General features: G+C 47.3%; 5 protein-coding genes across 18 annotated transcripts; 1 reads left to right on the top strand and 4 right to left on the bottom strand.

Moving 5' to 3' along the window:
- Positions 1-9,197: 9,197 nt before the first annotated feature.
- AHSP (alpha hemoglobin stabilizing protein) lies at positions 9,198-10,120 on the bottom strand. Its single transcript, XM_015076847.3, has 3 exons — positions 10,037-10,120; positions 9,789-9,867; positions 9,198-9,566 (listed from the first exon to the last, which is right to left on the bottom strand). The coding sequence occupies exons 2-3, from the start codon at positions 9,861-9,863 to the stop codon at positions 9,363-9,365; spliced, it is 279 nt and encodes a 92-aa protein (XP_014932333.1). The 5' UTR covers positions 9,864-9,867; positions 10,037-10,120; the 3' UTR covers positions 9,198-9,362.
- A 7,680-nt stretch (positions 10,121-17,800) lies between these two features.
- RUSF1 (RUS family member 1) lies at positions 17,801-32,517 on the top strand. Of its 5 annotated transcripts, none has more exons than XM_015076905.3 (13): positions 17,805-18,159; positions 18,378-18,492; positions 22,318-22,363; positions 23,994-24,026; positions 24,117-24,222; positions 26,639-26,740; positions 28,694-28,764; positions 28,844-29,028; positions 29,116-29,173; positions 29,540-29,610; positions 30,249-30,392; positions 30,500-30,577; positions 31,073-32,517. In XM_015076905.3, the coding sequence occupies exons 1-13, from the start codon at positions 17,860-17,862 to the stop codon at positions 31,168-31,170; spliced, it is 1,407 nt and encodes a 468-aa protein (XP_014932391.2). In that variant the 5' UTR covers positions 17,805-17,859; the 3' UTR covers positions 31,171-32,517. The 5 variants fall into 5 exon arrangements, with proteins under 5 accessions (XP_014932394.2, XP_014932392.2, XP_026907420.1 ...); XM_015076907.3 differs by having other exon boundaries at positions 17,824-18,159; positions 23,941-24,026; XM_015076906.3 differs by lacking the exon at positions 30,249-30,392 and having other exon boundaries at positions 17,802-18,159.
- SLC5A2 (solute carrier family 5 member 2) lies at positions 31,235-37,651 on the bottom strand. 6 transcript variants are annotated; one of them, XM_027051617.2, is made up of 14 exons: positions 37,289-37,629; positions 36,673-36,744; positions 36,492-36,596; positions 35,480-35,644; positions 35,073-35,178; positions 34,750-34,830; positions 34,368-34,597; positions 33,914-34,049; positions 33,560-33,667; positions 33,294-33,444; positions 33,000-33,168; positions 32,706-32,921; positions 31,791-31,920; positions 31,235-31,705 (listed from the first exon to the last, which is right to left on the bottom strand). In XM_027051617.2, the coding sequence occupies exons 1-14, from the start codon at positions 37,412-37,414 to the stop codon at positions 31,479-31,481; spliced, it is 2,022 nt and encodes a 673-aa protein (XP_026907418.1). In that variant the 5' UTR covers positions 37,415-37,629; the 3' UTR covers positions 31,235-31,478. The 6 variants fall into 6 exon arrangements, 5 of the variants coding, with proteins under 5 accessions (XP_026907418.1, XP_053069800.1, XP_053069801.1 ...); XR_008294760.1 differs by having other exon boundaries at positions 31,567-31,705; positions 32,706-32,841; positions 37,289-37,646; XM_053213825.1 differs by lacking the exon at positions 36,492-36,596 and having other exon boundaries at positions 37,289-37,644.
- Positions 37,652-38,297: 646 nt separating this feature from the next.
- Positions 38,298-46,305, bottom strand: TGFB1I1 (transforming growth factor beta 1 induced transcript 1). Of its 4 annotated transcripts, none has more exons than XM_053213829.1 (11): positions 46,150-46,305; positions 44,729-44,844; positions 44,551-44,603; positions 44,306-44,448; positions 44,054-44,141; positions 43,823-43,937; positions 43,526-43,720; positions 42,424-42,597; positions 42,069-42,150; positions 41,641-41,789; positions 38,298-38,347 (listed from the first exon to the last, which is right to left on the bottom strand). In XM_053213829.1, the coding sequence occupies exons 1-11, from the start codon at positions 46,160-46,162 to the stop codon at positions 38,342-38,344; spliced, it is 1,134 nt and encodes a 377-aa protein (XP_053069804.1). In that variant the 5' UTR covers positions 46,163-46,305; the 3' UTR covers positions 38,298-38,341. The 4 variants fall into 4 exon arrangements, with proteins under 4 accessions (XP_053069804.1, XP_014932395.2, XP_014932396.2 ...); XM_015076909.3 differs by lacking the exon at positions 38,298-38,347 and adding an exon at positions 40,712-41,413; XM_015076910.3 differs by lacking the exon at positions 38,298-38,347 and adding an exon at positions 40,712-41,413 and having other exon boundaries at positions 43,832-43,937.
- A 1,666-nt stretch (positions 46,306-47,971) lies between these two features.
- ARMC5 (armadillo repeat containing 5) lies at positions 47,972-54,608 on the bottom strand. Of its 2 annotated transcripts, none has more exons than XM_015076899.3 (6): positions 53,960-54,608; positions 52,002-52,109; positions 51,116-51,902; positions 49,878-50,383; positions 49,140-49,272; positions 47,972-49,037 (listed from the first exon to the last, which is right to left on the bottom strand). In XM_015076899.3, exons 1-6 carry the CDS (start codon positions 54,435-54,437, stop codon positions 48,218-48,220), a joined length of 2,832 nt encoding a protein of 943 aa, XP_014932385.2. In that variant the 5' UTR covers positions 54,438-54,608; the 3' UTR covers positions 47,972-48,217. The 2 variants fall into 2 exon arrangements, with proteins under 2 accessions (XP_014932385.2, XP_026907417.1); XM_027051616.2 differs by lacking the exon at positions 53,960-54,608 and adding an exon at positions 53,678-53,834.
- Positions 54,609-68,198: the final 13,590 nt, after the last annotated feature.

Here is a 68,198-nt window from a genome sequence, read left to right as displayed (position 1 = left end):
AGCTGTCACAGAGATCATGACCTGACCAGTTGGACACTTAACCAACTGAGCCACCCAGGTGTCCCTGAATATTTCTATATGTATCCATTTGTATGCAATGCTGAGAATTTCTGTTGTTCCACTTCCTCACCAGCATTTGGTCTAGTCACTGTTTTGTATTTTAGCCATTCTAATAGGTGTATAGTGGTATTACATTGTTGTTTTAATTTGCACTTGCCTAATGATAGATAATGGGGAGCATCTTTTTATATCCTTGCTTTCCATATGTATATCTTCCTCATGAATGGTCTGTTCATGTCTCTGCCCATTTTTAAAAATTGAGTTGTCTTCTGGGGTGCCTGGGTGGCTCAGTTGGTCAAGAGACCAACTTCAGCTCAGGTCATGATCTTACAGTTCGTGAATTTGAGCCCCACATGTGGCTGTCTGCTGTCGGTGCAAAGCCCACTTCGGATCCTCTGTCCTCCTTTCTCTCTACCCCTCCCTGGCTCTCACACTCTCTCTGTCTTTCAAAAATAAATAAATATTCTTCTAAAAATAAAATAAAAATAAAATTGAGTTGTTTTCTTGTTGAATTCTAAGAATTATTTGTATATTTTGGGTACACTTCATTTATCAGATATGTGTTTTACAAATATTTTATCCCATTAATTATAATAAAATCCAACTTCTCATATTTTTCTTTTGTGGATTATCCTTTTGGTGTTATATCTAGAAATTCACCACCAAACCTGAGGTCACCCAGATTTTCTCCTATATTTGCTCATAAAGTTTTATACTTTTGTGCTTTACATTTAGGTATATGATACATTTTGAATTAGCTTTTGTTAGAAGTATAAGATCTTCAAGAGAATGCAAACACAAGTGACAGACTCAGAGAAAGTATTTGTATGAACCTTTCATGAACTATTCATAAAGAGATATGGATCAAGTCTAAGATATGTATAAGTTTAATATTCAGTGAATGGTTTGGGTAAAAGTGTCAAGGAGAGGATCAGGATCATGGTCAAGTTAAGGGTCATAGTCAGTAGCATAGTGAATATGAGAGTCAGGGTCAGAGTTGTATGAGCAAGAGAAGTAAGGGTCAGGGTGAGAATGAGTTTCAGTGTCTGTTTCAGGGTCACAATGACGATCAGGGTCAAGAAGAGTGGGTACATGAAGTTTCAGCAAGGTTCAGGGAAAGGCTGGGGCAAGTATCAGGGTCTTGATGAGGATCAGGATCTGAGTAATGCTAGGTTAATGGTGAGTGTAAGGTTGACAGTTGAGTTTAGGGTGATTTTGAGTGTCAGGGTCAGAGTAAGCATTAAGTAAAGGTCAAGATAAAGATGCATCTTCAGAGTAAGGGTTTGGGTCAGAGTCAGGGTGATCATCACAGTCAGGATCAGGTTGATTAGCTTCATAGAGAGGACGAGGAATAGTGTGATGGTCACAGACAGAGTCAGGGATCAGCTCAGGGTCATGTTGAGGGTGAGAATCAGAGTCAGTGTTTGTACAAAATCGGGGTCAGAGTCAGGTTAAATATCAGGAACATAGTCATAGTCAGTGTTGGGTGTGGTTCAGGGTCATATCGTGTGTAAAGGTCAGGGTCAGTTTTTAGGCCAGAGTCAGGATAGAAGTTAAAGTGAGAGTCATTTGACAGAATTAGGTCTGTATCATGTTTGGTGGCAGAGTGAAGGTCAGTCAAAAGTAATCCTAATGAGACAGGAAATCTAAAGGGACCCCATGAAAAACTGAATTTTTTTGCTCCTATTTTTGCTTCTATTCTTGCTAGGACCTACACTCCCACCTTACGCATGCTTTATAGAACAGATAATGTGTGTCCTCTTTGTAAAGATCAAGGATTTAATGATTTCTTTGGAGTCTTCCAGTACAATAGATGACATGTAAGGAGTGACCTGTGGGATCATCATGAATGTTTTCCAAGACCACTGCCTCATCAAGACCCTTAGCTCTAGGGCATAAGTGACTTATGGAGAACACCTAAACACTCATCTTTGTTCCTAGGTTACTAAAAAGACACAGGCACCAAATAACCATCCTCAATAAAAGCCTCAGAAACCAAGCAAAGAGACTCACTCTTTCTAAGTCTCCCAGATGCTCTGTCCATATCTACACCCCCTTTATAATAAACTCTACTCTCACTTCCTCTCAGCTCACATTAAATTTCTATCATGTATGAAGCCAAGGACCCTTTTGACTAGTCCTATGGGCTCCTCCCTGGGTCCTTGGACCCAGCCAGCCTGCATCACTAGGGTCAGTTTCAACATGATGGTAACCAAGTCAAATTTAATGTCAGAGTGAGTGCCAAGATGAGGGCTAGGATTAGGGTCAATGTAAAGTTCAAGGTCAGGATAATTGTCAAGTTCAAAGTCCACCTCAGAGTGAGGGTCGTATCAAGGATTAGGTAAGACTGAGGACACGGTGAGGACCACAGTCAGGTAAGTGTGAGAGTATCAAGCTCATGGTAAAAGTAATGGCTAGCTTTGGATTCAGGTCAGGGTGAGGGTCAGTAAAGATTCAGTTAATACTGATTCTAGGTCAGTGTTAGCTTCAGAATCAGAGTCAAGGTCAGGGTTTTTTTTTTAATGTTTATTTTTGGGAGAAAGAGAGAGACAGAGCATGAGCAGGGGAGAGGTGGAGAGAAAAGGAGACACAGAATCCAAAGCAGGCTCCAGGCTCCGAGCTGTCAGCACAGAGCCTGATGCAAGGCTTGAACTCATGAACCATGAGATCATGACCTAAGCCAAAGTTGGAAGCTCAACTGACTGAGCCATCCAGGCTCCCCAAGGTCAGATTGTTTTTAATGTAGGGTAATTATCAGAGTCAGGTTCAGGGTAAAGTTCAGGGTCAGGGTCAAGTTGGTCAGGTTCAGTATGAGGTTCAGAATAGTGATCAGCTTGAGGATCAGTATTAGGGTGAATGTGAAAGTCTCAGAGTAAATTTGAGTATTGGTATTATTTTAGATTTAGGTTGAAGGTCAAATAAAAATAGGGTGTATGGTGAAATTGAGTAATATGGGTCAGATGTATAGTGAAGTTGAAGATGAGGGTCTGGGATAGGTAGGCTTTAGGCTTGAAGTCAGGGTTTGGGTGAAGGTCAGTATAAACATCAGATTCTTGTCAGGATCAGGCTGAGAATGAAAGTTATGGTCAGGATTAGTCATAATGAGGAATATATTGGGGTTCAGAGTCTGTTTCATGTTCATAGTGTTGCATCCACACGACTCCTGAAACAGAATGCTATGGGCACCAGTGACAGTCATGACAAAGTTTATTGCAATGAGAGGCAAGGCCGACCGATCGGGACCAACACTCTTGATCAGAGTGCAGCCCTGAACAGCCGGGGTATAGAGTTTTTAAAGCCGATCACATAGTTTTATCATTACCTGGGAACAGAACAGAGAAACAGTTCCCAGATGAGTTAGAAACAGTTGCTGAATGAGGTGATTATTTTAGACTTTCTGCCGCTAAGTTGCAACCAGTGGATCTCCTTGACCTTGCCTCTGATGCTCTTTTCTTTGAGCTTTTGTTTCCTTCATTGGTAAAGCCTGACTACAATTTTACTCTTAAAATAGTCAGGGTCTTGGTGAGAGGAAGGTTCAGGTAAGAATAAGGATCAAGTTGGGGGACAGGGTCAGTGTCAGGATGAAATTCATCATCAGGAAAGCTTGCTAGCTTAGGTCAGTATCAGGGTCTTGGTAGTAGTAGTGTCAGGATCAGCTTCAGGATCAAAGTCAGGGTGTTAGTGTCAGGTTGGTGATCAAGGTCAGTGTGAGGGGTCAGGTGAAGTGTTAGGTTCAGAATCAGAGTCAGCCTGAATGCCAGGGCTTTAGTAAGTTTCTTGGCCAGGGTTCATATGAAGGTGAAGGTAAAGGTCATGATCACAGGGTGAGCCACATGCTGAGAGTTAGAGTCCATGTCACAGTTATAGTAAGGTCATAGTGAGGGTCAATTTCAGGGTAAAGATCAAAACAAGATTCGGGTTGAGAGTCAGGGTCAGAATCAGGGTGAAAGTTAGAGTCAGGTAAGGTTCAGGGTCCAGTTCAGCATCAGGATCAGTATGTGGGTGAAAATGAGAGATATTAGCATGAGGGTCACGGACATTTGGGAGAGCAAGAGTGTCTGTAGGGGCGCCTGTGTGGCTCAGTCGGTTAAGCATCCAACTGCGGCTCAGGTCATGATCTCACAGTTTGTGAGTTCCAGCCCTGCATCAGGCTCTGTGCTGACAGCTCAGAGCCTGGAGCCTGCTTCGAGTTCTGTGTCTCCCTCTCTCTCCCCCTCCCCATCCCTGCTCACACTCTGCTTTCTCTCTCTCTCTCTCTCAAAAATAAACATTAAAAAAAAAAGAGTGTCTGTAATTGTCAGGATCAAGGTCAAGTGGGACTTGGTAAGTGTCAGTGATGAAGTTTTGGGGTAATGGGGGATTTGTGGGGTCCAGAGCTGATGGCCAAGAAATAATTCTTAAAGACATCTTTGGTGCAAAAAGGTGATTTTATTAAGGCATAGGGAGAGGACCCAGGGGCAGGAAAAGCTGCACTGTATGTGTGGGGGGGTGACCATTTTATGCAGATGGGGTAGAGAGAGTCTCCAAAGAGACTGTCACATGCTAAAGACTTACTGGAGGTCTAGATATTGTCAAGCTAAGGTTGGTTTCCCCTTTAGCAAAGCATTAACATTAAGATAGTAGGGAGTTCCTGGACTTTAGACTATAATGGGATTGCCTTTTCCTGGTAGACTGGTGGAGACTCTTATCAGTTTAACCATTTGTTTTTTGTTTTTTTTCTGTTCTTTCCTGGTTTTGCCAGGAGTGTCCAAGGAATATCATACATGTCCCACAGTGGTGGGGGTGGGAGGAGGGGGTGCTGTTAGCCTGCACTTTGCCCTCAGCTTGCCCCATGCTCCCTCTTCATCAGGGTCAGGGTAAGGTTAAATGCGAAGTTAAAATTCAAAGTCAGCCCATGGGTCCAGGTGAGATTAAAAGTGAGGCTAAAGTTCAGAGTCAGCCCAAGTGTTGCAGGATTTTTTTTACCTCAATACAGGGGTTCATTGTCTTTCTGCTTTGAAGAATGAAGAGGTGGACACAATAAAATAAGCAGCAGGCAAAAGCTTATTAGAGTATGAGAAAGTAAGAATAGTTTGAAAGCTCTCTTTACAGAGAGGGGGCATTTGAAGGTGAATAACTATGACTATAAGCAAGGGTCCTCGTTTTATAAGGTTTTGGTACCCGCCTCCTAACTGCCTACTTCCTTGTTTCTTCTCAGGTCCTACCGTTATTGGCTAGGTAACTCGAAATGCCTAGTCATTCTGGGGCACCTGGGTGGCTCAGTCGGTTGAGCGTCTGACTTTGACTCAGGTCATGATCTCACGATTTGTGAGTTCGAGTCCCGCGTCAGTCTCTGTGCTGACAGCTCAAGCCTGGAGCCTGCTTTGGATTCTGTGTCTCCTCTCTCTGCCCCTCCCCAACTTGTGCTCTGTCTCTCTTGTCTCTCAAAAAAATAAATAGATGTAAAAAAAATTAAATGCCTAGTCATTCCGATAAGGGACAAAAAGGCAAGCTAAGGGCCAAGCACAAGCTAGCACAACCCTCCACCCCAGGGTGGGATATGTGTGATATTCCCTAGGCACTCCTGGCTGCCCAAGAACAAAGGGAAGGACAGAAAACAAATGGTTAAACTGATAGTCTCCATCAGTTTACAAGTATCTCATCAATGCCTAATCAGGAGCTCCCTACTATCTTAATGATAATGCTTTGCTAGAGGGGAAAACAACTTTACCCTGACAAGAGCTAGGTCTCCAGTAATCTGTAAATCCTCTTTAGCATATGGAAATCCCTTTAAGAAACTTCCTCTTGAATTTACATCCCCCAAAATTCCACAGTGTATAAGCAGTCACTCTGTACAACCCCAGTGCAGCTCTTCCCGCCCCTGGGTCCTATCCCCATGCTTTGATAAAATCACCTTTTTGCACCAAAGATGTCTTCAAGAATTCTTTCTTGGCCATCAGCTCTGAACCCCACCATCACCCCAAGACTCCATCAATTCCTTTTTGATTGGCTCGTTTCTATTGCATGAGAGATGGTCTGTGACCATACTGTTCCTTGTGGGTCATACATTTTATGGTCTACTACTTATTTTTAGTTAGCTCTTTTGTGAAATTCCTAAGGGAAACCTGAGGGACAGTAGGTGGTGTCCATTACTTTCTTAAGAGGAACCTGAAGCCCTAGGGGCTTTGCTGTGGTCAGCCACTCCCAGCATTGTTCCAAAATATGTGTTTTTTCCCCACCCAGGGACCTCAAGTCCTGATCTTTCCCTCTGTGCCTGTTTTATCCTATCTTTCCTATCATACTGGGATCAAGGTCAATGTTAGGGTCAGGATCAGAGCAGGGTTATTGCTGTAATATTTCATTCTTTTGTTTATAATCTTGCTTCTAGCATTAATTCAGGTACTGCTATCAAAACAAAAGAAACATTATTCTTTCTGCTAATTTTGGTTTTATTTTTCTGCAGGAATGGTAATGGATTTGGAGTACTCATTGTGTTACAGAACCAGGCTGGAACGGTGGCGGAAAAAACAAGCAGCACTCAGAGATCTTGGAGGATTGGAGACTTATTTATTTAACACCAGCGGGCTCAGAGGAGACCGTTTCTCCAAAGATCTGAGCCCCGAATGCAAGTGGAAAGGGTAATTTATAGTTGTCAGATTCCATATCTGTGGGGATTTTCACGCGGCAACAAACAGGGCAAGAAGAAACTTCCCCCCACCCCCCCCCCAAGAGGGGTCTCTAAGCTAGAGACCAGAGCTGGTTTTAGTCTCATCAGCCATCTTTGGCGCAGTACTTTATTCATTTCTCCAACAATTGGCCCAGTAATTTCAATTGTATTATTAGGGACCATCAGATCCTGATAATTCATACCTCTGAAAAATCAAAATATTCTAAGTTTTACTCCTTTGTAGATTTATAACCAGATGCCTGGGTGATAGAAGTGCAAGAACATGCAGTATAGTTTTAATAGATTTCTGTCCTTTAAAAAAATGTTTTGCAACTTCTAAATTTCATAGTTTACAGAATAATTGAAATAAAATTTAGATGTTGAATTTCCCACTACAATTTACCTGATAATTGGTCATCTTCCTTTCAGCATTTGAGAAATGGTTAGGCGCTCCCAAGGCTAGATAGTTCCAAATTTATGGAAAGTTTGTCTTCATTAATTGAGCCAAAATAGCTTTTGACCATTCTTTTCAGCTTCATACAGCAACAGAGTAAATCTAGTCTTTCTTTCATATGGCTTTTCAGTCTCTCTCCTCCTCCTATGCACAGTAGTGCAAGTCTTTTTGCAAAGGTGAGGCAATTAACAACTATCCTGTAAGGGTTAAATTGTAGTGTAGGGCTAACCTGTAGCCTTAAGAAATAACAGCTTTGTTTTCACCCTATAGGTTAAGAGATAACAGTCTTATCCTATCAATCAAGGGATGGATTGTGTTTGATTGGATTGGGGCAAGGGTATGTCTAAACTGTTTCAACCCCCATCTGGGAACTATTCCTTTGTTCTGTTCCTAGGTGATGATAAGACGATGTGGTCCGCTATAAAAACTCTGTACCCTGGCTGTTCAAGACCGCACTCTGCTCAAGAGTGTTGGTCCTGATCGGTTGGCCTTGCCTCTCATTGCAATCAACTTTGTTGTGACTGTCACTGGTGCCCATAGCATTCTGTTTCAGGGGTCGTGTGGATGCAACAATCCCATCTGAGCAGTCCCTAGGTTCCTATTAATGGGCTGAAATTTCCTGAGGGGCACAGTAGGAAGACAGTGGCCTCCACCTGGGCCACGATCCACACTTGAAAGTATTCACTGCCTGATTCCCTGGGAGGCTGTCACTCTCTTGATGAGTCCTGACATCCTCACACCCTAAGTTTGGAAGGATGGCTGGGGGTTCTGAGTGCCTTCCCTTTGGACCCTGAACTAGACTACCAAGGCTCCAAAACCAAAAGCCAGAGGTTTGAGTGCATAGAACCAAAGCTAAGACTTGCTGAAGGCTGGAATGAGATAACAATCTCACTCCCAAACCTTCCTGGCTGAAGAGAAAACAGCCCCCCCACCCCCCGTGTCCACCTCTGATTGGTGTGTCCTGCCCCTTAGGCCTGTGCTTCCTGCCCCTCCCCCACCTGCATCCTCCATCCTGGGATCACTCCTGTTGAGCCCATCAGAGACTTTCCTGGTTATTGGATACTGAAAGTTTTGCAGAACACTCCTTGCTAACATTTTCATTTCGATTTTTTAAACCCAGTGAGCCTGGCCCTGCCATGATTCCACCCTAGAACCCTAAAATGATGATGCTTATAGGGTTTAAAGGCTGAAGAGAAAGGAGACTAGTCCGGGGAATGACAGGAGAATGTTGGCACAGCAGAGGCAGGCAAGATCTCTGCTTCCCAATCCTGGGATTTGAGTCTGAGGAATTATGGAGCCAACGGTTTTCCTATCTGAAAAATAAGGGATGTGTTGAATGTTTCCCATGATCCCCTTGAACTCTAAACACTACAGGGAGGTATTCTGTGGTATTAGAGTCATGAGATCCTAGAACTTTTTCAAGCTAAGGCGCTATGGGCAAGGAATTGGAAAATTGAGATGGGTGGCCTCTTGATTCCACTGAGCCTGAGATGAATAAGTCATGGAGCACCTGGGTGGCTCAGTTAGTTAAGCTTCCCACTTCAGGTCATGATCTTGCTGTTTGTGAGTTTGAGCCCTGTTTCAGGCTCTGTGCTGATAGCTCAGAGCCTGGAGCCTGCTTTGGATTCTGTCTCCCTCTCTCTCTGTCCCTCCCCCTGCTCATGCTCTCTCTCTCACAAAAATAAATATTTAAAACAATTTTTTAAATGAATAAATTGTCTTCCAACAATGTGTCTTTCAACAAGAATGACCACAGGACCACATTTCTGGAGAGCTTTTTCTTTACTTTTTCTTTTTTTTTTTTTTTTTTTTTTTTTGACGACCCTTTCCCCCTGCAACTTTTTCTTTAGTCTCTGCCTGCCTGGCCTTTCTTCAGGCTATTTTAGTACTACCCAGTGGTTACTTAAGGCTACTATCCTCTGCTCTAAGGAATTAAGTATCCAGGATCATATCTAGAAAGCAGAGCTAAAGGAAAAGGAACCAACTGCTTACACAAATCAGGGACGGACAACTGAAAAAGAACAGAATAGCCAGGAAGACCAGCAAACCAATTTAGTCTTTATTAAAGTGTCAGGGTAGGGTAACACCATGAAATGTCAGAGCCTGAGCACTTGAAGAACACAGAGGAAGGATTTAAGGGCTTCTTATGGATGTAGGCCTGGGTTTCCAGGCTAGAGAGAAGGCAGTGGGTGATTCAGATGTTCACAAGGACTTCAGGAAGGCCCTATATTTGGCCAGGAAAGGGGCAGACAGAGTATTTAGCTCTTGCCGAAGTTCCTGTAGAGCCCTTTCCTGCTCTTGCTGCTCCCCCACCACCTGTGTCCTGTAATAGTTGATGTAGAAGTTCACCCAGTCATCCACTATAGTCACCATGGCTTCTTCAGGGATAGAAGGATTAGGAAAGACCTGCAGGATGAGGGGGTGGCAAGGGAGAATGTGTTCAGCAGTGCAATTCAGGAATAACTCACAAACTCTGACATCTTCCTGTCTCTGAATTGCATCCCCTGTTTCTAATTGTTCCCATTAACTGCACCATTACTCTCCCAGCTCCAAATTATCCTCCTTTGTCTGCCCACACCCACCCACAAACAGTCAGGCCTGTTCTTTTGAAACAGTACGTGGGCTTACCTGCTGATCCAGCAGAATATTAAATTCCTTCATTCCTTTGGAAATGAGATCCTTATTGGCTTGAAGAAGGGCCATCTGCCTGGGTTAGAGAAAGAGACTGAACTTAAGTATGCTTTTTCCTCATTCCTGGGTATTTCCCCGAATTCTCTCATCCCCCTTAAAGATATCTGGTGCCTTGCAGGACCACTTCTCCAACACTTTTCAAGTCTGCCCTGCTCTGAGATCACGTTTGTCCCGGGTTGGCTCACCTTCAGGTCCAACAGTGCTATGTACGTCTCACCCACACTTTCCAGGGTATGTATGTCCCTCTCTGAGCTAAATGTAGACAAGGAGTCAAGTGTCAGCCTAAGAGGGAAACGCCCTGCATCTAGGTTCTGAAGGAGGGTGATAGGTCAATCAGGAGATGGGAAGGTGGGGAGAGGTTTCCCTGAAGTTAAAAGATAGCAAGGCCAAGAAAAGCAGATAAGTGAGGAGACCTAGAAAACCAACGAGGACAGGTCCTTGTCATCTGCCCCACATCTTGGTATCCATGCTCCAAAATTAAAATTTAGGCCAACAAAACTAATATTAATTGACTCCCTGTTAACATGACAGACACCTTTTTTTCATTTTATTTTAATTCCAGTATAGTTAACATACAGTGTTATATTGGTTTCAGACCTATGATACAGTGATTCAACAATTCCATACATCACCCTGTGCTCATCATGACAAATGCATTCCTTAATCCCTATCACCCATTTTACCCATGTCCCCATCCACTTCCCCTCTGGTAACTTTTCTCTCTGCCCCCCTCTCTCTCTCTGTCTCTCTCTCTCTTCCTTGATTGTTTGTTTTGTTTCTTAAATTCCTCTTATAAGCAAAATCATGCAGTGTTTGTCTTTCTCTGCCTGACTTACTTTGCTTAGTTCCACTTATATTCTCAAGCTCCATCCATGTTGTCACAAATGGGAAGATTGTATTCTTTTCTATAGCTGAATAAGATTCTAATATTTATATACTATATATACATAGGTATATACATATATATACATAGGTATATACATATGTGTGTGTGTGTGTGTGTGTGTGTGTGTGTGTATGCCACATCCATCTATTGATGGACACTTGGGCTGCTTCCATAATTTGGCAATTATAAATAATGCTGCTATAAAAATAGGGGTGCATGTATCCCTTTGAATTAGTGTTTTTCTATTTTGGGGATAATGAGATACTTTTAAATCATCACAACAATGTGATGGTAATTATTCTCCAATTCATTGATGATATATTAATAGCAGCTACATTAATCATTTGTGTCAGAAATGGTTTCAAGCATGTATTGAGGTATTTCTCCTTATAAAACATCCTATTAGACAGGGACTAATAGTAGTCACATTTTGCAGATGAACCACCTATAAGATGTGGGGAATTGTACTCTACAGGGCCGTGCTCCATAAGAATGGAGACACATCTGTCTTGTTCTCAACCATATCATCAAGTATTCAACAAAGCAGAAATGCTTTTCTTCTTTTTAAATATTTTCCTAATGCTTTCCATTTGCAGTAGATGTTTTTCAAATTTCAAAATCAGCACATGCTAATTGAAGTATTTTGAAACAATACAAAAATGTACACTGAAAAAGTTGGTAGTTTTGTTTCCTCCCCCCAACAAAGTAACCAGCATTAAAGATGTATTTATTTCCTGTCACATCTTTCTTCATTCAAAAACCAACATTTATAGGTACATATATATTCATAAAGGCTTTGCTGATTTACTTTTTTGTTTATAGTATGTTCTTAATTAACAGACGGCAAAATTGATTTCCCTTTGGTGTACAATTTATGACTTTTATTACATAGATTCATACTCTCACAATCAGGACACAGAACATTTCCATCACCACATAAAGCTCCTTTATGCTACCCCTTTGTAGTCACCCTCACTCCCCTCCCTAAACCTTGCCAACCACCGATCTGTTCTCCATCCCAACAATTTGGTGTTTGTGAGGATGACTTATAATGGAATTCCACAGTATGTAACCTTTGAGTGTGGCTTCTTTCACCCAGAATAATGCCTTTAGCATTCAGGCAAATTGTTGCAAGTAGCAATAAGTTGTTCCTTCTCATTGCTGGGTATGCATCACATGGATGCACTATAGTTTGTTTATTCATTTACCCACTGAAGGACATATGGATTATTTGCATTTGGGGCAAGTATGAATAGAGCTGCTATAAATATTTTTATACGGATTTTTGTGTGAACATGTTTTCATTTATCTAGGGTAAAAAAATATTTGTTACCACTGAGGGAAATGATTGCAATACAACCTGGCAAGGAACATGTTTACAGAATTTATGACAAACTCTTATAGTTTGATAATGAAACAGTCTGGTTTTTTAAGTTGCCAAAAGACTAGAACAGATATTTCACAAAGAAGATACACAAATAGCCAATAAGCATATGAAAGGACATTCAACATTATTACTCAGCAGGGAAATACAAATTAGTGCTACAAAGTGATACCACTGCATGCCCACTACAATGACTAAAAATTTAAAAGCCAGATTAAGTGTTGGTGAGGATATGGGATGACTAGAATTGTCATACATTGCTAGTGGGAGTATAAATGTTACAACCACTTTGGAAAACAATTTGGCAATTTCTTATAAAGTTCAACATACACTTACCACATGACCCAGCAATTTCACTCCTAGGTGGAGTTCATGAGAAATGAACATACATGTCTATAAAAACACTTACATGCAAATGCAAATGTTCACAGCAGCTTTATTCATGAAAAAAAAAAAAAAGGAAACAACCCAAAAGTCCAATAACCACTGAATAGATATACAAATTGTGGTATATTCACACAATTAAATACTACTCAGCAATGAAAAGTAACAGATTAATGGTACTCATGACAAATGGATGAATCTGAGAATAATTCTGCTGAGCTAAAGAAGCCAGACATAAAAGATTATATACAGTATAATTCCATATCTATGAAATTCTCGAATAGGCAAAAATGATCTATAGTGAAAAAAGCAGATCAGAACACAAGAGTAGAGGGGCACCTGGGTGGCTCAATTGCTTAAGTGTCCAACTTCATTCAGCTCAGGTCATGGTCTTGCGGTTTGTGAGTTTGAACCCCACATTGGACTCTCTGCTGTGAGCACAGAGCCTGCTTCAGAGCCTCTGTTCCCCTCTCTTTTCCCCTTTCCTGCTCACTCTCTCTCTCTCTCTCTCTCTTTGTCTCTCTCTCTCTCAAAATAAATAAATAAACTTAAATATATTTTTTTAATTAAAAAAAGAACACAAGAGTGGAGATTAAAATGCCAAGCTGCCCAAGGGAAATTTTTTGGACAATAGAAATATATATAAATTGATTATGACAAGCATTTTCATGCACTGTTAGTAGGAATATAAATTGGTAAAGCTTTTTAAAGGGATAACTTGACAAAACTTGTTTCAGTTAAAATACACATACGATTCAACCCAATGATTCTGCCTTGAACTCTATTTTAAACAAAAGAATGAAATTATTTGTAATAATGAAAAGGTAGACAAACCCAAATGCCCATTACTATGAGGAATTATTAAAGAAATTATGGCACATTCATAGTATGGAATGACATGCAGCTATTAAAATAAATGAAGTCGATATATATGTGCTGATATGAAAAGATCTCTATTATAATGTTAAATGAATCATAATTAGAGCAGGCTACCCCAGGCTGCAAGTATGGGAGTATGGGAGTAAGGATTAAATGCAAAACTATATATTTCTGTGTGTGTGTGTGTGTGTGTGTGTGTGTGTGTGTGGTAAACATTGTGTACTATTCTACACAAATGCGCGCATTCGCGCGTTTGTGTAGAATAGTACACAATGTTTACTTCTGGGGATTGACTAATATTTGTTGGGAAATGGGAAAAGAGATAAATGTCGAGGGAGAACTTGATCTTATCTATTTATATTATTGTTTGAATTATTTCACAGAAAGAATGCATCCTTCTATTATTTTTTTAATTCTCACAAAAAATACAAAATTAAAAAGATGGTGTATTTCTAAAATCATTAGCCTCAAATATGAGTCCTGCCTCAGTGCCTAGAAGAGTAGCAGCTGCTCACTAAATATTTGTTAAATGAATAAATGAATGATTTTGTCACTTTTCAGCTCTGTAACCTCAGTGAAGTCACTCCACATGTATCTTAGTTTCCTTGTTTATGAAGAAGGAATAAAATAATAACTACTTTACAAGGGCTACTGAGAGAATAAATTTATTCATTCTACTATTTGGTATTTGGCACCCACCCACCTTGTGCCAGACACTGGATATATATTCAGTGCCAAAGACAAAGTTCCTGTCCTCCTGGAGTTTATGTTCTAGTGGCATGAATAGAGGATGAATTAATTATAAGGAAAACATTTGAGAAATAGGGCAGGACCCAATCTACGGAGCTTTGTGGGTCAAGACAAGAAGTTTGTGTTTTTATTTCCAAGTGTGAAGAAAAACCACTGAAAGATTTGAAGGAGAGTGTTTCTTCCATAAAAGTAATTGGAAGTCACTAAGAGGTTTTAAGCAGAGGAACTTTAAACTTCGTGGACAGTGGACTGTAAGGAGGCAGCAGTGGAAGTGTGGGGATCAATGAGGGTAAAGTCAAGGAGATAAGCAGTTTGTAATATTCTGCTCAGTGTTTGGTATACTGTTGAATGCAGGCTGCCAAGAGGTTTCATGGGGTAGGAAAAGGGGAACAATCACTCATCTCTTTGTTAAGTCACTGATCTGGACACTTCTCAAAGAAGTGTATGATGAGTCCTTGTCTTCAGACACTTACAGTCCATTTGGAAAGACAAGACATAGATACCTAACAAATGCAAACACAAACTGGCTCCAAAAAGCACATGCTGAGAGTTAAATAAGTGCTACAGTTAAATAAGGGCTGCCATGGTATCTGAGCAGGGGGAGGTTAATGTGGACAATAGCGGTCAGTAAAGCTGAGAGGCCCATAATTACTGTGATACTATATAGCAATTTGCCCAGAACAACTCCAGTCTGTTTTCCCAATTAATAAATGCAATTATTAATAGTGCCTCCTTTAATGACACTCTCAAAAATTCTGATTTGGATAATGAATTATATGGTGATGCTAATCATGAGGGCCATTTGAACTGCCTCATATGGAGGAAAAAGCCCTACATTTGAATACTTGACATTAACTCCAAATAATGGTCAACATGTAAATAGCATATTCTGTGTGCCAAACGTAGTTTGAAAAGCTGTACATATATAACGCATTTGATATTCATCCCAACCCTATTGTCTTATTAGTAGTATTCCCATTTTACAGATGAAGAAACTGAAAAACAGTGAGTTAAGAAACTTGCCCAAGATCTCATAGATACTAAGTTACAGAACCTAGACTCAAACTAAGGCCCTCTGAGGGAATTCACTCATAGCAGTTGGCTTCAGAGTTCAGTGCACTCACAGAGGCTAACACTTAAAATATTACACATTTGTCAGTGTGGAGGTTCCTCAAAAAGTTAAAAATAGAACTACCCTATGATCCAGCAACTGCACTACTAGGTATTTACCCAAAGAATACAAAAATACTAATTCAAAGGGATGCGTGCACCCCAATGTTTATAGCAGCAATATATATAGTAGTTTATAACAGCCACACTGTGGAAACAGCCCAAGTGTCCATTGACTGATGAATGGATAAAGAAGATATTACACACACACACACACACACACACACACACACACACACACAATGGAATATTACTCAACCATTAAAAAGAATGAAATTTTGCCATCTGCAATGACACGAATGGAGCTAGAGAGGATTAGGCTAAGCAAAATAAATCAGTCAGAGAAAGACAAATACCATACGATGTCACTCGTGGAATTTCAGAAACAAAACAAATGAGCATAGAGGAAAAAAGAGAGAGAAAGGCAAACCAACAAAATGGACCCAACTATAGAGAACAAACTGATGGTTACCAGAGTGGAGGTGGGTGGAGAGATGGGTTAAATAGGTGATGGGCATTAAGCAGAACACTTGTGATGAGCACCGGGTATTGTATGGAAGTGTTGAATCACCGAATTGTACACCTGAAACCAATATGACACTTTGTTAACTAACTGGAATTAAAATAAAAACATAAATACATACATACATACATATGTAAAATATTATATGTTTGTAACCCTTCAATTTTTCACTCTACCAAGAAACTAAAATTAAAAAAAAAAATAATGATAATAATGAAGTGCCCCAGGTCTATCTTAGCAGCAAAGAGACTCTGTGTAGGTCTCAGATAAGGTGAAGCGGGGTAGAAGGGCTTCCAGGTTGAGGTCCAAGAGGATAGTCTGATGTGGTTTTGGAGTGGTGGTGGGTCCAAACTAATGGCCAAGAAAGAATTCTTGAGACATCTTTGGTGCAAAAAGGTGATTTTATTAAAGCACAGGGACAGGACCTGTGAGCAGAAAGAGCTGCACTAGGGCTGTGATGAGTGACCAATTATATACTATGGATTTGGGGGAGGTAAAGGCAAAAGGGAGACCTCCAAAAGACTTTCATATGCTAAAGAGGACTCCTACCATACTGGAGGCATTGCTATTGTCGAGTTAAAGTTGTTTTCCCTCTAGTAAGATATTAACATTATGACAAGACAGTTGGGAGTTTATTGGAGGAATGTTTTACTCTGCCTATCTCAAATATTTGTCAATGGGCTGCAGGTTATAAATTTAATTTTATTTGTATTTTCATCTTGCCTTTATTCTCCACATCACCATGGAGGGGAGGGTAGTGTTAGGGCTCCAGGAAATTGAGTCTATGGGTTTCTGGAGGTTAGGCTATTGATAAGATGGCCTTTTTCTTATAATTTACTAAGACATTTATAAACTTACGGAGACTCATGTCCTGAATGACTGTGCTCTGTATCAATTATCCATTGGTTTTCCCCTTTCCTTTGTTCTTGGGCAACTGTGAGTGCCTGAGGAAGGTCACATATATCCCACCTGGGGTGGGTGTAGGGGGTTGCTGGCTTGTGCTTTGCCCTCACTTGCCTTATGCTTCCTTATCAGTTCGGAAAAATCAGAAGTTTCAACCAGGGAGTCAGACTATGGGAGTCCAAGAATGCCAGACTAAGAAACCCAGATGTTTTATTTTCTGCTTTCAAAAAAAAAAAAAAGAGAGAGGGGGCACTTTTAGCAAATTTCAACTTTGGAATCAGTACATTGCACTAGATGGAAGGAGAAAGGGAGAGAGGGAAAGAGAAAAAGGGGTGAGGTGGGAGACAGAAACACTGTCTTTAGACTCTCCCCTCAATTTCATGGATAAGCACAATAAACACACAATAAACACCCCAGTAAACACACAAGAACTTCTTGCCTATTTCTCATTTTCTGAGACTATTAATCAGAACCCCTTGATTTTCTCATTCCTCGGATGTCCTAAAGATCCTTTCAGAAATAATACTCTTCCAGTCATGAGTAAGGCCCAGGATCTCAGGGATCATTTGCTCCAACTTCTCATGCATTAGTTCATTCTTTCATCCATGCATGCATTCATAGTATCTTTTAAGCACCTACTGTGTGTTAGGTTCTGGGGATAAAATAAGGAGTAATATATAGTCCCTGCCTTCACAACAACAACAACAACAACAAAAGTACCTGAGGCCCAGAGAGGGACACTGACTTTCCCAAAATCACACAACTAAAAATTCTGTGGCCGCACTGGTTCTCAAACACAACGGTTCCCCAGGGATGCCCTCTTTCCTTCTCCCCAAAACTGAGAGTTGCGGGTTACAGGAAAGCAGGTATCTCCAGGACTTGGCAGGCTAAACCGTTCCCACTGTTCGGGCGGCCCAGCTACAAAAGGGCGGGGACCAGCCCTGGGGTGTCCTCAGAGAAGCCAGGAGGTAAGAGAGGAAATGTGGGTTCCCAGGCTGCACAAAGCAGGACGCGAATGCCCGCGACCTTTTGGCGAGGAAAGATTGCACCTCTACAGCCGCCGTAGCCAAGCCGGAAATGTAGTCCCGCCATGTTTCCTGTCTAGCGGGCCTGAAGGAAGAGCTGCGAGATGGCTGACGCCACGAATCTTAATCGCCCACTGTGCTGTGAACAGTTCGGTTCCGGGGCGGCGCGGGGCTGTTTCGCCGCCGCCGACGGGAGTCTGCAGTGGGAAGCTTGGGGGTGGCGCTGGTGGGATTTCTCCGGGGCCTTTACAGTGAAACCCCAAAGACTGGCTGGCGGCGCAGGGGGTGCTCTCGGCACTGCTTCACCACCTCTCTCCAGCCTCATAGCCGTTTTCCTGCCGCAGGGCTTCCCCGATAGCGTCAGCCCGGACTATCTGCCCTACCAGTTATGGGATTCCGTGCAGGTCAGCCCGGCCGACTGGGGTCGGGGGGAGCCTATATCCACGGGTGAAGGAGGCAATGCGGGCCACCTCTGTTTCCCCATTTAGAGATTGGAGACTGAGGCCGAGAGCGGGACTGTGACAAGTTCCAGTTCACACATCTGGAAGAGCTGATGATAAATAGAATTTAGGCCATCGTGCTCCTGCGCACACTCCTCACCGCACCTTTTTTTCTTCTCCAGGCCTTTGCTTCCAGCCTCTCAGGCTCCCTCGCCACCCACGCAGTCTTGCTGGGCATAGGGGTGGGGAACGCAAAAGCTTCTGTTTCAGCTGCCACTGCCACCTGGTTGGTGAAAGGTGAGCTGGGCCCCTGGGGCCTCGCCTGTCACTGCTGTCAGCCTTGCCACCTCTCTGGCCTCTTTTTGCCCTGACTGGGAAGCCCAGCCCCTCCCTTCCCCCATCCCAGTGGTCTGGCCTCCAGTACTGGGCTGTGATGTGTATATTTCCGGACTCGTGCCTGATTGGATCTGGGAGCCAACTCTCCCCAGTTCCTAGAACAGTGCCTTGTGCCCTGTTAAAAAACAAAATTCAGCTGGGTTAATTATAAATATTTTTATTGCTTTATTCAACGATAATTAGTCGCCCACCACCAGAATGCTCTCATCCTGAGCACCAGCTTTGCAGCCACACTCAGTTCCCTATACATATTGTTCAGAGTCCGTAAATCACCTGGAGCTTGAATCGCTAAATTAATCTTTCCCCTCCTTTACCCCTAGTCTTTGTGTAGAGCTGCATAAGACTATGGTTATTGAATAAAACCAACAGCTTCCAGAAGTGTGGGAAATTTGTTCTAGAAAAAAAACAATTTTGTAATAGTCCTGAGTAGGAAAGAGGAGGTTATGGGAAGAATGAAAGGCATTTTGGAAACTCTTGGAATACTAGATGATGGTATAATTATTATAACTATCTGTTGGATGTGTACAGCATTTTTAAAAACCATTAATGAAAAGTAAAGCATATGGTTTGGTACCATGCCACCTAGAGAGTGAAGTAGAGAAGAAAAGGATTTGTGGCTGTCTCCACTGTCCCTTGTCTTTTATTACTATTCCCAGTGGGAACTTAAATCAGACCCAAGGGAGGGCCCTTTTTCAGCATGAGCCTGGCCACATCTCTGGTGAGCCTCCATGGATCTTTTAGAGGATCAGGAAGCCCATGCTTGCATCCTTACCATTAAGACTGAGCAAACTGGCCAAATGTGAGTCACCTCTTGAAAGAAGCCCTTTCTCTGATAGTGGAGAAGTGGTGATCTGTGGCTTGTTGTAGCTACCTCTTCTTTTAATAATAATAGTTGACACAGTGTTTATTATTTGCCAGTCATTAAGTGTACTGACTTTGCAGTAGCTCTGAGATAGGTATTGTCATTATCCCCATTTTACAGATAAACTAAGGCACGAAAAAAGTAACTTGGCTAGGGTCACAGCCAGTAACTTATAGGACGTGGATTTGAACCAGAGTGTGTCCTTAATTTGGACCTTTTCTGTTGCTCTGCTATAGGCTGGGTGTTTGGAATTCAGTAGTTGATGTTTTCATGTCATTTCTAAGTACCCTACTCTTTTCACCAACATGTTGCCTATGTATGTCTTAAAGTTACTAAAAAAAAAAAAAAAAAAGAGATCACTTTAAGATATGCAGAAATATCCACTTTTTAAAGCCTGCTGTTGGTATCAAAACAAGCTTTCATTAAACTGAAGCACAGAGAGGTTTGGCCACTTGGCCTAAGTTAATGTAGGGCCAGGATTTGGACCCACACCAATGGACTCCTGTGTCCCACTCTTAACTACCACTGACTTTTGCCAGTGGGATTGAGAGTGGAGCCTTGTACAATTTGTAGACAGCTGATCCCTTACTGCTGCTTAAAAATTTCTAGATCATACAGCTCAACTAATTGTAACTGAGGCAAGTAGGAATTAAGTTTCCTAGTCTAGTGGACAGTGTTGACTTTGAGATAATAGGAAGGTATGTGTCATTATTACATCCTAGTGCCAACTTCCAGATTCTGACAAGGGCCCTGCAGACTGCTGATGAAAGGTAGAATACGCCCCCTTTCTACCTAGTGGCCCTTGTATGCAGGACATACACCTTATTGGGATGTGAGTGTGCAGTCAGAAGGAAGAAAAAGAGAGTCTGGCCCAGTGAGCTCCCTCAACAAGTAAAAATAATCTGAGCATGTTCAAAGTCACTAAGTTGATCCAATACAAGAATCTTAAGTAGAACAATAAAAATTTTGTGGAGAATAAAATATACTTGAAAGGAAGAGGGTAAGATAAGTGATAGAGGGAGGAAGCCTGTAAAGCCACCTGGTGGGTATTATTTCCAGGGACACACAGGGGACAGAAATGTAGGAGCAGAGCAGGCCTGATGAGAAATGTGTTGTACACATGCCTCCTCTGAGGTAGCCACTGCTTAGCCCCAGCCAGTTGCAGTAGTAAGAGAAGGCAGGCTCAGTATTGCCATGTCTTCAGGTTCTTCCAAAAAAAGCAGGAAATGCAGATTTTCTTGTAAAATGTCCCGTTTTTATTGACTATCTTCCTGGAGCTTCAGTTGCTTCATCTGTGAAAGGGAGTGCTCTCTTGGAAGTTCATAGGATTGTTGTGAAGGTTGAAAGCAGTAGGGATTTCAGGTGCCCACCAGAGTGTTTAGTGGTGTTCCTCAAGCCCAGGGTTGGATAAAGATGTCTAGATAGAAGGCCTCACTGCCAAAGGATAGAGGTTGTGGCAAGAGGTGAGTATGTCTTTTCCAGTGGAGAATGGGGAAGGCCATCTTATGGTCCCCACCTTTATATGTTGTAGGAGACTTCCAACCCTCCTCACAGCTTAGTTTCTCTTCTCCTTGCATTTGCCACTTAAGGGTCCATGCCTTCAATTTCAAACAAGGTAAGAGTCCTCTGTCCACTGTATGAGGCCTTCCCAATTGTTTGGTTCTAAAACAGTCCTTTGTGATCCCCCTCCTGAACTTACTGAGTGCTACTCTCAGTATAAAGGGTGTAAATCAGGGGTTGGCAAACGCTGTAAAGGATGTGATGATAAATATTTTACACATTGTAAGTTCTATAGTTTCAGTCACAGCAAATAATTCTGCTACATGTCACAAAAACAGCCATAGACGGTCTGTAAATGAGTGGTCACAGCTATGTTCCAATAAAATTTTATTTATAAAACAGGGAGTAGAAGACTACAGACCACAGTAAACTGATCCTTGGTCTAAATCAATGTTTTTCATACTGATTGTTTTCCTTTTACACTGGATTTTGAGTCCAGAACCATGACACCTTCTGAGTCACTGGTATTCCCCTTACCTCACATAGTGTCTGGCAGCAAGTAAGTAGCCAGTAAGCATTTATTGTTCAAATGAAGGTCTGGCTGATTCTAGAGACTTCTCTGACTCTCTTTAGCCTGAGGAAGCCTCTCCCTCTACCCCATGCCCCCAGCTCTTTGTCATCAACCTGCAGTTCAAGTCCCTTTTTTAAAATTTATACTCTAATGAGTATCAATTAAAATTTAAATTAAAACTCACCTGTGAACCTATTGTCCAACCTAAGAACTAGAATATCAACAATAACCTCTCAACTTTCCACACAGGATTTCTTGCTTTTCCTTTTTTTTTTTTTAATAGGTGTTCCATATAGATATGTATACCAAAATACTGTATTGCTCAGTTTTAAAGCCTTATGAAAAGTGTATTTTGTTCTATGTAGTTTTCATGGCTTACTTTTTCATTCAAGATTATATTACTAGGATTCCTCCATTTTGATATGAGTAGTTGTGCATTAGATTTTCCCTGCTGTCTACTGTGCCACTGAGGGAATGTACTAGAATCTGTGTATTCTGCTGTCAGTGAGCATTTGTGTTATTCCCAGTTTTTTGCCGTTTATGTGAAGAATGTTTCTGGTCCGTGTCTTGGCATGCATGGGTGCATAGTTCTCTTGGGTACGTACTCAGGAACTACTAAGTCTAGACACTTCTGACCCCATCATACAGTTCTGTCTATCCAATATTTATTGTACCAAACTGAGCTCCTAGAGCAGTGACCCAAGGTGAATCATCTGTTTCAGTGCCAGGGTCTGCCAGGCTCAACAGCCCCCAAGGCTCTCCCTTGTTCCTTACCAGTGCTTCTCTCCCCCAGATTCAACTGGCATGTTGGGCCGCATCATCTTTGCCTGGTGGAAAGGGTGAGTTTGTCTTCCTGGTCTGGCCACTCTCCCCGGGCAGGGGTCATGTCTGTCTCATCCCTGGCTGTATTTTCAGCTCCGCCTTTCTCCTGCCAGTCTCAAGGGGAGGGGAGATTTAGGAATTACTTTATCAGAGCAAAGGAGTGCTTCATGAGTATCCAGTCCAGGGGAATCACCCTAGCAGTGAAGCCACAGAGCCATTGCTATGATCAGATCTGCCTTCAAGAGCACTGATATGCCACTCTGCTGCCCATCATGGAAAAATACAGCCACAAGGCTCTAAATGTCCTCTGCTTGTTGAAAGAGAAGCCTGAACAGGATAGTGCTTAATTCAAAAGGAATGATTTTACTCCAGAAACTACTTTGGTGGCTCAGATACCTGATTGGACTTTGTTGAGCCTGGTAGGGAGTGGACTTGGGCAAGTAATCAAGATCCTTGTCCCACATCGAGTCAGACTTCCCATTTATCTAGAAGAGTTTAAGGATCTTCTGCTGCCTGCTTCCTCCTCAAGCCAGTATTGGGCAACCTTAGTTAGGAGTGATTTATTATCTGCCAATAATCATAGGCAGACAATACCTACAATTTGTTCAGTGAGATAACTTATGCAAAGTGCATACCATATTGTGGCACATAGTAAGTGCTCAGAAAACACTAGCTGCTGTTAACAGCTCCATGCCTCACAAGCTCTGTATATATCATCTCTAATCCTTAGAACAGCTTTGTAGAGAGGATTGAATATGTACATTTTACAGATGCAAAGCAGACCTAAAAAGGGAAGTCACTTGCCCAAGTCGCACAGCTTATAACTAATAGCATCAAGCTGCTTTATTGGGCAGAGCCATAGACCAGGCCCACGGTTTTAGTCCTGCCTTTGCCATTTATTCCCTCAGGAGTTCCTCTTGTGTGTCCCATACCCCACCTAGGAGTGTTCCCTTTCCTTCCAGATTTCAAAGTAAGAACAGGGCTAAATTCTGAGCTGGTCTGAGGGCTGCAACATCCCCTGCCACTGGACTCTTGGAGAAGAGTGTTTGTGCACGGGCCAGGAGTCCCTCTGCCTGGCAGAAGAGGTATCCATCCTCTCATGTGATAGAAATGTCCTAGGCCTGGATGTCAGAGCCTGCCTCTTTCTCTTGGCCTTTTTCTTTTTCTTTTTTCTCTTGGATCCCGCTTTCCATGTGATCTGAGGGAAGTCATGTCCCTTCTCTGAGCAGGAGTTACACTAAATGTAGTTGTTTACCAGTCCAAACTATGTGGACTTCTTGCTGGGTATCCTTGACCATGTGGGAAGAAGATGGGGCGGGGTGGGGGGGGGCGGGGAGATGGCAGAGGGACCCAGGGATGACCTCTTACAGGAGGGGCAGAGGGTGAGGAGCAACCACAAGACAAATCAGTTTTTTTCCTAGATGTATCATGTGTTAGTAAAGGGGCAACACTAAGTGGCCACTGAAGGTCCTCCCAGCTAATGGTATTTCAGGCAGCAGTGATAGGGTGTTGGGATAGATGTCTGCCTGGGGTGTGGATTTTGCTGAGCCTTCAGACCTTACCTCAGACTAAGGATGGCCTGCATTGCCCACAGGATGTGTTTTCTCCTTATATCCAAATTGCAAACCAACCTCTCCTCCCCAACAGGAGTAAACTGGACTGCAATGCCAAGCAATGGAGGTAAGGAGGGGCTGAGACCGAAGGGAGGGAAGTCTTCTATTGTGAAGGTCTCTTACCTCTGATCTCTAACCTCTGATCCCTTCCCCCCAGGCTTTTTGCTGATATCCTCAACGATGTAGCTATGTTCCTCGAGATTATGGCTCCCATTTATCCAATCTTTTTCACCATTACCATCTGTACCAGCAACCTGGCCAAGGTACCCACCTCTGGGGCACCCGTATACCTCCCTTGGTGGTGATGTGTGGGCTTACTGTGGGCCCACAGGTGAGCCCAGCCTGGGCCCTGTGTTCAAAACACTTGTGGAAAAGTGGAAAAGTTCAGAGTTTTCTACTCGGACTCAACCACATTTTCTGATACTCCAGCCAGGTAGCTTCTAGTGCCTCACATATTCTAAGACAGTGTCTGAAGTCACAGGATTGGTGAGGGAGCTCTGAGCTGAAAGATAGAAAGTGTGGTCCAGTGTCAACATCTTTGAGTATGTACTGCATGTTTGGCATGGAATATAGGACCTCCCCCCCCCTTTTTTTTTTTAATTTTTATTTATTTTTGAGAGAGACAGCCCGAACAGGGGAGGGGAAGCAGACTCCAGGCTCCACGCTGTCAGCACAGAGCCCAGCCTGGGGCTTGAACTCACAAACTGCAAGATCATGACCTGAGCCGAAGTCAGACGCTTAACTGACTGAGCCACCCTGGCGCCCCAGGGCCCTCCCATATCTTCTTTGAAGAAAGCTGCACAGAATTAAACAACTATTTATAGAATTATAGCTACAGGTATTCCAGATGAGAAATGTAGGGGGCTGCAAGAGGGTTGAGCAGAAGTTCTGGCCTAGTCAAGAGATGCAGGAAGACCTTTCCTGGGCCTGGGTCCTGAAGAATGGGTTTAAGGTAAACAGTGGATGTTTTTGAGCAGAAGGAATAGTGTGGGTCATGGTTCAGTGGCAAGACAAAACACAAAGTGAGTGGTAAGGCTGGAGGGTGACATGGGGTGAATGTGAGCTCTTCCTCTGCCAAGCTGCTCACCCTTACAATTCCTTCAGGTTGGCTGCATCCAAATGAGAAAACTGGAGCATAGCAAAATTCAGTAAGAGCTTAGCCTGTCTTCACCAAAGGTTAAGTACCTGGCACAGAGCAGTGACTCAAGAAGACATGTTAAGATCCATCTCAAAAGCGTACCTATCTGTTCACAATCACTTTAGAGCAGTGCTTCTCCATGGTGACATTTCAGATACAACAGTTCTTTGTGTGGAGTACATTTAGCCCAGGTACCAGTAACTGGCCCAGGCATGTTGCCCTGAGCACCCCCTCCAACCCCAGAACAGGAAACACCAGAGAAAACCATTGCTTGCAGCTGTGAACCAACGATTGCAAGCTCTGCCATCTGTTTCAAGTTAGGTATTATATTCTGCCCTTAGGGCCTCAGTCTCTTCATCTGTCAAATAAAGGAGTAGAATAGGGCCATGAACTTTCCCTGACCACCCCCACCCTTTCTAGAGTTCTGGTCTCCGTGACTAATACCTCTGTCCCTCAGGTACACCATCCAGAAGGCTGGTTATCATCCATGCCTGTCTTCCTGGCCCACTATCCCCCTCAGCTAAACCTCTATTTAGTTCTGTTATTTTTCCTTCCTAAATCTCTCTAACCCATTCACTCCACCTGTGCGTCACCTGGTGGTTCCTTATTGCTGGAAAAGCATGGTTGCTTCCTAGGTAGTCTCCCTGCTTCCGTTCTGCCTCTCTTCAGTTACTTCTCAGAGCAGCCCATAATCCTTTTAAGAATGGAAATCCAATAAGTTCACTTCCCTGACTGGTGGGTCCTAGGATAAAGACTAACAAGGTTTGCAAGATTCCACGTGATCAGGTCACTCCAGCCTCAATTTGTACCACATCCTCTTACCTTTGAACATTTCTTCTGCCTGCACGACAACTTGTTTATTTATTGTCTATTGATTTGTAGATTTCATGAGAACAAGGGTTATATCTAAGTTATGTCACAGCACTAAATCTGTGTCTGGCATGTAAAAGAGATTTGATAAATAATGAGATGGATGACAGTGATCAGTGACCCTTATTGATGAGTTCTACCATCTTAGATCTCAGGGATTGAGGTCCAGGTACACTGGGAGGTCAGGACCATCACTGTGGGTTTTGAACTGGCCTGGAAGACTTGACTAGTCCTCCTCTGGGACAGGAGGAGAGGAATTTGGTATAGGCAGAATGTAAGCACAAAGTTGGAAACCAGACTGGGCCTGGGAGCTTAGCAGAGGGGTGGGTGCAGCCAAAGTAGGAGTTGCAGGCTGGGGAAGTTCTGAGCTAAGAACAGTCTGTGGGCCTCCACCTTGGGGAATGAAATGGAGTTCCTTGGGACTGGGTCATAGGGAGATATGGCAGGCAGAGCTTTAGTTTTCTCCAGGAATAAGAGGGGAGGGGGACCTAGTGGAAGTATGGGGATGAGAACAAGACACTAAGGACAGCATTCAGAATTTTGGTGTTTGGTCACCTGGTGCCTGGTTTTCTCAAACTGGTTTGGGTCATTTACTCAGCTCAGCCATAGAGGTGCCTATGTTGCCATAACACATGGCCATTCTGACCTTCACTCTCCCTTTTCCCACCTAGTGCATTGTGAGTGTGGCTGGTGGGGCCACTCGGGCTGCCCTGACCATGCACCAGGCCCGGAGAAACAACATGGCTGATGTGTCAGCCAAGGATAGCAGTCAGGTGAGCAGCTGGAATTGGGGTTGGGGGGAGTTGGAGCGGGGAGGCAGGTTAGGCCATTATTTGGGAATATGGAGAGATGTACCTAAGTGCTCCTGAGGGTAGATAGGGGAGACACAGGAAGAAGTCCCTGCTCTTGACTCAAATTGATGGCATGAGTTCTAGTGGCAAAAAGCCCAAGCTGATCATCTCAGCCCCTCCTTTCTCCCTGTGTGGCCAAGAGTGGGCCCTTGCCCTGACCTTCACCCTCTCTAGGCCATAGTCCCAAACTGAGAGGAGGATATCTGGTCATGTGTCCCATATGTTAAAGCACTTGGCAAGTCAAAAAGTGCTCAGCATATGAGATGGCTGGGGTCATTGGCCAGGGGTCTCCACTTGACACTATTGTAGGCCTTTCTGATCCAGCCCCTCATCAGACCAGAGCACCCTCAAGTAGAGGTGGGGACACCCCTAAGGCTGAATTCAACAGGTATTGGATCCCCCCAAACCCCTGTGCTAAGTGCTTATGTGCATTGCACTGTTTAATTCTCACACAACCCCATGAGGCAGATACTATTATTATCTCTGTTTTACAGAAGAGGAAAGTGAGGCCCAGGTTAGAAGTGTGACACAGTTTTCTTTGACAGTGAAGCAATTTAGAAATCTCTGTTCTGTCCAGTACTACTTTCTGTCCTTCTCTTAAATTGTTTTGCTCAGTTTCTAAATAGAAAATTTTTAAATTTAAAACTAACTCCTTTCAATAATATTAACACAACTAAAAATATTAACACGAGCTAATATTTATTGAGCACTAACCATGTGCCAAGTATGTCATTTATATGAACTCATTAAATACTTACGGTGGCCTCATACAGGAGGTACTCATTGGCTTCTAAAGAAATAAGTCAGGTTCAGTGACCCTGGGTACCTTTGGGCACATCCCTTCTCTCAGGAAATGGTTGAACCAATTCTTCCCTGCTGTCTTTTCCATAGGTTGTTAGGAAGAGAGAAATAAGTATAACCCGTGTCCTGCACTTTAGGATCTCCCAGCTTCATGTCTGCTCTCACCTGCTCTCTTTCTAACCCCCAGCTCTCCCCATGTCCCCAAGCTGTATTTTCCAAGTCCCAGGGCTTCCTCAGTCTGCAGAGGCAGGAACACATCTCAGGGCCAACTCAGGACATGTGCTCAGCCCTGTAGCAGGCCCCTGCTTTCTGCTGATGTTGCTTTATTGCCACCTGATGTGGCCACTGGAAATGACTGTTCCCACCTAATGGAGAAGAGGTCTTCCTGCTCCTGTGCAACCAAGGTCTCATCTCTTATTTACCATGACAACCACTGCCTTATTTCCACAGCCTGCCCCCTTGCCAGGAGACCTGGGTAAGAAGAGCTCTCCCAGCTTCAAGACCAACTCTCCCTTGGACCCCACTAGTCAGGGCCACCAAACCAGACTCTTCCTCCCTCATGTTGACTTAAGGGTAGATGTTTGTCACCCTTGGGTGAGCTCAGTCAGACTATCTCAGGCCAGCAGAGGGTTCTAGTAACATTGATTCTCAAGAGAAGAGGTTTGGATCTTGAGCCTTCCTGGATGGTTCCTTGACCCTTTTGCAGATGTGCCTCCCAGTTTTTGCATACCAAGGGTCTGAGGGGGGATCAATCTTTTTAAGCCACCAAATAAAAGTACTTCCCTATTCTGTGGACATTCAGTTGCCTAAGCGTAGGACTACTCTGGTGACTCTTGCAAAACAAAGAAGACATGTTCCAAGGATATTGTATGTACCTGGACAGAGAAGCATCTCGTATCTTAAATGACAACCCACTCAGCAAAAACATTACAAACTTACTAAGGCACCCTCATCAGTGTAGGGAAGCCCTGGGATGTTCTGGAGCAGGGAGGAATGTGATGAAAGGCACTCAAGGATATGCAGCCTGGCCTGGAAGGAAGACCTCTAATTTCCAACCCCTCTGCCTTTTTCTAGGAGACACTGGTAAACCTGGCAGGGCTCCTGGTCAGTCTCTTGATGCTTCCCCTCGTGTCAGATTGCCCTGGGTAAGCCGGGATCAAGGGCAGGGAAGAGGTGCCCAGCTGGGTCTCTGCCCCTGTTGACCACCTCACTCTCTCACCCCAGCTTCAGCCTTGGTTGTTTCTTCTTCCTCACTGCCCTTCACATCTACGCCAATTACCGGGCAGTCCGAGCCCTTGTCATAGAGACCTTGAATGAAGGCCGACTCCGGCTGGTCCTGAAGCACTTCCTTCAGAGGGGAGAGGTACTTGGCCCCACTTCAGCTAATCAGATGGAGCCACTGTGGACAGGTGATCCACCCCCTTAGTCTCAAGTACTGTCTCCCAGTCTCTCCCCCTGTCTGGGCATCCTGACTCCTGACATCCAGCTTCCCACAGGTTTTTGGCCATCTCAGTCTCTATCCCTGGGGGTCCCCCTACACCGCTTGACCTCCAGGTAAGTGGCTCAGTGTCTCCCACCCATCAGTACTGCCCTCCCACCCTCCCCGCACATGCTCTTTATTACAGTTACACTCTGGCCTCCCCTGATTGGGCCTCACCTCTCTATTCTAGTTTCTTTATTTCTACTGAGCAGACTTGGGGTCAGCATGGATGCTTGAGGGGAGCAGGGTTGTAACAGCAAATACAAGGGATATATTTGTTAGATGCAGGAAGAAAAAGATAGATATGGGGTACGTGGGTAACGGCTGAGAGATGGGAAGTAGGTGAAGGACAGATGAGGTAAGGACAGTTCAGTTGACTGGATGGTTACTCCTGCTTTTCTTTCTCCTCCTCCCACCCTTCACTCTCTTCTTTCCCTCAGTGTTTTTGACCTGCAACAGCTGGTTGAGGGACACCAAGAGCCCTACCTCCTTCGCTGGGACCTGTCACAAAGTAAGTGTGCCGTGCTCTTCCAGAATTAGATTCACCCTTCTGAGGTCAACTTCTCATTCCACCAGCTCCAGAGCCTCAAGCCCTGAACAGTTTAGAGGCTGCCTGGTATCCTGGAGGGAGCTCTAGACTAAAACTTAGTGAATTCAAACTATAGCTGCAAGCCTCAATGAAATGCACTTTGTCCCTGTGTACTTGCCTTACTTGCCTGTGTGTTTTTATGAGAAAGGCAATTAAGTAAAGCACTTTGTAGATTGCAACATACTCAAATAAGATCATGACCTTTGGTTACCCCTGGAGAACTATTCTCTCCCATCCTCTCTTCCTCACCTGTTGAGGAAACAAGTATTGGAGTTTACTGGTCAGCTGGTTGTGTGCTAAAAGATGCTTCTTCTTGTTGGACATGCAAAATAAACCCACCTCGTGAGCTGCTATAAAGTTGTATTTGGAAATTGGGCATTTCAGTTTGGCCAGACATTGGGAACAACAGGAGAAAAGTTGGAAGAGAAAAGGGTGAAAGATAGCCTCCATCCATGCAGGCCAAGGCCTCAGGGCAGATAAGGATGAAGCAAGGTGGTTAGTTTGAGAATGTTTTGGGAGGTGGCCCTTCCCTAGCACCAGTCTGTCTTGGGTTTCTCCAGACCAGGTGCAAGTCGTTTTGAGCCAGATGGCAGGCCCTGAAACCATCCTAAGGGCTGCTACACACGGGCTGGTGCTTGAAGCCCTGCAGGAAGATGGGCCCCTCCCAAGAGGGCTGGAGGAACTGAGGAACCAATTACGGGCAGGTAAGCACCTCACAGTGTAGACTGTTGATGGCTGAAAGAGGCATAGAGAGAGGAAGGACTCTTCCACTTGGGGACCTGAGAACTTCTGGGTCTGCACCCCCCTCCAGGTCCTGAGAAAGACAACTGGGTCATCGTCAGGGACACACACCAAGTGTTGGACAAGCTATTCCCAAAGTTCTTGAAAGGTAACATTTTTAAGCCCCATGGCTCCTTGGCTTCTGAGGCCTCCTCCCCAGAGGCTCTGCCTAACGCTATCCCCACACCTCTAGCTTTGAGGTGGAGGACCTGGATTCTCTCTGTGATCTTAAGTCTGGACCTCATTTCCCCGTCAATAGGATAGGGAGGTAGAATTGGTCCCAGAGGCTGTGTCATGTTAGCAATTTGTGTAATCCCAATTGGCATTGAAGAACTGGGGGGAGGCTCACAAATGATGATGATCTTTCATTTAGCACCTACTCCATTCCAGCATTTTTCCATATACTAACTCAGTGACTTCATGCTGCAGCCAGATGAGGTTTTAGCCCCGTTTTGTGCCAGAAACTACCCCGCAGAGGCTGGTAGAGCCTGGGCAGTGCACAGAGCATGTACCTGGCTTGTGCCACTCCTTACCACTCTCCCCCGGGTCAGCCTGGAGTCTTCTCTTCAGCAGTCCCAGCAGCACCCTTATGACCTCTCCCCAGGACTGCAGGATGCAGGCTGGAAGACTGAGAAGCACCAGCTAGAGGTGGATGAGTGGAGAGCCACATGGCTTCTGTCTCCAGAAAAGAAGGTCTTGTGAGGTGGAGGCCCACCCAGGTCTCAGGACAGGAGCCTGAAGCAAGCACACTTTGGCCACAGCACAATGTGGGAACAGCAGCTTTATTTTTGCTTAGGGGAACTGCTGTGGCAGTTTGGCCAAGGCCTCATGGGGTATGACTGCCAGTCAGGTAGACTGGGCCCCTGGCAGTGGAGAGAAAGGGAACCAGGGCCTTCCCCCTCCCTCTCCCTGCCCTACTCCCTTCTCACCACTGCAGGCTCCCCACTCCCATTCATTGTGAAGCTGAGCCCTGCCCTGGCAGTGGCTCCTGGTGTCCAACACGGTTGGCCTCAGGCATAAAAGCCCCAGAGGAACGTGGCCACGGCCATCATTAGCAGGGCATTGAAGTTGACCACACGGGCCCAACTCGAGTCCTCACTGATGTCCTCCAGCCGCCTGGCTGCTGCAGCCACTTCCTCCTGGGTAGGCGCTGGGGGACTACCTGCCCCAGTCCTGCTCATTCCACAGAACCAGAGCAGGCACCGGCGGAACATGCCCGGTGTTGGGGACTGGGGCTCTAGGGAAAATTGACACCCTACAGTTAGTTTGAGGAAACCTGGCTCCCCTAGTCCTTAGCCCCGCCTCCTGAAGCAGTGCCTTACCCTCCATCTCCACTGCATGTTCAGGACACCCATTCTGTACAGGGGGTGAAGTTGAACCTTCTAGCTCATCGGCATCCAGGTCTTCCCGCTGCTCCTTGCTGTGCCGTAGACTGAAAACCAGGCGGTGGAGCTGGGGAAGGGAGTGGGGACCAAGTGAAAGTGCTGTTCCCCCACCCCAGACCCTGAAGTCTCTTGTCCACCTGGTACCCCCTTAGCACCCTCGGTCCAGCCTGTATACTTAATCCAGACTCCGTTCACTCAAACCCAACTTTCCATGGCTGCCCTTTGCCCTCATACTAAACCTAGGCCTTTCAACTGTGTGTTTAAAGTTCTTGGCCCTGCTCACCCCCTGCTTCATCAACCCAGGTCCCTCTACATTCAAATTGTAGTACTTTAGACCCTGGTCTTCTAGTCCTGCTAATAGTGTACCTTCCTGTGGATATTTGTCCACATAGTTTCCTCCTGCTGCCTTTCCCCCCTTCTCTACCGGCCTATCTTTCTGCCCAGCTCTTTTGTCCTGGCCCCCAATCAACCCTACCCTGGGGCATCTGCCCTGCAACAGCATAAGACCAAACTCTTTGTGGGCCTTCAAAATGGTACTCTGCCCCTCTCAGCCACCAGTCAGATCCTGTGTTTTGAGTTCCACAGGCCATGCCAGGGACTTTGTCGGACAGTCTTCAAGCCACCTCCCCCCAGACCACCTCAAATAAATGTCATTTAAATAAAACATTGTTCTTGCTTTACAAATGCAACTTCCAACTGGACTCCCAGCCTACCCTTAATGAACGCTCAGCATAGAAATTCAGGTCTTCCCCACTGGGCATTCCTGGAAGTGGACTGGCAGACTAGGGGTAGAGAGGGCTACACTCACACACATGGTGCATGTTTGGTACCCATCCAGAAGCTGGCACTTACATGCTTGCGTGGGATAGGTGCTGTGCACAGTGATACTACAAGGATGAGGAGGCCAGAGCAGACGAAGAGCACAATGGCAAAGTAGAGGTAGTGCACACGGCAGAAGAGTGCTGGGCATGTGGAGGGTCGTACACAGCTGCCCGAGCCAAAGGAGAACTCGGGAATAAGGCGTGCCAGACCCATAAACAGGCCCCCAATCAGTCCCCAGAAGGCACCCTGCCAGGGGAGAGAATGTCAGCCTCTTCCAGGTGTCCCCAGTTCTGACCCAAGCTAACAACCTACACATAGGCTTACCTTCTCATTGACACGGGGCACAAAGAGCGCCAGCACAAAGACAGCAGACACAGGTGGCGCCAGGTAGCTGGACACTGCCTGGATGTAATCAAAGAGCTGCCCTCCCTGCGCTGCCTGCACCACGGGTAGCCAGGCCACTGACACAGCCACAATAAACACCACCCAGAGCCTGCAGTGGGTGGCCATCAGCAGATTACACCCAGGACCCCCATCTCCCCCAATCCTCCGAGTGTTCTCTGCCCCCACCCCAAGGCTGATTTGTGGGGCAGGACCTGGGGGAAACCCAGGCCGCACCGTCCTACTAGCAGCAGCTCACGGTCCCCTGCGTGGGGCCGCAGGCGCATGTAGATATCCATGGTGAAAAGCGTGCTGCTGCTGTTAAAGATGGAGGCCAGTGAGGACATGAGCGCAGCCAGCATGACCGCCAGCATGAGTCCACGCAAACCTGCAGGCCGATTGTAACTGTGAGTCCAGGGCCACCAACGTGTCCCCAGGAGGGTGCGGGCTTGGCAAGGGGTCACTCCTCCCAGTGGCAATCGCCGCAGTGCACCTGCCCTCACCATTGGGCATGAGTTTCACGACCAGCCGCGGGTAGGCAATGTTGGAGCAGCCCACCTCAGTACCGCACACACGCTTACACACCTCGGGCACCACGCACGCCACCTCATCTGCAGGCAAGAGAGCGTGACATGGCTAGAACGGGACCTTGTCTGGGAACTCGGATCCCTGAAGTGGGGATGGGAGATCCTAGTGGAAAAGAGATGGGACCCCTCGTGGGAGGTGGGACTGGGTGACTGGATTCCCAAATCAAAGGACAGTAACAGAAATGGAAAACAGGCACTTGAATGCATGCAACAAGAAAGGGGCTGGATGGGGCACAGGACACTTGATGGGGGTGGGGTTGCAGACGTTACCCGGATAAAGAATGCGGCTGATCATGCCTGGCATGACCATGAGGAACATGGGCATCAGCTTCAAGTAGCCGCACAGTATGCAGCCCGCCTTGATGTGAGTCAGGTTCTTCCCGGCCAGACAGCGCTGCACAATGACCTGGGGCAAGGTCAGTTCAACAATCTGTGACCAGTCCTGGATTCCCTGCCCCTCAGGCTTTGCCTTAACTGGTTGCCCTAATTCAGGCCTGCCTCTGGCTCAGCAATTCACTTGCTGGCAATTCGCTTTCACTTACAGACCCAAATTCTTTGGATCCCAGTGGCACTGGTTTAACTCCATCCTGGCCAAGTTCCCGACCCCTCAGACCATGCAGTGGGGCTCCCACAGATGTGTTCTGGCTCCACCCATCTCAGCCCTGCTCATAGCGGTTCTGGTTCTGCCCCGGCCTAGCTCCCGGCTAAAGCCCTGACCCCGCACCTGGTCGCTGCACCAGTACCAGCCTGAGACGATGGTAAGACCCAGGAGCAGTGCAGGCCACGGCAAGTCCCCTGTCACAGCGTCCCGGAGCAGGTGGTAGGAGTCGGGCCGGGGTCGATAGCAGGAACTCGAGATGTTGCCCACAGCCGGATCCTCAGAAACTGTCAGCGACGTCATTGCCCCCAAGTATTTGTCGAAAAGCCCCGAATACCCGCCCACCTCGTGGAAGGCTGTGAGGACAAGGCTGTCAGGGGACCTGGGGCCCACGCCAAGGCCCTCCCTAGGACCCACATGCTGGAGACATGCGCTGCCTCTGCTCCCAGGTGGAGAACTCTGCAACTTGCAACCTCCGTGCCCCTCCCCCACTGGTTGAGCTCCGTACCGTAACCCATGAGGACGAAGGCCCCGCCAAGAATGACGAAAGTCTGCAGAGTATCCGTGTACATCAGTGCTGCCAGCCCTCCTGCAAAGGGTCTGGGTTAGTGGAGACAGCCCAAATAGGCTGCCCCGCGTACATATGGTGTCTTTGTGCAAATTTGAAAACTGTGCCCCTTCCTGGAGAGCAAATTTCAAAGAAATAGCCCATTCTTCAGACTCATGTACCCGGGCATCAGGAGGCAGGGCTTAGTGAGCCGAATGTGCTTCAGTGACGCTCCCAGCACATCTCCCCAGCCCATTCCTTCCCTAAGCCCCTGCCACAGCAACCTGTCACAGTGTAGATCATGGTGATGCCCAGAAGGGCAATGACGGAGGCATAGATGTTCCAGCCCAGAGCCTGTTGAATGAATACTGCCCCGGAGAACATGTCCACCTTGGGGGAAGGAGTGATTGCACAGGTCAGGACCCGGGAACCAGGGCAAGGGACCCAGGTCTATCTCCTTTCCAGACCATGACCCTATGTGGCCACGCTTCAGAGGTTCTCTCATTTTTCGAAGGTCTGGCCTCCCAGGTCCCACCTATTGTGGCCCCAGCCCCAAAGCCTACTCCTTCCAGACCCTACCTCCATCATGGTTCTTACAGTGATTTTTCCTTGGTCCCGCCCCTTCCAGGGCTTTCTAGAGACCTCCACTCCGTGAATCCCGCCCTTCCAGGGCCCCTCCATGAGTGCGCACCGAAATCTTGGTGAAGATGTACAGAAAAAGCGAGAGCACTGAAAGGTAGAGGCGAATACGATGGCCTCCGAAGCGCTTGCGCAGGTACTGTGGCATGGTAATAACACCCGCAGTCAGGTACACGGGCGCGAAGAGCCAGCCGAGCAATAGCACCACGAACAGCGCCTGCGGGCACAGCATGACAGCTGAGAATGACTGAGATCCTTCCTTGAGTTAGCCCTCCCCTTAGAGTCTAAGAGACCTCTTCCTGAATGTGCTACACCAAGGAAAGGTCCAAATCGGGGCTCAGAGGATACAACTGCAGAGGATGTCCCTGGGCCCTGGGCCCTGGACATTAAGGGACAGGGTCTTGACACCTTCTTGGGCCTTTAACTAGAGCCCTGCCAATCCTCCCAAGCCAGTTCTTCCTAAGATGGGTCCTATCCCCCCACCCCCCAGCACATGAATACAACCATAGACTCCTCAGCCTGATCTCAGCCTCTGCCAGGAAGGGCGACTTCTCCTCTTCTCTTCACCCACCCAAACTTTCTGTCCCTCAAGACTCTGCTTAGAGGCCTCCTCCTCCAGGAAGCCCTGGTCTCCCCAACCCTCAAAGACAAGCCTCAGTCCCAGAGCTTTGTCTCCTTCCCACTTCTGCAGGGGGCTTTAATTTGGTCCAGAGATCCTCACAGGCCACAGATTCAAGAGAGCATCAGAGTAAGGACTTCACTATCTTTAAGGCTCTTCACCCCACTTCAGAGAGGAGTAACTCAAGGCCACAGAGGGTAGTAGCTGGTCGAGGCTTAGACAGCAAGTCAGGAGCAAGACCTACCCCTGCCCTGAAAGTGGTCATCTCCAATGTTCCCCTGACTCCAAGCAAGATGTGCGACTCTCACTCAAAGCCCAACCACACCCCACTACTGGGAAGTCCCACATCCAGTCTTATATGCCCCCTGCTTGGAGCAGATGTGACAGTTCCAGGGGCTCCCACTGGGGTGGGGGTTATTGGCAAAAAAAAAGGGGGGGGTCTCACATTCCACTCAAATCCAGCCACAGCCAAGCCGCTTGCAGCACCGGTCCCTGCGAGGCCCACAAAGTGGCCACTGCCGATGTTGCTGGCAAAGAGAGAGGCCCCGACCTAGATGGCCAGAGGTGGGGGTGAACTAGGCTGCTTCTCTAGGCCTCCTCCCACTCCATGGCACAGCCTCTCTCACCGGCCACCACACCATGCTTCGTCCCGCGAGGAAGTAGCCGCCAACGGTGCCTCTGTTGGTTCTGCACATGGACTGAGGGACAGGAGTGGGAGGAGACTTGGGTTCAGGGCACATCTTTGGACCTCATTAGCCTTCTCAACACATTCCTCAGCCTTGTTTCAGGCTGAAGATTAACCAGTCCTGGGCTCTTTTGATGGTTCCCACCCAACCCCCTGCCCCAACCTCCTCCAAGGCACCCAGAGTAACCCAGGCCCCAACCTAGTGCCCAAACACCCACATTTAAGTGTGGCTGGATTTGACCTGACTTTTCCTGAGACCTTGAGTCATGAATAGGCTTCTGGTCAGATATGTAGACAGGGGAACAGAGACCTCATTTAGAATGCTGTCCCTGATGGAAATCCACTGACCCCTTCAAATAGCCCAATCCAAAGGTGGGAAGACAAGGAATGAGTGTTGGATGCGCCTTCCTGAGGCTATCAAAAGACTTGCTTGCCCCTCAGCCGCAGGTGTCTCCCTCAAAGAACCAGGCATCTTGCCCCTGCTGAACATAGGGTCTGCCTGAGACTTTTCCCCCAGGCCCAGAATCCTGACCCCCAGAAGCACCCTAATTTCTCACCCACAAGCCGACACCAATGACCAGCAGGAAATAAGCAGCAATGACCAGGATGTCAGCAAGGTTGTTAATTAGGACCCTCTGGTTTCCCAGTCCTGGTGCGGAGCCTGCCTCCATGTGTTCCTCCATTCTGCCTAGGATCTGTCCCTCTAGGGACCAGCCCCTGGATTTCCCCAGGAGAGGGATTAATGGTTACCTCAGGAGCAGTGAGCCGACAACTCCCCCAGGTCTTTTCTCCCCTCCCCAGCTTCATTTAGCTGAGTCAGGTCACATCAAGGCCGAAAGCTCATCTAGTGGAGTTGGTCACTTTCAAGTTCAGGAGCACTCTTTCCTGGGCCTTAGCTCCCATCCCTGCCCCAGTGCCCCAGACTCAAAATCTCTCCTTTCATCCCCTAAAATTGCTCACCCTTCAGCCTTGATCTAGGGAGTAGGGCTGAGCCAATCTCCTGATTCTGACTAATCCAGAGGGATCACTTTCAAACCCAAATCTGACAGTGTCACTCCCCTGCTTAGAAACCCTTCCCAGTTCCCCATCATACTAGGAAGGAAGTAGGAACTCTTTAGCCTGATGTTCAAGGCCTGCCACACCCTGACTCCTGCCCACCCCTCCCCTTGGTCCTCTATACCAAACATAGAGTGAAATCATATTTCCCTCCACCTCTCTTGCCCTGCCCAGCCCATGTATTTTCACACACCCAAACTTTTGCCTAAGCTGTGCTTTCTGCTTAGAGTGCCTTCTTGCCTCCCAAATGGCTCACTCCTAACTCTCAAGTGGTAGCCTTCAGTACCCAGCCCATGTCAACTCTTCAGGAAAGAATTCTCTGACTTTTCTGATACAGTTCTGAGCACATTGTGTTGTCCTCATATGGGTCCAGGGGTCTGTCTTCCCAGCAGACTAGAGACTACTCACAAGCAGGAAATGATCAGATTCATCCCTAGAGTCCCATTGCTCAGCACAGGGCTGACTATAAGAAGGGAGGATGTTGATAAATATCAGTATCTCTACCTTTCTAGAAGAATTGACCAGATTTGGATGTCTGATTATGACAGTTGGGTTCATGCCTGAGATAGAGAACAGAAAACAATATTTTAGGGGGATATGAGTTATATTTAAGGAATGCTTTAGTTTAGGTGCCTTCAAAAGCAGACCCTAAGATGAGAATTTAGGGCAAGGGTTTTCCTGAGGAGGTGACCCCAGGAAGGACTATGAAGGAGTAGGGAAGTGAGACAAAGAAAAAGAAAAACCAATAAAGGGAATGATGACTAAAAGGCTACCACTGTGAACAATCCCAGTGAGGACTCTTTGAGATACTGTGGAGAACACACCTCAGAACTGACCCCTCAGAGCCAGGGAGCTAGATTATTTATCAATTCCTGTCTCTAAGTTTACAGAACCTCCCCCTCCTACTTCAGGCCTGCTGGGTGCAGGAGCACACTTGTTATCCCAGAGAGCACCCTCAGAGAGAAACTCAGGGAGCAGCTGGGGAGACTAGGTGTCTGGGAACTGTGTACACAGTGGTCCAAGTGGATATGGGCAGGGCATCCACAGTGTCTGCCTCAAGGGGTGATGAATTTGAAGTGCCTGAGAGAAATCCAGGTGCAAGTGTTGGGCATATTGGGATTATAGGCACTTAAAATCTATCTGCTGTCCTGTGGCCCACAAGACCCTTCATGATATGGTTCCTATTTCCTATTTGATCTCACCTTCTACTACTCTCCCCCTTCCTCTCTCTAATCCAGCCACATGGCCTTCTTTCCTTTCTTTCAATATGCCAAACTCTTTCCTACCTCCTGGTCTTACTGTTTCCTCTGCCCTAAATGCTCTCCTTAAGCTCTTTGCCTGACCGTTTTCTTTTGTCAACCTTCCAAGTCTCAACTTACACATTACATATTCACAGGGACTGACTATCTGCTTAAAGTAATCCCTTCCCCAACTTAGTTCTGTTTTTTCCCCCTTTTCACCTTCCCTCCTTTCCTTTCTTACTCATTCTTTCCTTCATTAACAAACATTTATTAAGCACCTACCACATGCTAGATAGCATTCTAGAAACTAGAGAGATAATGGTAAGCAAAACAAATGTGTAATCTGACAGATAGCTCTCAGGAGCTTGTATTCAAGTTTCAGAAACAGACATAAACAAGCAACAAATAAGCACCTATTTGCATTAGATAAACGCTATGAGAGACTAGGGAGGTGCTGCGGATGGAAACAAGGGGGAAGAGTGAACTTCACTTAAACCATCAGGAAAGTCTCCATTAGTTCATTACACATGTCACTTGTGTACTTGTTTGTCATCTGTCTCCTCTACTAGACTTCAGCTCCAAGAGGTCAAGAAGCATGTTTGCTTGGTTCCCTATGGTCTCCTTGCACTTGGTATAGAACCTGCCACAGTACGTACTCAAAGAACACTTGATGAATGAATGAATTGAGACAAGAGCTGGCCAATTTGAGCATTCTCAAGACAGAGAGGTAGTTAGCATCCAGGAAATAGACAGCATTCCCCAGGGAGAATATATGGAAGGAGAAGAGCAGGAGGCCTGGGAAGACCTAGGAAAGGATATAGGGGTGGTGAGCTCGAAGCAAGGACAGAGAACATCTCACCTATGTCTCTTACCCACACATGCTCTCCTTGGCTACCAGGTCTTCCTTAAGTAGGAAGGACCTCTGAGAATCAATCCATCATTTTCAGCCTCAAAGGCTATTGTTTAGATCTAGATTTATAGTTTAGATCCAGGAATCCAGGCCCCCTCACTAGGGAATTGCAGAGTTCAAAGTGAAGGTTCAGGGGCTCAGAAAGGGATTTGGGGAATCAGAGCCTAAACTCCACACCTAAAAATCCCTGGCCCCACCCCTTTCTGCTGTGGCTTAGCTCCTTGACCCCTGATCTGAGTTAAAAGCCTTCTTCTGGCTCCTACAGCCCCTAGTGCTTCCTTCAGTCACTGTCCTGACCATCCCACATGTCATTCTCTGCCTAGGGGAGATGCAATGAGTCAATATAAATAAGAGGGAAGCTGTGCCTTAGTGCCCAGATCCAAAGGGTGGGCATAAACTGGCACTTCTGGATGGAACCCCTCTCTGAGGGTCTTAAAAATCTGGAAATTAGACAAGGTGGTGAGGGTGGAGACAGATTAATTGCTTATTTCAAGAATACATGGAGCTAAAGAAGTGGGGAATGAGGGTGGGAAGCTTCCACGGGGCCCAGCTTGAGCTCCTGTCCTGGCTGGCCACTATCTGTACAATCCTGCGCAGGCTCATTTGATATGTGAAGGACAGCATGCAACGGCTGAGGCTGTAGGTCCACTGCGGCCACAGGGTGATGACCTAGAACCTGCTGCAGCCAGAGACACCAGAGGCAGGGCTTCACCATGCAAGGCTTCCCCACTTCGCGCCCCCACCCCAGGGCAGTCAGAGACACAGCACCAGTGTGATGTGGAACATGTTTTTATGCAGGTAGAAAAAAAAGTGCTCAGAATAGTGAGGGAGCAGGGAGCAGGGATGTCTTGTCCTGTCCTCTGATTATTAGGAATTGCCCCATAAGGGGGCTCCCTCAAGGTTGGGGATAAAGTGAAGAGTTCACGCAGGGTGGCTCTACTTGTGAGACCCACTTTGGGGCAGTGTGGCTTTGAAACTGGCCAGATCTTTTCTGAATTGACCACAGAGAACTTAAGAGTACAGCACCTTGGGGGTGGGGGGTCTCTCTAGCGGGTGGGGCCTCACAGGATGGGGTGGGGAGAGCCCCAAGCTCAAAGAGCAAGGCCTTTGGGTCAGGAGAGCACGTCTTTTGGGGAAGAGTGGGGGTCTCTGGGGCCTTGGTCTCCTGGGTGGGGGCATCAGGGGTGGGTGGAGAGCCCCACAAGCCATTAGCCGAAGAGCTTGATGAAGCAGGGCTGGCAGTAGGGCTTGCCTGCACGCTCTTGAAAGGAGCCCTTGGTGAGAGGGCGCAGGCAGAAGGTGCAGGTGAAGTGGTCTGGGTGGAAGCGGCGGCCCAGGGCTGACACACAGCGGCCGGTCACCGGGAGGCCACACGTAGCGCACAATGAACCACGCCGCGCGTGGAAGTGGTTCTCACACAGAGGGCGTCCCTCGTGCTCAAAAAAGCTGCCTCCCGAGAAGGGCGCGAAGCATTCCTGGGGGAGGGTGGCCGTGAAAGGATGGGTCAGCCAACAATCCCCTGACCAGATAACTCACTTTAGGAGCTTAATAACCCACTGTGACAACCCCACCCTCCACAGCCCCACCCCAGATGTGACACACCCTGTCTTGGGCCTAGGCTCCTAGTTGGGCTCCCCTTTTGGCCCAGCTCCCATCCACCGCTCCCCGCCACCCCCCCTACACCTCCCCCCCAGGAGCGCACCCTGCAGACGAAACAGTCCGGGTGCCAGAGGGCGCTGAGCGCGGATATGTAGTTATCCAGAATGGGGCCTTGACAGCCCTGGCAGCGCGGGGCGAACAGCTGCAGGAAGTCCCGGCGACAGTAGGGGCGGCCCTCACGCTCATGAAAACCTAGAGGCAGGAGCAGGGCGGAAAGAAAAGGGTGCAGGCTGCACCCAAGACTTGCAAGATCTGAGACTGGAAGGCCAGATGAGGGTGGTCAGATTGAGCAGCAGAGAGGGAGGGATGGGGTCTAGAGTGGGGGCCTAGTGGGAGGAGATAGGATGGGGACTCGCAAGTAGGAGAGGGTGGGGCCAGAAGACTTGGAAGGTCTTAGCAGGCTGGACCAAAGTGGGTTAGGTGGGATGTTGAGCAGACCGGTGGCTTTCAAGACTGGAGCCAAGCTCTCACCCTCATCTCCGAAGGGCTCCCCACAACTGACGCAGCAGAAATGCTCTGGGTGCCAATGGGTGCCCAAGGCAGTGACCATCTTCTGTGGGGCATGAACGAGGACACTCAGTATGGCCTTCCATCCCTTCTTCCCTTCCTCTCCCACCCTGAACCTATGCAATTGGGTTTAAGTAGGAGTTTGAGGCACAAGAGACCTAACAAGGAACTTGGAAGTCAAAGAGAGTGGGTGGAGTCCAAAGGGCCTTGGACACGGCCAAGGGGCTTAGCATGGGTGGGCGGGGGGCTGTGATTTGAATGGGGCCCACCCCACAGGGACCCTGGGTGAGGTGGGGTTTGTGGGACAGGTGCAGCTCACATGTCGGATGGGTTGATTGCAGAGGCCACAACGTGGGGAGAAGCGCTCAAAGTAGCACTCAGGGCAGAAGGGGGCTCCATCCTTCTCGAAGAAGCTGCTGCCTCCCAGGGACATGGAACAGCCACCGCAAATGAAGTGCTCAGGGTGCCAAGTACGGCCCAGCGCAGTCACCACCTGTGAGTTGAGGGTGAGGCCTGGATCAGAGTGGTCCTTGAGCTGCCATGCGCCCAATGAGCTAAGATTTACATGGCACATTTCAAGTTTTCTTTTCTTTTTTTTTTTTTTTTCTTTTTACCATTTGACTCCCTTCACTCATTTCTCTCCACTCACCCTAAGAGATTAGGATGAAGAACCTAATGTTCAAGTCAGTCTGTAAGTGACAGAGATTCAACCCAGGTCTTCCAGCACAGTACTTAGGACTGTGAAGCTCATGAAAATGTTGTAATTACTTTAAAAATCAGAAGAAAAAAATGAGCTGGAAGAAAATGATTTAATATATAATATTAAGAAATTCTTCTTCATACCAACGCAGTCATAAAACACAATTTTAATTTTTAATTTAATGGAGGGAGGGACCCATGAAGGTGAAAGTGACTAGGGCCCAAAAAAGTCACAATGCCACCCTGCTTTGCTAAGATTGAAAATTCTGGGATGGAAGCAGGGCACTAAATCTAGCAAGAGGATCTAGGTCAACCATTGGGCACAGCTGTTGTCAACAACATTTACTCAGTCAATTAGCCAAGAACCAGAGTTCACACACTGGATGCTGGTGGAGCAGAAACATCTTTTGTGGATGACTGAGAAATGGTAGGTGGCCCCAATAAGACTTTTGTGAAGACTAAGAGATGGAGGTTTGTAAGAGAGCTAGAATAGTGCCTGCACAAAGTAGAACCACAATAAATGGTATCTGAGTTGGAATTCTCATTCTCATCCTACCACTTACGTGCAATGTGACTCGGAGCTTTAGTTTCCTCATCTGTAAAATATGAACAACAGTAATACCCACTTCCCAGAGTCATTTACTAAAAGAGAACAACACAAAATCTGGCTCTCAGGATGGGTCCATGGGGCTCTATCTCCCTACTCACAGTTCTCCACTTACCTGCCCAGCAATAGGTTTATTGCAGGAGCCACAGAGACCCTTGGTCTGGGTGGGAACACCACGGCGGCTGAGATCAGACTGCAGCAGTCCCAACATGGTGTCTAGGCTGCCCTTGCTAGTTGGCCCTGGTGAGGATGGGGAGCCCTCATTCACAGAGCTTGGCACTGGTGGCTGAGTTGACCCAGAGGTTGGAAGCTGCAGCAAGAAGGACATCAGAGTTGAGTCAACAAGGCAGAAGAAGTGGATGGTTCTAAAAGGGGTTGGGGAGCCACAAATCCACACTGGCCCACCTCCTACCTGACTCACGTGGTTCTGGACACGGAAGTCAGACAGTGAAGCCATCAGCCTATCCAATTCCAGGGTGGCCGAGGTTGCTGAAGGCTTTGGGAGAACAGGGGATGGGCTGGGAGGGCTGTGAAGAACACAACTTGTGTTAGCTCAGAGCCCCCCAGAATAATGAATGCTATCCTCCAGTAATTTAGGCATCTATCACCTCTCTCCCAGCTCTACCAGCCATGTCAAACTCACAGGCTGGGCCTTTTCTTGTCCTCAGATTGGTCCTCCTTCTGTTCCCCTGCAGTCTCCTTGCTAGATGGGAACTGAGACATTATTTCATCTGCAGAGAGGAGAGAAGGGCACTGGATATGGGGTCATACTCTATCCCCTTCCAGTTAAGACTTGTGTCCCGTTAGCTGCTACTCTGGAAGAGTATACCCCTCAGTCTTTTCCCTTCTCCACCGTGTCCCCATCCCATCAAGGCCTATCTCTGTGACCTGGTACCTGTGATGTTGAACTGGGTAGCATTAAGTTCCTGAAGCAATCGGTCTAGTTCACAGAGGCCTGTGCCCAAGACACCACTGGATGAGGAGAATGGAGGGGCCGCAGGAGCTGCAGGTTTTGGGGACCGAGGCTTGCACACCGTACTGGAAAACAGGGTGGAAGCCTGGGTTCAGGGGTGGGGAATCCAAGCCTCTTCACCTGAGTCTTAATTGGCTTCCACCTCCTGCAGTTCCCAGAACCCTCACCTGTACAGATGGTCCTTGTCCCCAGAAGCTCCTGAAGACTCCCCAGATCCTGTCTACAGAGAGAAAGATGCATGTGTGGGATGATAGATCTATACTTTGCCCCACTCAAGCTCAGATTCTCCTAGCCCTGGCCAAACTTGGCCCTAGTGTCACCCCAGTCCCCCACATTTGATCTCACCTGTGACTGGTGGCCATAGGGCAGGGGAGATGTGAAAGGCTCCGGAGACCTCTCTTTTGGAGCCCCTGACCTTGGCATGTGTGAGGTGGTGGTCTCCAGGTCAGACAGCAGGGCATCTGCAGGGGAGAGTCCGTCAGGATGAGAAGTTGAGAGGTTAAGGTTAGAGCAGAGACAGGGACTTAAGAGATTAGAAGATAAGAGTTCCAAGTAGGCAGTAGTTGAGGAGGACAGAAGCCAGTATTAAGAGCAGAAGTTAAGAATCAGATGGAAACACAGACCAGACCAAGGCAGAGAAGTAGAAGTGCAGCAGGGAATATTTATGACCAAAAACATCCCAAATGGCTCATCTTGGGAGTCATGCACAAAAACCACCTGATTCTTTTATTTTCTGCATCTTCCCTGATGCAGTCAAAATTGACGATTTACACAAGCCAAATTTGGCTTCACCCCAAATTGCTCAGTTGGCTGTATGCCTGGCACCCAGTTTTCTGGTTGGATGCTCTTTCTGCCCAGTAATTCCTGCTCCCCTCCCCCACCTAAACAGACTCGCCCAGCTGTGGCACAACTCCAGGTACTGGGTCCCACCCTATGCTCCTCATTGGCAGGTCTCCTGGGACCTGCTTTCTGATTGGCTTATTTTCCATACAAGCCGGTTGCCCCTACTGAGCAGCACCCCCTACTGAAGGGTGCCTGAACCCCTTCTCTCCCATGGACAGTACAGCCTTTCCAACAGACCAGGAGGAGGAGATGCCGGTCCTCCTTCTTCCTCCAAGACAACCCCCCACCCCCACCCATCCTCAGATCTAGATCCTTTGAATCCTTTCCTTTCCAGAACCTAGAAGTCCCTACTCCTTTATTCATCTCTGAGTACCACAGTGGAACCCTTAACCTCTTCCTGGCATCTTGGCACTCATCTGTTCTCTTTCTAGGCGGAAAGACCCGACCCCTACCATACTTAGGGTCCCTTAACTCTTTTCTTCTCCTAAACTCTGAGGCAGGCCCATTTTCTTCTCGAGAATTAGATTTCATATTCTCCCTTCCCATCTACTTTCCCAGGCCTGGACCCCAAGACCCCTTTAACCCTTCCCTTCCCAGAGCCCCTGAGCCCAGGCGCCCACTGGCACGCGCTGCACCTCCCTGCCCATCCGTCAGCAGCCTGTGATGGAGGGAGCTGAGCGAGGGAAGAAGGGAGGGAGCTGAGCGAGGGAAGAAGGGAGGGAGCGGCCAGTCCGGGAAAGGCAGGAAGGGAGAGGCAGGAAGGGGGACGTGGTGTCGGAAAGGAGGCGCGGGCAAAGACCAGAATCAAGAAGACAGAAGGCAGGGATGGGGCGATTTGGGGAGTGCAAGGGGGCTCCAGGATGAGGAAGCGGGTCTAGATGGTGGTGAGGAGCTGGGGATAAGGGGACCCAAGCCCCACTCACCCAGGTCCTCCATGGCGGGGCACGGGCGCACCGCGCGGGGCGAGCAGGGCGGGGGCTGTGTCCGGTGGGGGCGGGGGGTGGGGGACGTCCGGGAGTTGGAGGCCCGGCCGTGACCATGTAAGGAAGCCGGGACCCGCTGGGATGGAGCTGGTGGGGGGCGGGGGGGGGGGGGGGGGGGTTGGGTAGCGAGGGTGCAAAGAACGGGAGAACCCAGGATGGGGGCGTGTAAAGGAAGGAGGGCCAAGGCCCACCCAGGCCCAGCCCGCCTGTCTGCCGCGGAGGCAGCCACACCCCAGCCTTGGCCTCAGCTACAGGGAGCCCCAGGCTGCCTGAGCCAAAGTCAGAGAAGAGGCTCTCCCAGACCAAGCTGGAGATCCTCTGCTCAATGAGACTCTTAGACCAGACTGAGGCCCCCAAGCAGACACCCCCCACCAAGGCTAGCACCCTGAGCCCCTGTCCACTCAGGCCATTCCAGAGAGACTTGCCCCAGACAGAATTGTTGGGTTGGGGGCAGAAGTGATCGTTCTAAGGATCAGTTAGACAGCAGGTTCAGGGACATTCCCTTAGAGACCCTGATAGCAATGACATGAACAGATCCCAAATGGCACATATACTAGACACAAATCTCTCAGAAATGGAGACAGATAGACACAACGAACTCTCCCATCCTCTAAGCCAGGACCTTCTCTCCAAAAATTGGAACCAAACATACAGACACAGGTAAACTGAACCCAGGCCCAAGCCCCATGCAGACTCAGGGAAAACACTTTCAGGCAACCAGACCATAGCCAGCCTTCAAGACAAAGCCTGAGGCGACCCTTGGGAAAGAGCCCTTTCCCAAGATACTGGTGAACACAGAGAAGACACAGACCCCATCCACAAAGGAACAAGGGGCCTTCCCTGGACTGAGACCCCCGGAAATCAAGGTGGAAGTGAACACTTAGAGCGGAGTTTGGACAGACATGACAGTGTTGCAGTCCCTGGACTGTGGGTCTCAACCCAGCAGCAAATTAAAACAACCTGGGAAGCTTTTTAAAAATACTGATGCCCAGAGCATCCTCCCCTCAGTCCAATTCAATGAGAAAGAGCCTAGGCATCAGTATTTTTAAAAAGCTCTCTGGGTAGTTCTAATGCACAGCCCAAGAACAGAGACCTGGACACTCACAGAAGCACAGAGATAGCAAGTGTCAACCTTAGCTCCCCAGAAGCTAACTGGCAGCCAGTCCGGGCACCCTCCTTGAAGTCAGGCTGCCACCTGAGTGGTTTAGTGATCTGGGATCCTGGTGATGTAGATCCTGCCTTGAGAGATCATACACAGCGCAACATAAGCTGAATACAACCTGGAGCTCTGGCCCTCTCTGAGCAAAACTAAGACAGGGCTTTGGGGACTCTAGGAACATAGAGGTCTTCCTTCAGGCTAATAGCAGAAGGACACTTCGTCCAAGAGATGAAGACAGACACAGAGACTGAAGACCCAAGATGAGCAAAGGTCACTCGGGAAACGGTAATGCCAAGGCCTTGGACATACATCCCCACACTCACATTTCCTCAGCCCAGCCCCTTCAAAAGACACTAACCAAAGTCTGTGTGTCTAGCTGGATACCTGAGCAATGAAGTTGCATAAGCAGAAAGCAGGCTTCTCCCAGTACTCTACTCTATCCCAGGACTCCGGGAACCACTGCATAATTACTTATTAAACTCCTACATGCCAAAGGTGGCCTGTGTTGAGACACATCAACTTGGACAAGACCCTGTTTGATGGGTGAAGGGAGTGGGGGGACTCCCACTGGAAAGTAAGCAGAGACACCACACAATAGGGGTATCCAATTCCAAAGTTTTTAATCTCAACTCTGGAAGGCTGGCCCAGGCCAGGTGCCTGGAGCCCTGGGCTGTTCTTCATCTGTGGGTCCCACACTCGGACCCTGGCGTCTTCAGACCATCATCCTGGGGTACAGTTCCATTCTCTCATCGGTCCTCAATGGTGACTTCTGCTCAGCTTCCTCTTATGCTGCTCTGAGGGAGTCCTCCTTCATAGCCAACTCATCCTTGGATCCCCTCCCAGGGGACATCAACAGTCTAAGCTGGAACCCTTGCCCCCGAATTCAACCCCCATTACCACAGCCAGTAAAGCCTCAGTCAGGGGCCCTGTCTCCTCGCCTGCTGCCTCCACAAGCCCCACTAAGGCCAAGGCCCGTTTCCGAGGGCACTGTCCTGGCCCCAGAGCCCAGCGGGCACAATGCGCAACCAGTCGGGGCCGGCCCAGGCGGAATACTTCACCCACTGACTCTGGGCCACCATGGGGTCCCAGGTGGATGTGGCTCACAGCCTCTTCCAGCTCCTCCTCCAGCCCAGGGAGCAAAAAACGGCCAGCAGCCTCCAGTGCCTCCTCAGCCTCTGAGCCCAGCAGGGGCTGGCCTGGTGGGGGAACAGGCCCCAGTGCAGCGCCACAGCCCCGGCAGCCATGCAAGTGATGCAGGATAGGCCAGGCTGCACTGGGTGACAGGCCTCGAAGTGGCACCAGGTCCATCTGGGCTTCAGCAAAGCTGCCAGCTAGCAGGGCCCGGAAGAAAGGGGAGGCAGTAGCTGAGGCAGCTCGCTGGGCAGGGAGCCGTAGGCCTGAGTCCAGTAGGAAATGCAGGTCAGGGGCTGGGATGGGGGCTGGGCCCAGCAGACGTTCATAAAGGCAAGGGGAGGGGGCATCTAGATCCAAAGGGATTGTAGGTGGGAGGGCTGGGCTCACAGTGGGAGACACCAGGCCTTGGAGGCAGGAAAGGGAGTCCGCAGCAAAGAAGAGGAAGAGTGGATGTGGAGCTGGCCGAGTTAGTGCTGAGAGGAGGAGCCGGAGGCCGCCCTGGTCCAGAAGTAGCCGGCGCCACAGAGAGGGCTTCCTTTGGGAAGAAAGGGAATCTTTCAGAAGGTGAAAAACGGTGGCATTAGGGAATAGCAACCTTGCTCCCCTGATCCCTGTGAGGTACCCACATCCCCCTCACCGACAGATGAAGGGCAGGGTCAGTGCACAGGCCACGCGGTCCTCAGGGCTTCCAGAGAGCAGCAGATGAGTGAGGGCGCCCACTCCAAAGGGTGATTCAGCCTGCACAGTCAGGTTCTGCAGCAGCATCTCACCTGCAGAGATGGGCAGAGCAAGTCAGGTTGGGAGTTGATGTCCCAACTCTGGGTCCTTCAAAGGAATGAGGCTAAAATCTCACGGCATGGAAGGGGGTAGGACTGCAGGCCCTAGAGGGAAAGGGTCCAGATGCTAGGAACTGAAGATCAAGGGCAAGAACAAAGTGTGATAGTCAGGGCATACATCTGGGTTCTAAAGGACTCAGAACCTGCAGTCAGGACACAGAAGACAGGGAAGTCCCTGGCAGTGTTGGGATTGGTGGGGGGCCTAGGAGGATATGGTGCCTGAGCCAGAGTTTTCTAACTCAGTGTGCCCAGTGGGAAGGCAATCAGGATAGTGCAGAACCAAGAGCATATTGGGTAATGAAATACAGACAAACATGATTCTAAGTTGTTAGGACCAAACCTGGTGTTGGGGTACACAGGCCCCAAGACTTGGGCAGAGGATGGAGCAGAACTTTGCATGCTGGGAGTCCCTCCCTCTTCCCACCTGGTGACTGAGGTTGGATGGTGGGCTGGGCAGGGCAGTGAGAAAGGTATGAACAGCAGAGTGAGGTTCTCAGTCCAGAACCAGAGGGGGATGGGGCCTCTTATGGGGGACACACCCAGCTCCCGGTGCTGGCGTCGAACTGGGCGGGCACGCAGCGTGGGCCAATCTTCCGGGGCAACACCTAACACAAGCCAGGCACGCAGCAGTGCAGCACCATAGCTGCGCACAAAGGCCTCGAGACAGGCAGGGTTGCAGGTAAGGCGTGCCAGGATGCGCAGTGCACGTGGGCTCGGTGGACCCGGTGAGCCCGTCACATAGGCCAGCAGGCCACAGAGGGCTGGGCTGGTCACCAATGCCCCACTTGGGTCGGGAGCCTGGGAGAAGCGCGACAGCAGCAGCAGCGCTGGCCCCTCACGGCCCCAAGGCTCCTCAGAGGTGGCGGCAGGGCTGCGGCCAGGTGTGCGCAGTGTGCGAGGCGTCCGCAGTGAAGTTGGGCCCAGGGTGGGGCTGGTTGGCTCAGCTGGCTCCGGTGGCGGTGGAGGTGGGGGACATCGCTCAGGGGACCAGTCAGGAGAGATGTCTCCCGGGCCTACGGCGTAGCCTTCAGAGATCAGCCATGACCTGTAGAGGGGAAAATGGGGAGACTGAACCCAGAACCACAACAAAGGAGCAGAGCCAAAGAGCTGTCATGTAAAACTAAGTGACTGAAGCCAGGGAGAGGAAATGAGGCCAGGGGGGATAGGAGAGAAAGGGAAATGGGGAAAAATACCCCAACTCAGTCAGCAATTACTGATAGCTATTATGTACGAAGTCCAGTATTAGGTACCGGGCATGAACAGTAAGAAAACTAAAGTCCCCATCCTACCAGAGTTTATATTCTATTAAGGGGTGAACAGACAACAAAGTAAAAATAGTCCAGTGAACCTGTCTGGGTCCCAAAGTTCAGAGGTGCTGGCGTAGAGCCAAGGCCAAAGATGGACTCAGGAAAAAGAATGTTTTTTTTTTTTTTCAACGTTTATTTATTTTTGGGAAGAGCATGAACGCGGAAGGGTCAGAGAGAGAGGGAGACACAGAATCGGAAACAGGCTCCAGGCTCCGAGCTGTCAGCCCAGAACCCGACGCGGGGCTCGAACTCACTGACCGCGAGATCGTGACCTGGCTGAAGTCGGACGCTTAACCGACTGCGCCACCCAGGCGCCCCAGGAAAAAGAATGTTTAATGATGACTAGAAAGTGGTCATGTCCGGGGAGAATGAGGAATCAGGAATCAGAGTCAACAAGAGTTGACTGAGATAGAATGGGGTAGTGAAGACAGCCAGAGTCCTCAACCCACAGCAATCAGGTGGGGATTCACCTTAGGCTTCGGAAGCTTCCAGCTTCTGCCCGCTCAGGGGTCCGCTCCTCAGGAAAGTCCCAGGAAGCAGCTTCTCTTCCCTCTTCTTCCTCATCACCAGCATCACCACACAGCTGCCCAGCCAAGAGAGGTACAAGTCCCAGAGCCTGTAGCCGGCCCAGGGCTCCAGTATCATACAGGAAGCCCACGAGGGCAGCCACGACACGAAGGTGCCAGGCACTGGCACGAGGGTCCCGTAGCAGGCCCATCAACAGCTCCAAACCACCAGCATCCCGCAGCCGGGCCCGGTTGATGGCCTCCCGGCACAGCAGGCACACGGCTCGTACCAGGGGCTGCTGAGAGGCTGGGCCAGCCCCATTAGGTCCCCTGCGCCGCCGGAGTTCACCCAGTAGTACTTCCACACCACCAGCATTGCCCAATGCAGGCCGTACAAGGCCCTGGGCACACAGGTTGGCAAGGATCAAGATAGTTGCCTCCCGTACTGCCTTTTTGGGGTGGGAGGCCAAACTGACTAGTGGGCCTAATCCTCCACCCAGACTTAGCTGCTCAGCACAGGCCCGGGAGCAGCCTCGACTCAGCTCTAAGAGGGCACGGACTAGGGCCAAGGTCAGTGCAGGGTCTGGGGCAGCGGCCAGAAGCTCAGCCAGAGGGCGTACTGCTCCCTGCTGTGCCAGGGCCAGGCGGTGCTGGGGTGAGTCGGCCAGGTTGCGGAGGGCACGCACCACACTCTGCAGGCACTGGGAGTCCTGGCAGGCTGTCAGGCTCTCAACCAGCAAGGGAACAGCACCTGGAGAGGGAAAAGGAGTACAAAGAGTGAGCAAGGAGATACCTACGCTCCTTCTCCCACGCCAAGCCCTAGCTAACTCCACACTAATAGCTTTCTCACCAGCAGAATGGATGTCCCCACAGCTCTCAGGTTCCATGGCTAAATTCCCCAGAGCACGGGCTGTTCTGTTCTGGATGCTGTCTGTCTTCACGCACTGAAGAATAGTCACTGCAAGATAATTTGGTCTCTTGAGGGTCCTGCCCCTTCTTGTCTCTCTCATTAATGACCTTAAGAATGTGGCCTGAGAGGGTCAGGGAAGGCCTCCAGAAGAGGCTGACACTTACTGGATCTGAAAGGTTAAACAGGTAGGTATTTGTTAGAAAGATAGTGGATGGGGGTGCTACAGAGCATTTCAAGTTTGGAAGCAGCCTTTGCAAAGGCCCAGAAGTGAGATCCAATGTCTGTGCTATGCCCTCATGAAGGGCCTCAAATGCCAGCCCAAGGGATCAGGCAGGACTTGAATATGAGGGCACTGGGAACCACAAAGGGTTTTAAGAATAGAAGTGAAGTGATACAATCTGGTAGCCATGGGGAGAATGGATTATAGGGAAAAAGAGTAAGGCAGGGAGAGAGGCAAGGAGACTCTTGTTAAGGTGAGAAAGGACAGTGGCTTAAAGCAAGTCAGCTACCACCACAGCCCAGCACATGGGCACCAGTCTCTGGACACATGAAAGAAGGAGGAATAAATGTGGACGGACATAGGAGTTATTTAAAATGCAGAAAAGGGGCGCCTGGGTGGCTCAGTCGGTTAAGCGTCTGACTTTGGCTCAGGTCATGATCTCACAGTTCATGGGTTCGAGCCCTGCGTCGGGCTCTGTGCTGACAGCTCAGAGCCTGGAGCCTGCTTCAGATTCTGTGTCTCCCTCTCTCTCTGCTCTCTCCCCACTCATACTCTGTGTCTCAAAAATAGATAAATGTTAAAAAAAAATTTTTAATACAGAATAGTGATTGAATGATGAGAGTTATATGCTAATAACAAGATCTATAATTTATTGAGGACTTATTAATGTGGCAGGCCTCTTGTCAAACACGTTATGGTCCAGATGCATTTTATACAATTTAAAAATATGTTAAATTTTCGTTTTGTACAAAAAAATTAAGATTTCATCAAAACTGGCATAATTTCAGGGGCGCCTGGGTGGCTCAGTCGGTTGGGTGTCTGACTTCAGCTCAGGTCATGATCTCACGGTCCATGAGTTCAAGCCCTGTGTCAGGTTCTGTGCTGACAGCTCAGAGCCTGGAACTTGCTTTGGATTCTGTGTCTCCCTCTCTCTGCTCCTCCCCCACTCATGCTCTGTCTCTCTCTCTCTCTCTCTCTGTCAAAAATAAGTAAACATTAAAAAAAAAAAGCTGGCATAATTTCATAACCGGTAGGCACTCTGTAAACTGTGTTCACATTGCCACAAGGTGGCGCCAACTTAGCTGGTAAACAAACGCTTGCGATCTTTTGTTAGGATTTGTTCTTATTGTGCTGGTTTTTAATACCTGAAAGTACCCGGTCTTAGAATATCTGCGTTCAATGTTTGTACTCGGCTTCTCACTACTTCAATTTTGTAAGGTAGCTATTATTATTCAATTTTACAACAAGGAATTCTAGCCTCGGTTCTCTCGGTCTAGCTCACTGCAGAAAACCACAACTTCTGACCTAAAGTTCACCAAATGGGAGCTCTGCACAGGGCCACTCAGTAGGCATGTAGTGTCTGCTATAAACCTCATAAATGGAGGGTAAGAATTACCCAAAAGTCACCAAATAATCCTTTGGTCTCCAGTAGCTCGGATTCGAGGGATGTGCCCAACAACCAACACGCAGGTAATGGCTGTAATTATCTCATCTGGTCAGGATTGGGTATCATCTATAAGGAAGGCTTGAAGGTTTGAGAGCGGGGGTGGGGAGGTTACACGGTCTAAAGGCGTGTTCTTCCAGGATACAACACAAAGAACTCAAGACTCCGCCCAAGCCCAGAGAAGGAGGGATTTGTGAGTGGAATCCTTCTAGGAAATGAGGGCGGAGCACTTACCCAAAGAGAGAATGCCTCCGAGCCTGCGCACTTCAGCCCGGCACGCCCCTTCCGTACAGCAGTTGGCTAGGATGCTGAGCGCCAAGTCCAGGGTCTTGCGCAGGCGCGCTGGCGGCGAGGGCGACGACGACGACGCAGAGGAGGGGGCAGGGCCCGACGAGGGGGCGGGGCCATCATAAATCGCTGACTCGACCGACGAGGGGGCGGAGCCTGAGCCAGCCTGGGACGGGGCGGGACCCGCTGCCGCCGCTCGCCGCAGCAGCGCGAGAAGGGGGCGGAGCCCGCCGCGCGCCCGGAAGCGCTCGATTCCCCCTGCTGCCTTGACGTGGCGTGTGCGGAGGGCTAAGAGCGCACGGCCCAAGGGTGTCTCGTTGGTAGCTGTGTCCTTTCCCCCACCTAGACCCTCCCCGGCCGCCGCTGTGAGCTGCGCGAGGCAGAACGAGAGCGAGTCCGTGAGAGTCGGTTTCGCAGCCGCCATCTTGGCTCAGGCCTAAGGCTCCGCCCCCCGCCTCGCCGTCCGTCCAAGGGAGCGGAACTGGAGGAGGAGCGTGGCCACGCACCTCCTCTCTGACGCTTTTTAAGTAGCGCCGCCGCAGTTATTTTGCAAGTTGGAAGTTGTAGTTCTCGATCCCGGCCCTCTGGACAGTCGCTGAAGGCACGTAGAGTAATGGTTATCTAATCGTGCGAACCCAAGAATCGTGTGCGGTGCATGTTGGGATATGTAGTCCGCGCCTTGCTTAGCACGCTTAGGTTATAGGACGGAGGGGAAACTCTCAGGCGGCTCGCAGTGGGCTGGTTCTTTTGGAGAACCCAGACATCCGACCATGGAGTCTCAGTACCGTGCTGCCCCAAGTGACGTGGCTATTCCGTCCCCCGCGTGTCCACCACAGCGACCCTCCCTTTTCCTTCCGGCTCGCTTCGCTGCCCACAGTGATGGCCAGGGCACCGAAGTCCGTGCTGACGGACTCAGGACCGCGAGCAAGGCCAAAAGGGTCAAGTTGCTGTTAGTGGCCGCAGATTGGGAGCTCTTGATCAGTCAAGTGAATGAGAGGGTTAAACCTACCGAGACCGTTCCCTGCCACTTCCTAGAGCGGCACGGGCTATTGGGCATTTCCGCTTCCGGTGCTGGATTCCCTGGGTCCCGAATGTCTTGCCGCTGTGCTTGTGAACTAAATGGGTGGTTTTTAGGAAACGGGGCTTTATTCACGGCGATGCAGTCAACGTCGCCAGAAGTGGCAAGGGAGAACTAAGACGGGGCGGAGCGGCAGGGAACTGGACATCAGGATCCCAAGGAAACCCCAAGGTTCACCCTCTTTGGCGGAGTTGTTCCACCAGAGCTGCCCTCCCTGGTGTGGCTGCGATAGCCGGCCGCCTGGGAAATGCTGCTGGACTTGGAATGCCTATGTAGGTCGAGCTCTGGCCCAGGGAAGAAGCTTCTGACAGGACAAACTGTCCTGCACTCCCCAAAGCCTTCGGGTGCCGGGCGTGTGGACTGATCGCAGCGTACCTCCCTGACCTTCTTCACCACCAAAGCAGCCATGTGGGTGGCAATCCCTGTACTGTTGTTCGGAGTGTGTCAAAAGCTTCCAACGTGGCTTAGATTTAGTTAAGCACTACCAGATACACACTGGCGAGAAACCATGCCTCTGCCATGCGTGTGGCTGTTGCTTCAGTCTGAGCTCCAATCTCTTGCCACACTGTAGTTTCCCACTCAGGGTTCTGGCCCCACAAATTCCCAGAGTGTGGGGAGGCTTTTGGCCGCAGATCTGACTTGGTTAAACACCAACGGCAGCATACCAGTGAGAAGTCCTGTAAATGCTGAATGTACTAAGACTCGGCGTTAGTTCCAATCTAATCCAGCGCCAGAGCGCCCACACAGGCAAGAAACCCTACTGTTGTGGGGACTGCAGGAAGAGCTTCAGCTTTAGCTCCAACCTGTTACAGTACCAGCGCTTACACGGGTGTGAAGCTCTTACTGCTTTGCCTGGTGCAGTGACAGCTTTGGGCACAGCTCTTATCTGCTCAAGCCCCAATGTTCACACACTGGGGAGAAGCCTTATAATTGCTGTGAGTGTGGCAAGAACTTCACAGACAGTTTGGACTGCCTATGACACAAACATACACACATAATGAAGAATGATCCTTCAAGTGTTCTGAGTGTGGCTGTCGCTTTAGTGAGTGCATCCAATGCACTGAACACCAGCACATCCGCTTGGGTGAATGACCCTTTGCCTGTTCAGAATGTGACAAAATCTTCTCCCACAGCCCCAAGCTCCTTAAACACCAATGCTACCATATAGGCAAGAAGCCCTATAAGTACTCCAGTTGCAGCAAGAGTTTTGTAGACAGTTCAAGTTTGCTGCAGCACCAACATACTCAGGTCAGAAGCCTTACACTTGCAAGTGAGTGTGGCAAGAGCTTCACCCAGAGCTCCTACCTGCTCATCCATCAGGTGGCCCAGAGGGTGAAAAGCCCTATGTCTGCCTGCAGTGTGGCAAGGCATTTGCCCACAGCTCCAACCTAGGCCAACACCAACAGATGCACCAGGGTGGCAGCCCCTGCCAATATCCCCGGGTTCAGTTTCAGCCCAAACTTCAGTTCTAACTTTGCTCCAGTCCTCAAGGAGCCTGAGCGGACCAGCATCTCTAACCAAACCTTCTTTCTGCTCCTCTAGGGCTGTTGATTCATGGACTGAATCAGAGAACCCCAGGCTGGAAGAATTATAACCAGTAGAGCTGGGATTACTGTTTTCAAAGAGCCTTCCAAGAAAAGAAAGCTTAGCCCTGTTTTTTGAGGCCTCAGAGACAAAATGCCAGCTGGAGGGAGAGTTTTTGGCTGGTAGGAGCTATCCAGTACTGGCGCAGCTACTTCTAGATGTAGGACATCCTTGGCAGCTGCTGATCCCTTCATGGGCCTAGGGAATGATGGGATTAATCATTTCAAGAGCAACAACTGCCTCATCCCAGAGGAATGGGACAAGATTCCAGGCACCCCTTGAGGAACATAATTGGTGGGGGGGGACTTAACCTCCAAAGGGAACCATAAGGAGGGCTGTATTCTAACAGAAAGACCAGAAAAATTGTACTTGGGACCATTATGTGAGCTGTGGGATATATGACCCCTGTGAAAGATAATTGTCTTTACAGAGTGAAGCTAGGGCTGGTGGGGCCCAGGGCCAAAGCAAAGGACCAGGAGCCCTATCTGTTGAGTTTGTGCTTTGTGACATTTCTAGGCAGGAGCAAAAGGCCCAAGGTTTGTCATAGGCCCCTTTCCCTTCTTTCACCCCTTCCCTTGCAGGTTCCCCAAATCCTTTGTCCGATCCATCAACAGAGGAAAAAATGGTAAAGATTCACTTGTGCCTGGACACTGAGGACTGAACTCCTTTTGCCTAGGCATGGGACAGAGCTGCCCAAATAAATGCACTTCTATTACAGAAGTTAGAAGGAGGCTTCCCAAAGCCCTACATAATCTGTGCCCAAGCCCTTCCCATAGCTGTCTGTGTTCCTCGGAGAGACACAGGCTAGTCTTTTTGAGGTCAGAGGAGATTTAATGCCCACATCTGTGGGACCATCTTTCCATCATTAGCCCCATGCATGTAACACCCTGTCTCCAAATTTTGCCTTCTTTTATCAGGCTTGCTATGTATAGAGTTGTACTCATAGAGAATAGGGGTAAAAGGAAGGAATGTGAAGAAATCACTGTCTCAGTTTCTAGCAGCATGTCCAGGCCTATCTCCTCCTAGCTGTGTGATCTTGGACAGGTCTACCTCTTCTGATCTTCAGTTTCTTTACCTGTAAAACAGAAATGATGATGGCTACCTCACTAAGTACTATTGAGGATTCCATGGGATCACCTACATGAAACACCTGGGTCAAGGGACTGACTCTAAACCTCAGTTCTCCTATCTCCTTAAAAGTCTAGAGCCCTTTCTCTGGTGGTGTCATTCAATAAGTATTATGCCAGCTGATGTGCTAGCTCCTCCCTAAAATTACAGAAATGAGCAAAACAGCCTCTGTCCTGGGGTAGCTTGGTGTCATGAAGGAGATGGACTCAGGACCAGTAACAGCACAGAGTGCAAAATCCTGGTGGTGGAGAAAGAGCCTAACCTGAACCAAGTCTGAGAGGCTTCAATGAGGTGACATCTGATTAATACTACTTCACTTCTCAAACTGGGAGCAACAAATGCTCCTGGCCTGGGGTTAGTGATGAAGGGAAGGATTCTTGCCATGTTTCCCATCAGTGGCACTTCAAAGAGCACAAGCTAGGGTCTGAATTGGAGGCCTGAACCCAGTGTGCACATGGTTGGCACTCAGTAAATAGTTGTTATGATCGGGTCCTGTTTATACTGCTTACCTGTGTTGGGATTCACCTTCCTCAGAGCCATTTTGTAATCTATAAAACCTATAACTTTATATGAATATTAGGTATGTGGTAGAGTTGGGCATGGGACAAGACTGATTTGCAAAATCCCTTCAGAGAACTGCAGGTTAATTTCTCAGATTAAGGCAAATATCCATGGCCTCCATCTTCTCTAAAATTGTTATGTGCTGCTCGTACGTATCTTCTTCTCTCCTTTAGGTAATATTTAATTTTTCAAAGTGTTCCCTGTAGTGTAAGGACTTTTTCCCCCTTGCTGCTTCCAGGATTCTTTCATTGTCTGTGTATTTTGTGAATTTGACTGATATGCCTTGGTGATGGTTAATTTTGTTTAATTTAATGGGAGTTCTCTGTGCTTTTTGGATTTTGATGTCTGTGTCCATCCCCAAATTAGGAAAGTTTTCAGCTATAATTTGCTCACATAAACCTTCTGTCTGTTTTTCTCTCTCTTCATCTTCTGGAACTCCTATGACTCAGATGTTATTCCTCTTTAATAAATCACTGAGTTCTCTAAGTGTTGTATCCCTCTTCTTATCAGCTTCATTATTTTCCATAATTTTATCTTCTATATTTCTGATTTGCTGCTCTGCTTCATTCATCATTGCATTCATGGCATCCATTCGAGATTGCATCTTGGTTACAGCATTTTTAATTTTGGCCTGACTAGATTTTAGCTTTTATTTTTTATCTCAGCAATATGGATTCTCTAACGTCTTCTATGCTTTTTCAAGCCCAGCTAGATAGAGTACTTATAATTGTTTTTTTAAATTCTAATTCAGACATCTTACTTATATCTGTGTTGATTAAATCCCTGGCCATCATGTTTTCCTGGTCTTTCTTTTGGGGTGAATTCCTCCATCTTGTCATTTGGGGGGAAATAATAATAATAAAATTTAAAAATTTTAAATCAAATAAATGAAGCTAGATTCTAGGTGTCTTTTTGTCTGCTTGTTAAGAGAAACTTTACAGGAAAAAGAAAAAAGAAAAGAAAAAACATAAAAATTAAAAAATAATAAAACAAAAAATAAAATAAAAATTGGCTTTCTGTATCCAAGGGGAAAAAAAAATAGAAGCAAAACAAACAAACAAACAAACAAACAACCTAAATGAAGCTAGATCTAGTTTCCTGTGGAGCTGAAACCTTGCAGAGCTCTATGATCAGTAGACTTAGTGCATAGAAGGGATTTGTGCTGGTCTTCTGGGGGAGGATCCTGCTGTTCTGATTCTCAGGGTGATTGCCCTAGTGGAGATGTGCCTGGAAGGCACAGAGGGCAGGGCTTGGTATAATGGCTCCATTCTCCACTTGGTGGCACTGTTTAGCTCACTGAGGTTGATCAGTGCTGGTGGGCTGTGAAAGTGGCTTCACCATGCTCTCTAATCTCCAGAATGGAAAGTTCAACCACCCCTTTTGTGCCCCTGGTTCTGTAAGCTCCTCGCCTTCACCCTGTCTGTTTCTGAGCTGTCTGTCTGCAGGCGGCACTACCCTCCTATGTTTTTTCTCAGAACACCACGTGGCTGGGACCTGTGCTGATCCTTTGGGGGAGGGTCTTGCCATGCTGTGGCCAGTACTGGCTTGTTCCAGAAAATGGTCGAGTGACTGCATAGTGGCAGTGGCTTGGAGTCTATGGTAAACAGCAACACACAGCTGGCACTAGGTTTTGCTGCTCTCAGCAGGAGTTCCTATACCTGTGAACGGGGTAGTTTTGTGACACCTATGGTGGTTTTTGTTTGTTTGTTTTTTGGTTTTTGGTTTTTTGTTATTTTGTTTTTTGTTTTTTGTTTTTCTTTCTTGCCTGCGGAGAGGCCTTATACCGCTCCAAGCAGGGAAACTGCTTCTCCCCATGCAACCCAGGGGATCCTCAGACCCTGCTGCCAGCTCCAAGGGTTTTGTCCTGCTTCCTCACTGGAGCACCTCCAGGCGCTGAGCTCATAAACTTCAGACTCAGAACTTCACTGCTTATAAAAAACTGGCAGTTGGGGCACCTGGGTGGCTCAGTCAGATAAGTAGTCAAATTTGGCTTAGGTTATGATCTCTTGGCTTGTGAGTTGGAGCCCTATGTTGGAGTCCATGCTGACAGCATGGAGCCTGCTTGGGATTCTCTTTCTCTCTCTCCCTTTCTCTCTCCCTCTCTTTCTCTGCCTCTCCCCGACTTGTGTGCTTGCTCTCTCTCTCTCTCTCCAAAATAAATAAACTTAAAAAAAAAACCTGGCAGTGTTGAAACTCTCCTTTGTGCCCATCAATTGTTTAGGGGACCAGTTTTTTTGTGCAGTCCCTGCACCTGTTTTTACTCTTTCTCTATGTCTCTAGCTACTTTCAGAGGGAGTGCTTTTTTTGCAGGAACCAGATGTGCTGGTCTCTCTCCCCTTCTATCTTTGTCCTCTCCATGAAAAGGGCTCCCTCCCCTATGTGGCACCATGGCTCTCCTCTCCCCCAGTTCACCTCTCCACACCATGTACCTGCTATATTCTCTCCCTCAAAATATGCAGATTGTTACCTTAATGCTCACATTGATTTCCTAGGTGTTCGAAATGATTTGATGTTGGTCTAGCTGTGTTGGAAGCATGAGACAGGCCCAGGGTCCCCTTACTACCCCAACCAACTTATCTCTACCCAGGAATTTTTAAAATTTAGTTTTCTAGTTTTTATTTTTAATGGTTTTTACAACAAGAAGAATAAAACTATCATAGCTCAGTTGTGTGAACACACACACAGTGAAGTTCAAAACACACAGTGAAGTTTACTATCTCTGGCATAAGCACTGTGTGTGTGTGTTTACACAATTGAACCAACATTGAAATCAGGAGATTTCACACCACAATCTAGATTTCCAATTTGCTGTTTGGAGGAGAGGAGTGGAGGGTAAGGAGGATCAGAAAATACCCCAGTCCAACTGCAGGATTGAAGTGGCTAGGGATGTTAACTTCAGGGCATGGGGGTGGGTGAACCCTTGGGCAGGGGCAGAGACTAGGGGATCATTTTGAAGAAAGTTGGAGGGAGTAGCTAGCCAGATCCAAGACCTGCAAAGGGAGAGGCTCAGGGATTCCCTGATCCCAGTTATTCATGGAGGGTGGGAGAGGGAGAAGGGACAAAGAAGTACAGGAATATGACAGCTCCCTCTCTAGGACACTCCCATCTCCACCTTACTCCTGTCTGATTTTATCTCAGTGGTGTGAAGATCTCTGAGAATGTCTGAGTAGTTCCTGGTTAAGGGCTAAAAGCTCATGGGTTAAGAATCTGATTCCTGGGACATGCCCTTAGAGCCTACCTTCCCCCACAAACTGTTACAGGTCATGGACATGCTGTGTCTCACCTCCTCTGAACTCAGATCTACTTGAGCCCTTGTGCTGCAGTTGTGCTGAGTTAGAAGGGAGGAGGGGAGAGACCGAGCCTCCATCTGGGGCCATGACTGTGAAGGACTTGGGGATGGAGAAGTTTCATGAGCTATGCAAGAGAAGTAACCCCTACTCCTGTTACCATCTCTGAGCAAAGCTCTGACCCAGAGGGACCCAGAGGGCTCACAGTTTATCCCCAGGATCAACTGGAAGAAGCAAGGATTTGAATTCTATCATCTGTGTCTCAGGACACCTGCCACCAAAGTATCCCACATTTCTCCTCTTCTGGACCTCAGGGATCCCACTCACACAACTCTTCTACCTCTCTCCACCAGTGTCAGCTCTCTGAGCCAACCACAGACTCTAAGATCCTAGGTGTTCCCTAAGTGATACAGAGCACATCCATGTGTGACCTCTCCCAGGTCTGCCAACCTCCCCTATGCAGAATCCAGCTGAAGTCCAGGAGTGAAGCAAAGGGGGCCTCTGGAAGTTCAAATGTCTCCAAGTCCATGTCTCCAAGCTCAAGCAGTCAACCCCCAGGAAAGACCACACTCAGAACCTAGGGCCTCTCAGTTTATGCAGTATAAAAAAATTGTACAAAGAAAGAGTGAGTGAATGAATTAGTGAATCTGGTTTCTAACCCAGTGACTTACTAGAAATAGCAAATTAGAAAAAGAAAAGAATGTTAGAATTAGGCAGATGAAAGGACACACAAAAAGAAAAAGAGGAAAGAAAAGAAAAAGAAAAATTCTTCAAAAGAGATCTGCTCTTCCTCCTTCTGCCTTCCCCTTCCCTTCCCTGCCCTTCCTGAAAAATTGGGCTTTAAATCTTTTAAAGGGCAGAGAAAGACAGTCACCTACTTAGGGTGGGGTGAGACACAGTGGGCCAGTACTGTGTGTAAGCCCTGGCAGGGTAAAGAGAGTGTCCACAAGAGACAGTGGCCTAGCATGGGGTGTCAGAGCCTGACAGGGTTAGGAGGGCATCATGGAAGAGAAAGAAATGGTAGGGGAGACAGAAGTCTGGTTAAATTGGGTATTGATCAAATAATTACATATATTAGTGTCAGAAAAGGAAGACACAAATAGGGAAAGGGAGAAAACTCAGGCAGCCTTTCTGGTTCTAGGTTGGACCTGGAGGCATCAGTGGCTTTGATTTTCAGCAAACGTATAGATACAGAAATAAATATAGATATAAATGTATATGCATGTATATACACACGTATATGTTAATATATTCCCTAGTTCTGAAGGGTCTTGGAGCAATGCCATTCCAATAACAAAAAATTTTGACATGATCAACATCAAGAGAAGGCTGAAGTGCTATTGTAGAATAATGGAAACTAAGGAGACATGACAAGTAAATGCAATATATGCTTTTGAAATCGATCTTTTTGATGTAAAGGACATTTTGGGTTAACTGATAAAACTCAAGCAGCGTCTGAGGTCCTGATAGCAATTTCCTGATTTTGATTATTGTATTGTGGTTATATAGGAGGATGGCCTTGTTTATAAGAAATACATGCTGAAGTGTTCAGAGATGATAATACATCAAGGCATCAATTTATTCTCAAATGGTTCAGGGGGAAAAGTTCCTTGTACTAGATTTGCAACTTTTCTGTAAGTTTTTTGTTTCAAAAAGAATTTTAGGAAAATAATCGAAGTACTTAGTTTGAGTGCTTAGACCTACACCAGAAAAAATACCACTGTAGTAAAGGTTGAAAGAAAACTGATGTCCTTAATGGTGGCCTAGAATCATCAAAAATTTTACACTATACTAAGTAACTTCATTCATTCATTCATTCATAATCCTTTACTGAATGCTTGCCAAGTGCTAGATTCTGTGCTGTGTTCTGAGAATACATCAGTGAACAAAGTAGATGTGGTCTCAGTTCTCAAGGCTTTTTCAGTCTGATAAATCTCTTCCCTCAAAGAACTCACAGTCTTCTTGATTCAGGCCTTAAGAACACAGAGGATGGAGTAGCTCCAGAAGACAGGTAGGCTTCCCAGAGGAGATGGGCTTCACCAGAAAGGCCCTAGGGTTTTGTTTTTTCTGTTTTCTTTCTGTTTTTTTGTTTTCCATTTAAGAAAACAAGGAAATCAGTATTTCAAATAATGACACTGCATACAGATTTCGATCTGATAAGGGCAAACCCTTTCTGCAAACAATTCAGTTTCCCAAAACACGCCTGAGTTTTTGTTGCAGTATATTAACGTGGGATTACTCTGTATTCCCTCTTTCCACTCACTTCATCTTGAGCTATGTGGGCATACTTGGAAATGAGAGCCCCAGAGCCAGTGTAATAGTTGCAAGAGTCTAGAGTGGATTCCCCCAGTGGAAATCTGAGGGCTGGAGTTTGGAAACCCAGAACCCACTCTTCTGCACATAGTTTTTTATTGATGCTTATTGGGCAGAACAAGGGGCTAGAGTTAAGGGTCTTGGTGATGTCAGAAAGATGGCGGTGGGAAATAGGGACTGGGACTGGGTATCAAAGGGAAAGGGTAGGAGATGCATAGGAAAGGCTAGCTTCACAAGAGGAGCCCACATGCTTTTGAGAATCTCAGTTTAGTCCAACTCCAGATAGCTTGCCAACTTCAGCTTGGTGAGGCCTTAACATTGAAGGAAAACCATGGTTCAGTTACATATAAGAAATGAATAGATTATTTTCTTCCTTTTTTGATTATCTATCACTACAACATTGCCATAGGAAATCCCCATGTCTCTATCTTACTGGCCATCAGAAAACAGTCAACAGTTGTCAGTAAATGACTCCTGTATCATTTCCCTAAGAGAGTTAAAACAACAAATCTTTATCATCTCCATTTCTGTGGGTCAAGAATTTTGTCTCAGATTCACTGGGTGCCGTTGGCATCAAGGTGTCAGCCAGGACTGCAGTCATATCAAGCCTTGACAGGAGGAGTATCCACTCCTAAGATCATTCTCATAACTATTGAAGTTCTCAACAGGCCTCAGGTTCTCACAGCTATTAGCCAGAGACATAAGTTCTTTGACATGTGGGTCAATCTTTAGGGTAGCTTACAACATGGCAGCTGGCTTCCAGAGACCAAGCAACCAAGATAGAGAGGACACCGAAGCAGAAGCCAATCTCTTTGTAACCTAATCTTGGAAGTGACATCCCATCATTTCTGCCACATTCTATTTGCTAAAAGGAAGTCTACTAAATCCAGTCCACATTCAAGGAGAGGGGATTATAGGAAGGCATGAGTATCAGGAGGTAGAAATAATTGGGCCTATCTTCAAGGTCGTTTTCCATACTCCTAGTTGAACTAGGAGTTCATTGACCACACACATGCCTTGTAAAATGTTTCTGTCTGTCAAATGTAACATTCTCCCTAGATCCCACCCTAATTTTGATGATAGCAATTTTCTAGGCTAAAAACCCCAAATGGTTTGGAAGGAAGACCTTGGCAAGGGTGAGGACATGGAGGTGTAGAACAAGTCATAGAGACACAAGGGCAAAGTACAGAGAACTACTTCCATCACCTTCGTTGTGCATGACACTGCTGCTCTGTTCAGCAGTTGATCACATTTTCTAAGTAATTAGGCACAAGCCACTATATTCTCACATATAAGCAGATGTGAAAGTGTTTGCAACCTGGAGATTTTGAGCTTTGTCAGCACCCTGTGCAGATTTTTCTTTTTTGGAAGTAAAAATATCATTGTACTTATTCTCCTATATGTAATTTTTCTATTGCTTCAACATTTTCCCCCTTAAAATTAGAACAACAAAAAAATCCTAAAGCTTAGAATTGGATCACATGGACCTTTTTATTCTTATCTTCTCCCAGTTCAAAATGCTTGCATCTATTAATGACCAGCATCCCATTGGATCTGAATTAGAATCAACACATTCAATCTTTGTAAAGTCAGAAACTCTTTGGACACCTAGAAGTTTCCTGAAAATTCTTCTTTCAGTCAATCCATGCCAACCATTTTATGCCATTTTTTTTTAACAACCCCCCATCACTTCCTCTATCTGGGCCTCAGTTTCTTCATCTGCAAAACGAGCAACAGGATTAAATGGTCTTCAAGGCCCTTTCCAGAGATATCCTGAAATGAGTTAATGATTCTATTATATATAGGGTGCATGCTTATAAGCAGGTGTTCTTAGTTGCATTAAACTTGGCTTTCCCAGGAGGAGCCAAGATGGCAGAGCAGCATTGTGTCTCACATCCATGAAATAAAGCCAGGTCAACACTAACCCATCATGCAAACCTAGAAAACTGATTTGAGGACTAACACAACAATCTGCACAACCTGAACCACAGAACTCAGCAGGTATGTGGCACGGAAAGGTGAACTGTGGGAGAGAGAAGCTGCGGAGGGCAGGGAGGTGTTTTTCCTTGTGGAGAGAGGACAGAGATGGGGTGGGGGGAGAATATAAGAAAAGCACCTACCCCCAAAAGCAGCTGGAAATAAAGTGGAAAAGTGGAAACAGCCACAGGGACTGAACTAAAAAGAGAGAAGGGAGAAAAGAGGGGGTTTAAATTCCATTAAGACTCTATAAATAGGGGGAGTACAGAGTCTGAAACTCCACAGCTTGATACCCGGCAGTGCTCTGGTGGGAAGAGTGAATCCCCAGGAGCAGAGTGAAGTCTGGGGGTCTTTGGGCCACATGGGGAGAGGTGGTTCCCCTGCTAGGAGGACATCTGGTAGAGGCTGTGTGGATCCCCCAAAGATAAAGGCCCCAGTGGACCTGGGAGAACAACCACATTTGCTGCTCCTGGAACAAGGTCATTGGGAGTGAAGCCTGGTTCCAGATGCATGTTGTGATTTGCCATAATCCCTGAAACACTGCTGCCACATAGTCACATTAACTTTTTCTGTGACTGAAATCCAGTCACAGTCTCTGGGCATCAGCAGCAGCACAGTCCCATGAATGTTCCTGAGTGTGGCCGGCACCCAGCCATTGTGCACTGAGACCCCCCTGCAGAGGGTCAGAACAGGTCAAAGCTGAAGTCCTTCAGAACTAAGGGGTCAGGAAACACAGCCGCATCTGAGGTAAAACTCAGGAGGGAGGTGCTGCCTGGGGCTTGGTCACGGACAGTGTAAAAGCAGGGAGCTGATGGAAGCCAAAGACAAAGGATGGGTGCGTGACTGCTGATCGGGGAGAAGAGTTCCAACACTAGAGACTGGGTAGCTGGGTGATGCCATTTTCACCACTCCCAGCATGAGCATACACACCTACAAGTGCCACAACAATCCACCACAGTAAGCTAAGCAACACCATCTAGTGGAGAACAAAGCCATTACGCTAAGCCCAAATGGGCCAAACTTGCTCTTCAGGAACACAAGTCTCTCCGCCTGCTTGGTTTACAGACTATAAAGCACTTCATAGTTTGACATCTTGGGAAAATGAAGTAATTTCAATCGTATTTCAGTCTGTTTGCTGGTCCATCTATTCAATTATCTTCTTTTCCTCTTTTTCATTTCTTTTCTTTTTCTTGAATACAGAAAGAGAAACAGTTTATTTTTATTTTCAATTTTTATTGAAAATATTTTTCTTTAACTTTTTTCTACTATATATTTTTCTTTTGTGTAAATTTTTTCAAATTCTATTTTACTTCCATCATTTCATTTTATTCTATTTCAGTGTATTCATTTTTTCAAATTTTTAAATCATTTACTTTCTTTTCTTTCCCATTTTTTCTCTAATCTATCAAGCCCATTTCAACACCCAGCCCAAAACACACCTAGGATATAGCATCATTTATTTGATTTTTTTGTGTGTTTGTTGTTTTTAATTTTTTAATGTTAATTTTTTTTTAATTTTAATTAAAATTTTTTTTATCTCATTAATTCCTTTTCTCCATTTGAAATGATGAAACAAAGGAATTCACCCCAAAAGAAAGAGAAGGAAGAAACAACAGCCAGGGACGTAACTAACACAGATACAAGCAAGATGTCTGAACAGAATTTAGAATCATGATAATAAGAATACTAGCTGGAGTTGAAAATAGATTAGAATCCCCTTCTGTGGAGATAAAAGAAGTAAAAGCTGGTCAGAATGAAATAAAAAATGCTATAACTGAGCTGCAATCTTGAATGGATGCCACAGCAGCAAGAATGGATAAGGCAGAGCAGACAATCAGTGATATAGAGGACACACTTATGGAGAATAATGAAGCCAAAAAAAAAAAAAGAGGGAAACTAAGGCAAAAGAGCACGATTTAAGAATTAGAGACATCAGTGACTCATTAAAAAGGAACAATATCAGAATCATAGGGTCCCAGAAGAAGAAGAGAGAGAAACAGAGGTAGAAGACTTATGTGAGCAAATCATAGCGGAAAAGTTTCCTAACCTGGGGGAAGACACAGACATCAAAATCCAGGAAGCACAGAGGACTCCCATTAGATTCAACAAAAACCAACCATCAACAAGGCATAGGATAGTCAAATTCACAAAATACTCAGGCAAGGAAAGAATCAAAAAGCAGCAAGGGAAAAAAGTCTGTAACCTACAAGGGAAGACAGATCAGGTTTGCAGCAGACCTATCCACCGAAACTTGGCA

This window comes from Acinonyx jubatus, chromosome E3 (assembly GCF_027475565.1).
Source record: "Acinonyx jubatus isolate Ajub_Pintada_27869175 chromosome E3, VMU_Ajub_asm_v1.0, whole genome shotgun sequence".
NCBI lineage: Eukaryota > Metazoa > Chordata > Mammalia > Carnivora > Felidae > Acinonyx > Acinonyx jubatus.
Note: the sequence above shows the minus strand (reverse complement) of the source record. Positions and strands in the feature narration are given on the sequence as shown.

Excerpts from the sequence above, each read along its gene's own strand:
- AHSP (XM_015076847.3), bottom strand. The coding sequence starts at position 9,863 with ATGGCCCTTCTTCAAGCCAATAAGGATCTCATTTCCAAAGGAATGAAG. Across the intron at positions 9,567-9,788 it reads ATATTCTGCTGGATCAGCAG|GTCTTTCCTAATCCTTCTAT; the intron begins GTAAGCCCACGT and ends CTCATCCTGCAG.
- RUSF1 (XM_015076905.3), top strand. The coding sequence starts at position 17,860 with ATGGCTGACGCCACGAATCTTAATCGCCCACTGTGCTGTGAACAGTTC. Across the intron at positions 24,223-26,638 it reads GTACCAGCAACCTGGCCAAG|TGCATTGTGAGTGTGGCTGG; the intron begins GTACCCACCTCT and ends TTTCCCACCTAG. Across the intron at positions 29,174-29,539 it reads CTACACCGCTTGACCTCCAG|TGTTTTTGACCTGCAACAGC; the intron begins GTAAGTGGCTCA and ends TCTTTCCCTCAG.
- SLC5A2 (XM_027051617.2), bottom strand. The coding sequence starts at position 37,414 with ATGGAGGAACACATGGAGGCAGGCTCCGCACCAGGACTGGGAAACCAG. Across the intron at positions 33,445-33,559 it reads CGTGAAACTCATGCCCAATG|GTTTGCGTGGACTCATGCTG; the intron begins GTGAGGGCAGGT and ends ATCGGCCTGCAG. Across the intron at positions 32,922-32,999 it reads TGCCCCGTGTCAATGAGAAG|GGTGCCTTCTGGGGACTGAT; the intron begins GTAAGCCTATGT and ends CTCCCCTGGCAG.
- TGFB1I1 (XM_015076909.3), bottom strand. Across the intron at positions 42,151-42,423 it reads GCAATCAACCCATCCGACAT|AAGATGGTCACTGCCTTGGG; the intron begins GTGAGCTGCACC and ends CATGCCCCACAG. Across the intron at positions 41,414-41,640 it reads CGGACTGTTTCGTCTGCAGG|GAATGCTTCGCGCCCTTCTC; the intron begins GTGCGCTCCTGG and ends ACCCTCCCCCAG.
- ARMC5 (XM_015076899.3), bottom strand. The coding sequence starts at position 54,437 with ATGGCGGCTGCGAAACCGACTCTCACGGACTCGCTCTCGTTCTGCCTC. Across the intron at positions 52,110-53,959 it reads CGGAGGCATTCTCTCTTTGG|TGACTATTCTTCAGTGCGTG; the intron begins GTAAGTGCTCCG and ends ATTATCTTGCAG. Across the intron at positions 51,903-52,001 it reads TGGGGACATCCATTCTGCTG|GTGCTGTTCCCTTGCTGGTT; the intron begins GTGAGAAAGCTA and ends TTCCCTCTCCAG.